This window comes from Lygodium microphyllum, chromosome 18 (assembly GCF_053477565.2).
Source record: "Lygodium microphyllum isolate KBCC chromosome 18, Lygodium_microphyllum_v1.1.10, whole genome shotgun sequence".
In the NCBI taxonomy this organism is placed as follows: domain Eukaryota; kingdom Viridiplantae; phylum Streptophyta; class Polypodiopsida; order Schizaeales; family Lygodiaceae; genus Lygodium; species Lygodium microphyllum.
The window spans coordinates 77,427,954-77,500,042 of NC_141152.1; the positions used below are offsets into that span (position 1 = coordinate 77,427,954).

Here is a 72,089-nt window from a genome sequence, read left to right on the forward strand (position 1 = left end):
CATGCTTGACCTTGGATGGTATTACACCCCATGAGGCATGGAGTGGCATGCAGCCCTCCTATGATTACTTGAGGATGTTTGGCTGCCAGGCATCTATACGTATGCCATATGAGCCTATGTCATGTAGATGTATTCTCCTTGGTTATAGAGATGGTGACTTTAAGGCCTATAGATTATGGGATTTGGATGCTCAGTAGGTCATACACAGTCGTCATGCTGTCTTCTATGAGATGCAAATACCTCTCAGGCCTCTTGATGAGCGTTCAGTACACTTTATGGCTGATTTTACATCAGTTATAATGCCATTATAGCAAGTTGTTTATGCTGAAAATGAGACACTTATTGGCCCAGATGACATAGATATGCATAATAGTTAGGGTCAGGATGTTGGTGGTCAGTTGCTAGACCCCTTATAGGCTCATGAGAGTTGTTTTCTTGTAGTTTTACAGGCTAGACAACCAGCCATATGTCAGTCTTCCGCTTCGCTAAGGCCACATGTAGTCTTGAGACCCCGTTGGACGAGTGTCTGGGATGTTGCCTCTCTTTCAGTGATTGACTCTAGAGAGTTTGACTGCTCTTCGCTGTCTTGTATGTGCCACGATGATGCTATGTGTGACTCTGATGCTTTACATCCGTGCACTAATGAGTTGTGCTTGCTTCATGAGAAGCATTATTGGATTGCTCCATTGTATGGAGCTATGGGATCGCTTATCTCCTGGATGTCATGGACTTGGGGATACTTGATTCCTCACCTTGTCTTTTCTTTTCTTTTCTTTGTTTTCCCTCCCCAGCTACATTGGCCTTTTAGTGGGAGGTTGTTGGGGTAAAAGGCCTTTGGGCCTGCCTGTATACACTGTGACCACCCATTCTTTATTCATATATAATATGATAGTGCAATAAGGCTTCAGTTCAGTTGGATAGCACCTACATTGTGTGTGCTCTTCTCTCGAGCATCTTCCTCTTCTCCTTCTCCACTGCCATTGCATCCCCTTCACATGGTTGGTTCTGGAGAGAGCACTACTCCTCGCTCTCGTACCAGTTCTAGAGAGGGTGGCTCAAGTGGGTGTTGTGGAGGCAGCACCGATGCAATGTCTCCATCTCATCGATCTAGTGGATACTTGTCACCTCCATGATTTGTCACGCTTATAGGGACATCTACTCCCGTGACTCTGAGTTTTGCTCAAAGTTGTCTGCAACTCAAAGTGGCACCCTTATGGGTGCTACTCTGAGAGATACTACCCATGCAGGCACGCTAGACATACAGGGGTCTCCTGGTTATGCCTACAAGCATGGTCGTAGTAGGTGGGAGAGGCCACACCTTAGACATACCCCAATAGAGTATGGCTACCTTATAGATGATAGGACAGGTGCTATAATCATGAATGATGAGGGGAGGAGGGTGATGTCTTGCATGAGAAAGTTGTGCCAATAAGTATTTAGGCACAACGTTCTAGACCATTGGAAAAATATAATTGAGGGGAGCAAGGACTATATAGTGGCATCCTTGCATGAGGAGTTTCTGGTATCTACGATGGCAAAGAGGTTTTCCATTGGGTGAATGATGGAGTGTATGCATACATACATGTTACACAAACGATTAGACTCACGCAAGACAATTAAGAGTGGTGCATCAAAGCTTGAGTGGGTAGACGTAGAGGATTGGCAAAGACTCAGGGAGGAGGCCACAGATTCTCTGGGATGATGGGCAGCAGCAACGGAAGGCAGCGAATGCAAGATTGGAGGCAGTGGTCATGCATCATCTAGGCAGTAGTGCCCACATGACTTATTTGGAGGACTTTGTGTAAGTTTTCTTTTAGTTCTTCTCAATTTTTTATTTGGAATGTTAGTTGTATAACAATCGCGTTTCTAATAATGCTATTCTATTTTCTTTGCAGTACTTCATCACAAACCACAATCCCGCAGGTTTGGAGACTCGATATGTAGAGATGCACGATCTCATTGCACTTATCGATAGAGTGTACATGCATAGCGGCCCGTAAGTCAATCCTCTTTCTTGTCAGTAGTCACTAGTTTTTTTAATGATGCATTATGTATAGGGGACTACTTGTTTGGTTGTTCATTTTGCAGAGTCCATTGTTCAACACTCCTTTGTATCAGGATAAGCTTTCATATGTCGAGGATCTATAGCACACGCTTGGATTCGTGGAGTGCATGTCATCTTCTTTTTTGATCCTATGATCTGTGCAGGCCTCTCCCATGTAGCATTCCTTTGATGTACTTATCATCCTTTGTATAAAACCACACTTTGTGATATTTACATATAGATTTTCATGTCTGTTTTGCCTCTCCTCTCCATGGTTCCATGTACTCATGTCATCACTAATATTGTACTTATTTTATGAGTTATCAGTCTTGTGGTTTTAAGTATTTTTTGCGCCTATCTTGAGAAGACAATTGCGTATCCAATATATAATTGCTTTACATAATATTAAATAGCACATGGTGCTATGGATATCAGGGCAGCTTCTTGCCCTGCCACAAATTTTTTTCTCTATAATAGTTGCTATTTGCATCGCTAATTTACTACACATGTCACAATTAGTGTCGCAATGCCCTCTGCGACGAATTTGTAGAGACGCTTAGACTGACGCTTTTAGCGACGATGGGGCCTCTTTTTTTTTAACATTTGCATCACTTTGAATGTCAGTATGAGGCCTACATCTTGTAGTGTCACTTTGAGATATTTTTTAGTCTAGCAATTATTTCTTTTACCCTTATTATGGATGGCACAATTTGAGAGCAATGAAATTCTGGAATATTTGTCTACTTCTCAATTTCCAACCATTTTCCTCTTGAAAGTAGAAGTCCTTTGTTCTTGAAGTTGATATTGCCCCTTGCTTTGTCAAGCCAACCATATCCCAGTGTTAGAGAAAACAATTGTCATGGCAATACATAACATTCATAAAAATAGATTATTCCTTGTATATCAAATTTTATTATTACTACTTCTTTGGATGTATAAATGTGGCATTTATCTCTAGAAAATACTAAGGATTTTGGTGACTTCTTAGTATTTAATCTTAATTTGTGTACTTCTTCTTTGCTTTTATAGACAAGAAAGTACTCCTTGTGCCAACTAGTATTCTCAATTTATTCCCCTTTATTTCTCACTTTATTGTGCAAATAAGTCATTTGTTCCTCAATGTCGAGGAGGTATCTTGGATGACCTAGATTGTCCCTTTGGGGTAATTTTCTAGAAGATTGTGCATTTTAAATATCTATATGCATTGGTCTAGGTTTATCACTTTGTTTATGTGTTGTTTGAAAATCAAGTAAACTTTCATTTAATATATTATTTTCTTTTGTGTAGTTTGTGTTCAATCCTGCAAAGTTTTTGGACCTTGGTCTTGAACTCTATGTGTGATATCATGCCTTAAGTGAGGCCAAAGAAAATGTAATTTCATTACTCCTCACATAGTTTCACTATTATTAATAGTAGTTGATTATATTTTATTGCAAATTGTGTGACAAATTCATGTTCTTATTGTTTGCAAAGTCTTTTATTAATTGTCCTTTAATACTTGCCCAATTTACTTTAGCTGAGTCAAATTGTTGTTAACCATGTTGCAGCAATCCCCTCAAGCACCCTTTGGATCTTGTGACTTTCAATCACCTTTCCACCCATGATATGCTACTACATTTTCAAAATGGTCGATCCATGTTAGTAAATCTTTGGTTGGGAGGCTTGAGAATGGTTTTGGATAAACTCGATGGTCAAGAGGTGGAATCGCCTTCATAAAAGCTTGGATTTGCTGATTAACTAAGAATGATATCAATGCTTGATTAATATTAATAATTTTTATCATTAATGTATTAAATATTGCACAATTTGTTTTTGAATTGATATGTTATTCTCATCTAGCATTCTTTAAAGATTACATTATTTGCTCTTGAATTGATATGTTATTCTCGTGTGGCATTCTATCCTTAAAGTTTTCCATCATTAGCAAAATAAATATTTGTAAAACAATAGTGTGTTAGTTTCTATGGAGAAAAGAATATTTTAGTCAAAAAAAGATGATCAATCCACATTTTATGGAGTGTGCTAGTTAGGCCAATTTGTGCAGGTTGCTAGATGGTGTTAAGGGCTGAAGCAATGAACACACTAGTAAGTGGCCTAGAAGATGCACTACAATATAGGGCGACAAACAAGGTCAACAAAAGGCAACAGGGTTACACCACGTTCTTGCTTAGAAGCAATAAATGATCTCTTGCTTTGCGTTTGAAGGAACTTTGGTGTGTTTATAAACACAGATATTTGGTAGTGCCTTCAAAGAAAATCATCACTCTAAGTTGAGCATAAAAAAGAGTAGATCGAGAGAAGAGCGAGAGTAAGAGAAAGAGGTATGTCAATCAAAGACTGGCATAGGCCCCTGTCTCCACCATGTGTGTAAAATTCCCAAGATGTAAGCTCGAGAATTGCTGCTTAAAAGTTGCCTTCTTCTTCCATTACATTTCTTTATATAATACATATGTATATTGTTGGGCATTTCTTGTTTGACTCCAACATTTGAATTGGTTGTTACAAGTTGGGTGCCTATCCCCTTTTGGGTACCAAAAGGTACTTTCAAGGGATGGTCTTCCATGGGGCAATTAAGTTGGTCCCATCATTGTTGGGGGTAAAGGCACATGTACCTACTTGCTCGTGTATTACTACACTGATAGTACCCGCATACTTGTACATTGTAGGTGGTGGGCACCCATCACTATCATTTTATTCTTTATTCTTTTAGTAACATTTGAATAAAGGGAAGGCCGATCACACATTGTGACTGTTGGACTTCCCACATTCTCTCTCTCTCTCTCTCTCTTCTCTCTCTCTCTCTCTCTCTCGTTGAAAAATAGACAAATGATGTATGCTCTAGGAAGAGATGTCCCGAATCCCATATGCACTGTGAGGAGAGTGGAAAAACCCAATTTTTATAAAGCATTGTATGCTCAAGAAAGAGATGTCCTAAATTCCATATGCACAGTGAGGAGAGTGGAACAACCCAACTTCTATAAAGCATTGTACTTGACTATCACTTTCACAATGATGAATACAACATCATGATGCTTTCCTCTTTCAGTTAGTGTCATTGTCATTGTTAGTCTAATACACAAGATTGTCTTCATGAGTCCAAGATTCCATCTTGGAACCTAATTCACTTGTGTGACAATTATCTATTCATTGTCCATGTCAACATGAATTTAGTTTTCACCTTCCAACCTCCATAGCTCTTGCCATGCTCTAGATCCAACATTTGCATATGGAATTAGAGCTCAGTTGAGCATGGTATAACTCTCCTCTCTACTCTCTCAATCCCTCTTAACCTCAGGTCAATTCAAATCCAGCTCATGGTTCCATTTCTCACTTCCATCTCCACTTGACCTTGTGGTAGCCATAGCCAAAACATCACCTACCTAACTTTGAGCTTCTGAATCTCTCAAACTAGAGCATATCTCTTCAAGCTCTCTTTTGGAGATCTCTGCCTTAACTCCTTGGGTAACTTTCTATCACTTCAAACATTAAAATTGCCTTAGATATAGCTCAACATTAATAAAATTTGAGCTCGCTACTACTGCTGAAACTTCGCCTATTGACGTTCGTACGGCCTGCTCCTCCTGCACGTAGCGTGATACTCGCCATCACCATAGGGAAACTAAAGCTCTACCTCTAAGCTTTCTCCAGCTTAGAGGGTTCCCTAAATGATCTCCTATATGAGCTGAAATTTGAGAAAAATCAATCAAGTATAGAAACCCTAATTATGGACTCCATAGCCACTCAAGCTTCAAGCTCATCTTTCCTACATTTTCTCACTCTTGCCACTTGAACCAAGTTCCTACCATTGAGATCTATAATTTCCAGCAAGGCATCACACTAAATCAGCAAGCAAGAAGAAGATCAAGCATCAACATCCAACATTAAGCTCCAAGATAGTATCCTTTTAATACTCATGCAGTGTTGTTAAACACTAATCACCTTGTGTCTCTTAACACATTGAAGTACAACTCTTTTGCTAGTTGATTTGCTACTGATCAAAAATGGCAGAGTTCGAACAAATAGCAAAGCTCAATTGGAAGGAAAAGACCATGTACCATCTCATGAGGAAAGACCTCTGGATCTCTTTGAAGACGATGAAGGTGATGTAGATGGCGAGAGAAGATTCAGAAAGTGGGATCCTTGTAGTAGCTCCACCAAAAACCAAAGAATGGAAGGAGATGAATAACAAGGCACTAGGCATCATTGCCTCGGCACTAATTGATGATGTACTACATCATATCTCTGGCATCAGAGATGCTAGAACTACTTGGGAGGAACTTGACAAGTTCTTTGGTACCCAAGCAAAGAATTCAAAGGTAAAGTTACTCGTGCAGTTTTATAAACTGGATATAAAAGATAGTGCTTCCATGACCATACACGTTAACAAGTTCAAGAGTCTAAAAATTTAGCTTGTAACTCTTAAGAATAATATTGATGAAGATGAAGCAATAGCTGTACTTGCTTAAATAAGGATCCATATGAGAATCTTGTGTCCACCCTAAGTAATGTTCCAAGTCTCTCACTTAAAGATATTGAGCACTCACTACTTGATGGAGAAAGCAAAGTTAAAAGCAAGGATGCAAAGGAACGCACCACCAACAATAGTCTCTTGTACACCAAGGGCACTTATGGAGCAAAATGCCATGGTCGAGGACTCAACACCAACAACAACAAGGATCGGATTATATGTCATTATCGTTGCAAGATTGGTCATACAACCAATGAATGTTTCCATAAGAAAAGAGCACAGTAGATGTAGAATGATCACCATTAGAACCAGTTCATGAATTAAGAAGAAGAAGATGCTTTCACTACCATCAACAACTCTGACAGATTGTTCTAAAGAAATTTCATTGTATCTTTCATATGTTTTTTCCATAGTGGATCTCTATTTTTCCCTTAGTGGATTTTCTTTGTAAAAACCCTTGCCAAAGATGTAAAGTTTCAAGCTTTAACTTGACTAGGCTTCCTATGAGCTAATCTTCGGAGCCATGTCACCATGTAGGGGGAGCAAAAGCCAGCAAGTGTAAGGACTCGTCATTTGGGGAGGGGGGGGGGTGTTGAGAAATAGACCAATCATGTATGCTCTAGGAAGAGATGTCATGAATTCCATATGCATAGTGAGGAGAGTGGAACAACCCAACTTCTATAAAGCATTGCACTTGCCTATCACTTTCACAATGATGAATACAATATCATGATGCTTTCCTCTTTTAGTTTAGTATCATTGTCATTGTTAGTCTAATACACAAGATTGTCTTTATGAGTCCAAGCTTCCATCTTGGAACCTAATTCACTTGTGTAATAGTTGTCTAGTCATTGTCCATGTCAACATGAATTTAGTCTTCACCTTCCAACCTCCATAGCTCTTGCCATGCTCTAGATCCAACATTTTCACATCTCTCTCTCTCTCTCTCTCTCTCTCTCTCTCTCTCTCTCTCTCTCTATACCATACCTCTTGCTTTCGCTCATGTGCTTCCACTGTGGGGGTTCACTCCCTTCAACTAGTATCAAAGCCAATCATTCAAGGAGCTTCTTTACCCTTTGCTTCAACCTAAATTCAAAACTTCAACTCAAGGTTTCATGGTAGCCATTGTTTCTCTCTCTCTAGGTTGAGGAGCTTCTCAAGGGTTAGCTGAGCCTTATTGAGACCTTATTGAGCTGAGAAGTAGCCGTTTGATCCATTTTTGAGTGGATAGAGAGCATGTCATAGAAGTCATAGATAGCTATGGCAGCTTGACAACACTGTCATATTTTGGCCACAACTTTTGCATATGATATCGGATTTAGGCATTCTATAGCTAGAAAAGAAGAGCGTGACAAGATCTACAAAGTTGGGTACTCACAGAGTTGATTATATGCAAATTTATATTCTTTGTTTTTGCACAAAAATAATGGACTTTCGCATGAAGAAAGGGACTTCTATGTCTACAATGTTAAATAAGTTTCACTCCATCATCAGCCATTTAGCTTTGCGGAAGATTGAGTTCAAGGATACTATACATCTTTTACTTTTGCTTGGTACTCTACTTGAGTTATGGGGCACTTTCCATACATCTCTCTGTGCTAAGGATGGGTTGAAATTGCAGGATGTTGAGAGTGCCCTCTTAACAGAAGAGGTGAATAGAAAGAATGTGGATGATTTTCATATGTCTCATGCATTGACTATGAGAGGCTAGCATGATGGAAATGGTCCTGTCTCATTCTAGGACACATGGACAATGTCATAGTAAGTCCCATGTCCATAAGTACAATCTTAATTGTCATTATTGTGGGAAAGTAGGTCATATTCGACCACTGTGCCAAGTGCAAGGAAAAGGGAAAGGGTAAAGTGCATGACAAGAATGATGATTGCAATATTGTGCCTAGTAAGTCCAGTGTCAAGATTGAGGAGATTAATGTAGTGCAGTCTGATGTATCTGATGATCTTATCTTGGCAGCTTCTTCTTTGCATGCTTAACAACTGACCAGTGCTTTCTCAGGATATACTCAATGTTAGTTGATAGATTCAAGGGCTTCCTTTCATGTGACCCCTCATAGAGAGTGGTTCCGCTCTTATCGCAGTATGATTGGATTTATTTGCTTGGGTAATGACTTGACATTGAAGATCATTAGTATTGGTGATGTCCAACTAACTTTTGGTTCAGTTAACATATTTGCTCTTCATAATGTACGTCATGTACCGGCTCTCACAAAGAGCCTTAACTCTCTTGGCACCTTGGATGATGCATGTCATGTTATCTATTTTGGTGATTTCTCATAGATGATTTTCGTGGGAATCTTGTTATTCTGCTAAGTCTAATACTATCTATCCTTTGCTCATATTTGGGTTGGTTGACCATATTTTGACTATGGCTGTAGTTTCACATATATCTCTTTAGCATCATTGCCTTAGGGACATGTCTTTGAAAGGAATGAAAATGCTTACCAGATTGTAGTATCTTTCGCTCCTAGACTATAAGTGCTTTGAGTCTTGTGATCATTGTTTATATGGCTAGCAAACACGTAGCATGTATAAGTCTACTCTCTGGCATGAAGCACACAGTGAGCCTTTGGCTCTTGTTCACTTAGATGTATGTGTCCCATGCCCTATTAGTTGCTAGGTGGTGCAAAGTACTCACATAAGGTTTGGGCTTACCCTACTAAGGAGAAATCAAATGTCTTATCTACCTTTTAACATTGGATTGTTCTTATCGAGAACCAATCTAGGTATAGGCTGAAATTCTTAAGGCTAGATAATGGGGGTGAGTATGTCTTGAAATCTTTTGAATAGTTTTGCGATGACCAAGGTATTAAGTATTAGTTAACTGCCCCTTACACCCCTCCCCATAATGGTATTGCCAAGCATATAAACATGACAATTTAGGAGAGAGTTCGTAGTATTCTTAGCTAGGTAGGCTTACCATAACACTTTTGGGACGAGGCAGTTACTATTATCGTATATTTGATTAACCAGTCCCCTTTCATTGCTTAGGAGAGAGTCCGCAGTATGCTTAGCCAGGTAGGCTTACCATAACACTTTTGGGACGAGGCAGTTACTATTATCGTATATTTGATTAACCAGTCCCCTTTCATTGCTATTGATTGCTATGTTGCAGAGGAGGTATGGATTGGAAAACCTCCATTATATACTCATTTATGTGTCTTTGGTTGTGAGGCATTCTGCCATGTTCCCAAGGACAAGTGTAATAAGCTGCATCCTAAGTTTGTAAAATGTATCTTTTTTAGTTATGGGGATGCAAGTGAGATGGGCTATCGCCTATGGGATCTACAAGCTCATAGGGTTATCTGCAACCATGATGTAGTTTCCCATGAGGAAAAGATGCATAAGCAACTTGAGTGGGTAGTTGAGGTATGTAGGGTGATCTTTCAAGATGAATATCTTGCTCTCGTATAACTAGCTAGACAGCTTGTATAAATAGTTGATGCTCTAGTGGCCCAGGCCTCGTCGCTTAGTGTACAAGATTAGCTTGCTTTGAGATGCTCTACTAGAGCTAGACATCAGCCTCAACGCTTTATGCCCTCCATGGATTATGTTATGGTGATAGATGTAGGTGAGCCTCTCTCTTATGATGAGGCTATGCTTAGAGATGATAGCACTCATTGGACATGGCTATGTAGTCGAAGTTTTGACTCCTTACAAACTAACCATACATGGGATTTGATTCTTTTGCCTAGTGGCAAGAAGGCATTGCTATGGAAGTGGGTATACATGTTGAAAAATATCCCTAGATGCCCCAAGCCTACTTATAAAGCCAGATTGGTAGCTAAGGGTTTTAAGCATAAATATGGTGCTGACTTTGATGAAGTCTTTTCTCCTATGGCCAAAATGACGACCCTATACTTGATACTAGCATTGGTTGCTCAGCTAGATTTGGACATTTATTAGATGGATGTAAAGATAGCCTTTTTACATGGGGACTTGCATGATGAGATCTATATGCAACAATCTAGGGGCTTTGAAGAAAAAGGCACGGAACACCTAGTATGCAAGTTAAGAAAGAGCCTTTATGGCCTTAAGCAGGCACCTAGGGAATGGTACCACATGTTTGATGCTTTTATGCATTCATAGGGATATATCCATAGTGCTATATATCCGTGTTTATACACAAAGAAGGCTCATGATGGCAACCTTACGATTTTGGTACTCTATGTGGGAGATATGCTTATTGCTAGGAGAGCTCATGATGAGCCGGATGCCTTAAAAACTCAGCTCAAGACGAGCTTTGAGATGAAGGACATGGGATAAGCCTTGCAAATTCTTGGGATGCGCATCATGCACAATCGCTCTAAGGGGCTCCTTTATCTATCACAGAAGGAGTATATCCAGAAAGTCCTTGAGCAGTTTCATATGCAAGATGGTAAACCTATTGGCTGTCCTTTATCTTCTCATGTGAAGGTTAGTCAGGCCGATTGTCCAAAGTCTAATGAGTAGAATGTTGAGATGGTTAAGATCCATTATGCATCCACTGTGGGTAGTTTGATGTATGCCATGATAGCCACCACTGATCCTGACATAGCATTTGTAGTGGAAGTTGTAGCATGCTATATGGCTCACCTGGCATATGACATTGGAATGCTGTGAAGGGTATCATAAGGTACTTGAAGGACACATTAGCTATGTGCATATGTTATGGTACAACATTTGTAGTGGAAGTTGTAGCATGCTATATGGCTCACCTGGCAGATGACATTGGAATGCTGTGAAGGGTATCATAAGGTACTTGAAGGACACATCAGCTATGTGCATATGTTATGGTGGCCAGGATATAGGATTCTTGGGGTACATTGACTTTGATTATGCAAGACATGTAGACAGTAGGAAGTTCACATTTGGTTATGTATTCGCCTTTGTTGGAGGTGCTATTTCTCGGATGTCCAAGGTGCAAAAATGCACGGCCCTCTTTACTACCGAGGTTGAGTATGTTAAAACTACTTAGGCTTGCAAGGAGACTCTCTAATTAGGCTAGACCTTAGTATTACTAATGTGGTCTCTACATTGCATTCATATTCTATGAGTGCTATCTAGTTAGCCAAGAATTAGGTCTTCCATACAAAGATGAAATGCATTGAGGTGAGTTACCACTTCATCAAAGAGGTCTTTGAGAAGAGGTCTGCTGACCTTGTCAAGATCTCAACAGACCAATATCTTGCAAATCTACTCATGAAAGTCTCTTAGCAAAGCATTTTGCCTTCCTTAGGAAGTTGATGGGTGTTGGATGAGATGACATATTTTCTCATCTTGTTATACTTATGTACATTTATACTTTGTCACTTTTTTATTATTCTCTTACTTCACTTCATTCTTTATCCTTTAAGTAGTGACATTTGAATAGAGGAAAGGTTGGTCACACATTATGATTTTTGGAGATCCCTCTTCCTCTCCCTCTCTCCCTCCCTCTCTCTCTCTCTCTCTTTTGCTCCTTCCACCGTAGCTCTTGCTTCTGCTCGCGTGCTTCCACTCCAAACTCGCTCCCTTCAATCATATGGGTTTTTATCTTCTCCTATTATTGATACATTTGCATATTTTACACATATTAACCGCAAAGTATGATTAATAAATTTTAACCCACAACATTAACATATGAAAAAATTGCATATTTTAAAAGGGGTTGTTTAATGTTAAAGTCAAGAATAATCAATGGTGTAAACATGTTCATCTAAAAAATTTAATCACTCTATAAATTTAAGGCATATTAATATGATACTTAGAGTACACTAGACCCTGCAAAGAATAAGGAGAAAAGTACCGTTAGGATAATAAAATAAGAGGGAAAAGAGGAATATAAATTGAAGGTGGAAAAGAAATTTAAAGTTAGCTTTTTGAGCAAAAATAGAAAGGCAAAAAAAGAAGTATGCTTTATGGAGAAGCATATGCTTAGTAAGGCTAATAGAGAAAAGGAACGTCAAAAAAGAAGGGGAATGAAGGAAAGCATGGTACACTCAAACTTTTAAAAAAGTGCTTTTCCAAAAAGTAATGAAGCAAAAAAAAATAGAGAGAAGCATGTCGTTCTCCTCCTTCTCTCCCTCTCCACAAAATTCTATATAAACCCCTCTCCTTGATCAATATGGGCAACAATGTTCCACAAACTAATAATGCCTCACCTCTCTTGAAGCCCATTTACACAATCTCTCCCCTCTTAGGCCCACTTATTCTAAGCTCTTGTTTTTCCTTATATTGCAGGAAGTGATTCAAAAGTCTAGGGTAAAATACTTGTTGTTACGAATATTCTCAAATTATTATATAAAATTCTCATTTTATTTAATTAAATTTATGAGGATGTTCACATGCACATTATTTAAAAAAAAAGACTCAAAATACTACAAAATGCCCATAAAATTGGTATTTATGCTTCATAAATTATATTGACTATAAATTACTTAAAAATAGGCTTATAAAATGTTGAACTCAACTTTAGAAGTTTTATTTGTTTTTAAATAATGAACATGAAAATTAAGAATTATAGTTTCTCTGTATCGCATGTTTAAAAGTGCCTTGAAAACATTGTTTTAATGATTATGGCTATTTTGTATTTTGTATATAATGGAATACTTTATCTGATGGTTCTATGCTTGTAAAAATATAAAGCTAGATAGAGTATTGATTATGGTGGTTCAGGCTATTGGGATCTCCAGCACAATAGATCTTAGCATCATGTGGAATGTTGAAAGACTCACCTATGGTTTTTTTTTTTTTGGGGGGGGGGGGGGGAGGGCAAGCTATTGGGATCTCTAGCACAATAGATCTTAGGCCCGTTACACATCAAACGATGGATGTCCATTTCACAAAAAAGGAGGTGTCCGCTATGTACATGTCACACTTTCATTGGTCGCGATATTCACTGATGCCAGACACTCCTAGTCGGGGGATCTCCCCTGTCCTGGAATTCATCTGTGGCCACTGGGCTAAATGACAACACTTTCACATGAAAATTATTATTTTTTGCAGCTGACAAGTATCGAGCCTTCGCCAATCATCGTGCCCTGAAGCATTCATACCACTGAGCCATCCTTTGTCTTGTATTCTTGGCTGCCAACTAGTGTGTAATCTAGTTGACGGACGGATTGCATACTGCCTTAGCTGTCTGGTGGGGCAGTGTGTAATCGGCCTTAGCATCATGTGGGATGCTGAAAGACTCACCTATGGATTTTTTTTTTTTTTTTTGGGGGTGGGGGCCAATAACAAGCCAAAATGAGGGCCAAAAAACCTAAAAAATGGTAATACTTATGTCACAACTAATCAACAATCACCATATAAGAATTTCAAGCCGCATATCTATTAGTCCTAATGACTTAATGACTTGGGCTAATCAAGGGCCATATGTGATGCCTATGTTTTGACATCATGGTGGTAGGATTATGTATGTTATCCTTGTTTGAGTAGTTGTAACCACCTTGGCTAATATAAAGGATCTCTTTTTCAGTGGGGTAAGGGACGAGATCGTAGACCGTTTGTGGTGTGAGGCGGTTGTGAAATGGCAGATAGAATTCAGATGCCCACTACCTCGTCTGCGTGAGAACACTCCTGTGCAGAAATGCCTTAATTAAGGGGGTGCGTCCACTCGTAGGAGGAATATCTGGTACAGTTAGAAGTTCGGTCACCGGTGGGGGCCGTGGCCCAGTGCCCGGCAGGGTGTGGTTCGGTCACGGTAAACGGATCTGTCCAGCGATTTTGAAGGGGGAAGCGCGCGCCTCCTGCATGCATTTTTAGCTTCCCGCAGAAGACTCTCAAGTTTTGCTCACTGCACCGCCGCCGCTTCAAGCAGCTCTTGCCGCCATAGCCGAGATGGTACTTGCACAAGAAGCTGGACCTCCAGCAAACAAGGTAACTTCCTCTCTCTTCTAGCATGTCCACTATATTTCCTTGCGTCTAGCAAAGGCCGTGCAGTAATCTCTCTCTCTCTCTCTCTCTCTCTCACAAAGAGAGTATACTCCCTGGCCTCTAGCAAGGCTGTGCAGGAAAGTATATTTCTCTCTCTCTCTCTCTCTCTCTCTCTCTCTCTCTCTCTTTAATGGTAGAGAAGGAGCTGCTCGGTGAGAATGCTTGTATTATTCTGTCGAAAGAGAGGTATTCGAACCATCCCTATATAAAATATCTACGAACAGGTGCGAGTCGCGACCGCCACCGTTTTGCGGTTGCACGAAGACAAAATAACTCCTCATGCCAAGCAACTAAGAACGGTGCGAGAAGGAAAACGGTTGCGGTTCATTGCCAGGGTGCCTTCCAGACGACGCACATTTGTTGTGCTTGAAAACACTAAGCGCATACGACATAGCATTGATGATTGCATGTTTATATCGAGAGAGAGGGAGAGAGAGAGAGAGAGAGAGAGAGGGAGAGAGAGAGGGAGTTGTGTTGTCTACCACAGCCAGAAAGATTACCGTGCCTCCTGACATGGCTTCTAGACACGCGAGTGAGCCATTCTTGTGCACTTGTGGCAATGTGGTAGTTTGTTGTGCAACTTTACAGTCCCACCATACGTTCTGGAGTGTTCAATCCGTTCTGTGAAAATTGCCTGATGCCACTGGCCACTCCACTTTTGCGGAGGCTGCTTGCACCTCTCAGTGCCGCCTCTCCCTAGCAAGGAGCCTCGAGTTTATGTGCCTTTTCTTATCCCGGTGTTCCTAGTAAATGCAGCTTATCTTTCCTCTGTGCTCGTTCAGCATTATCTAAGGGATATGTAATATAGGCTTTGAATGCATGTGACATAATACGTTTCTATGGAGGAAACCCTTGAGAATATAAACCAAGTAAATCATTTGATTGGATATATTGTACATAAGCTAAGAGCATAAGACAAGTGTTCAATAAGATGTCATGAACTAGAGCATAAGACAAGTGTTCAATAACATGTCATGAACTATAACGAGTGGTGCCATACTTGGATGCCTGTTTGATAAGTGTCTTGTCACTTATATCTTTTTTAAATTCTTTTCTTTTGAGTTGAGAATTATCAAGAATAAGAATAATCAAATTTAGTAAGCGTTGTCAAAATGTGGATTTATTATTTTTAAAATCTTATTTTTATTTTTTAAAATGAGTAATTTTAGACTCTTAAAATTTAGGGATCTTTTAAAATTTAAGACTCTTAAAATTTAGAGACTTTTAATATGGATATTATAGAAATTTTTTTCCAAGTACAATACAAAAATAACTTTAGAAGTTAATATGAGTTTTTAATACAAAGATTGTATACTTTAAATGTTTAACATATATATCTATTGTAGCTCACTCTTTAAGGTATTAATCCTTTTTGTGTGCTAGTTTGACCTTGATATGCTTGAGTTTTAGTGTTACATGCCTTATTGAATTACATAGATCGTGTTAGCTTGCCTATGTTAGTTTGTCATCTCTTGTTTGTGAGCTCTTGTTAGAGTTTGATAGGGACATAGGAGCTTGGAGCTTTGGCAGTTTAGGTGCATTTCTTTATTTGTCAGCTTTTTGTGTGTATTCCTAGGCCAATTATTGGTTTCCATAGTCTGCCTACACTTGTTGGACATTGTTATTTGGGATATTTTTGAGGTCACCTCTATTTTTATGGTATTTTATTTTTTAGTGACTAACATTTATTGATAATCGACCAACATTTATGGCCTCCCTTGATACAAGTTGGTAAAATTTAGGCATCTATAACTATTTATAGCCAATATCCTCATTTGGTAAGCACACGCTCTTTGGCCTTTAGTCTTTCCTTTGTAGGTGCACACTTCAATACTTCGACTCTTTGTGCTTGGTGTTGCTATCGTCATTAGCCTGATTTGGTGCCCTCACTAAGGCTTTGGGTTGCTTGTAGGGACTGATCAATCCATCTTCATTGTATCGGCATTTTTTTCAGCTAATTATTCTTCCTTTATTTTGTACTTTTCTCTCTCTCTCTCTCTCTAATTCTCTCTTTGCTCGTGTTTTTGTTTCATTGCACACTCGCATGGTATCATCGCCGAAGCAAGGACACAATCTAGAGACTCCTTGTAGAAGAGTAGGTTTTCATTGTGGAGAAGCAACCCATGTCTTCTAAGCATAGATCTTTATCTTTTGTTTATTTGTGTTTATTGTCCATATAGGTGGTCTTGTTTGACCTTCCTAATAGCCAAGCGATAGTCTCTGGGTCTCAGGTGATAGCATTCAATCATAGGTGATATCTATTTTTATATTTGCATATCTTGGTAGGGGCGGGAGCATCCTAGTGCAGGTGACAACTTTTTGGTTGCAGTGATAGCTTTTCCTTTGATAGACAATGTATCTATAGTCTTTGTAGTTGACTGCATTTTGTCTTTTTTGTAGTTTTCATCAAAACGTAGATTTCTCGGTGATTGCAAGATCGAAGATATCTTACTAATTTACGAGTTTTGATGACTTAGAGGAGGAGCTTCTTTCCAAACACTCTTTTGAGTAGAGATGCGCTATAGTTAGTGAGAGGAGTCCCTTATTTGCACCTGTCTCCTTTCTATTCATCTTTCATAGAAAGCTTCATTTTAAGTGAAGATACGGTTAGTAATACCCTTGGTTCAAATGCTTATCTTATCTTCTTTATGCAAAGGAGACAAACTCAATAGTTTGAACTATTCATTATGATCGTATTAGGTGTAGTGCATACTCCATATGTTCGATCTATGGGTTCTTGTTTCAACCATTCTCTTTATAAGTTTGCAAGATTTTGTCCTTGTATATGTTCATAGGTTGAAAACCGTGACGGAATTGGAAGAAGCTTGTGTCTTTGTATCAACACAAGACATTTGTTCACAAGATTTTCGTTTGAGAAGAAGTTGTGGATGCTTAGTCTTGATGATTCCTCCTTTATGAAGGAGCAAATCATGAAGATCGAGGACATGAGAGGTGAGCATGCCTCTCTTGGTCAGATGATATTCTCTCAAGACATGGCTATGATCCTTTTGACTTAGTTGCCATCTCTTGAGTTTGATGTCTTCTACACTAGTCTTATCACATGAAGGACCCGCAAGACACTCATATGGAAGGAGCTTTCACCACTTGTCTTGGAGCATGACGAGCGACTCAGAGAAGTTGGGGCTAGTGGTTTTGGCTCCACCAAGGCATTTACTCTAGATGCCGGTGGAAGAAAGAAGGTACATGCCAAGGATAAAAGGTAGGAGGATAAGAAGGATGAGAAAAAGAAGAAGAAGCCTAAGTGTCCACATTGTGGAGATGATACTCATCTTGAAGGAAAGTGTTGGTAAAAGTATTCCCATTTGAAGTCGAAGGAGAAGGATTTGAAGGTTGCCCCGACGATGAGAGAGTTTGTCTTTGTGCATATATTGGTTGAGGAGGATACAACTCTTGCTTCTTTCACTTAGGAGAAGCCTTGGCTTGTTGATAATGGGGTCTCTTTTCACATGTCCTATAGACAAGATTGACTTTAGGATCCGAGTGTCAGAGGGGGCATAGTCACCAATGGTGACAACTCTATTGTTCTCATTCGAGGAGTGGGGACTATTCCTTTGTTGTCAGATAGACGGTCTTCTTCAGTCAAAGCTCTATGTATCAGATTTAGGTTTTAATCTCTTGTTTGTTCATGGTTTTATACGGCTTAGTACTTGCGTGGTATTTACACAAGACGTGGTAACAATGAAGGATGATTTGGTGCGCAGATCGGACGCTGTATGCTCGCGGAAGGTCCCCAAGAACAATGGAACTTTACTTTTTGCATAAATTACAAGGTAAAAAGCATAAACGACAAGAGCAAGAGACCAATTGGGTGCAATCTCCTCCCATGCCTTGTGTGAGCGCTCCACAAAGCATGTATTTTATGTATTATTCATCTTCATGCTCAAATAATAGCCCAAATTACAAAATAGCAAGCTTTTAGCTTTTGAGTTTGCTTTTACACAAAAATAGAAATAAAGCTAATGGACGGTGCCCAAAGAGTCTGGCACGCCCAATACAATGTCCAAATAGAAATAACATAACCGTGCGTCCATGCGCATATAAAATAATAATAAATAATCTATGCCTCAATAAATAGGCATGATAAAATATAGGCGTGGCGCCTATCAAAATATAATCCATAAATCGAATACTCGCTATCCTCCAATGCTTTCCTCCGCCATTGTTGCTATCTCTACACATCAACTGAAGTATTCACAATCGTTAGTAAAATAATACAATTAAACCGACAAAAGTGAATACCTAGCAGTCTTCAGCTACATAAATAAATCAACTGGTCAGAAATAAATCCTAACCTTAATTTATTACGAGTGCGCACTCTAAACTCATAAATGTTTATTAATTTAATATGTATTTTGCGGAATCACCCGCTATGGAATCACCCATGTACACACTAAATTAATGAAATGCCTGAAAAGGACAGGCGTCCCCATCAACTTCTCGCACAAAGAATCCACTTTGTATATGAGCCCCGGTCATCAAAGTTTACGGAATCTGCCGTAAAGCCTCACGGAATCCATCGCGGCATGGAATCCACCGTGAAATATGTCTCCTGGCATCATACCCCCGGGGTGGGATAGCAATTGACCTCAATTGCTATTAGCTCAATGTGGAGCTAACAGAGTGGGGAAAACATTTAAGTCTCTAGCATGCATCCATTGTGCTTCCTCTACAGGATGGTTCTTAAATTTAACTAGATATCTAGAATATCTTCGGCCAGTTCTAGTGGTCATAAAGTCAGTGTCTATGATAGCTTCGGATTCAAGTATTTCAGTCTCTTCCTCTAATAAAGGTGGGTTTTCATAAACAGGATATACAGGTAATTGACCTCTAAATGGTCTCAATAAACTAATGTGAAATGTGTTGTGAATTTTCCAATGAGGTGGTAATTCTAACTTGAATGCATTGTCATTAATTTTATGAATGATCCTAAATGGTCCATAGAATCTAGGGGCTAATTTGACTACTGGGTGTCTATCTACACTTTGTAGTCTACGTTTTTCTATTCTCAACCAAACATAATCAACTTTGAAATTCATTGCTTGTCTTTTCTTGTTGACTTGTTTGGTATATGATTGCTGGGCTTTGACAATCATATCTTTAATCTCATAAAAAATAGTATTATGCATACTAGCAATATCATCAGCACTTTGAATTCTATTTGACAAAGATGCAACGGGTGTAGATAATCTGTATCCATAAATCACTTCAAACGGTGCTTTCTTTGTAGATGTGTGTGGTGTATTGTTATATACAAACTGTAATAAATGCAAATGTGTGTCCCATGTCTGTGGTTTAGAGATAGTATATGCACGTAAAAGATCTAGAATTATGCTGTTAGTGGTTCTGTTTGTCCATTAGTTTTAGGATGAAATACAGATGAGAAATCAATCTTGGTGCCTAGGTTAGCAAATAGAGTAATCCAAAAGTTGTTACAAAATCTAGAATCATGATATGAAATAATAACTTTTGGCAATCTGTGGTTAGTGAAAACAGTTTTAAAAAACAATTGTGCTGCTTGTGATGCTGTTAAAGTTTTCTTACATGAAATGAAATATACTTATTTACTAAATCTATCTACTACTATTCAAATCATATCATGGTTAGATTTAGTATTAGGTAAACCAGTAATGAAATCCATAGAAATTTGTTCCCAAGGTTTAGATGGAATAGACAAAGGCATAAGTAATCCATATTGTTTACCATGATGTCTCTTAACTCTTTGACAAATCAAACATTCAGAAACAAAGCTAGATATATCAGTGTCCATATGCGGCCAATAAAAATCTTCAGTTAACGTACGTAAGGTAGGTATGATACCTCTATGACCTTAATATGGGGGACAATGAATCTCATTCAAAATGAAAGATCGGAATGGAATTGTAACACACAATCTCTTTTCATAAAACATAAATCCATCATTATATGACAATGAATCAATAGGAATCAAGTTATTTTGAACTAATTTATTCCAATCAGCATGAAAAGTAATATCCTGATGATAAGTATCTTTCATAGCAATCAAAGAATCAAAAGATATAACATAAATATTATAAATGGTAGGTTTTCTACTTAATGCATCAGTCACTACATTTTCTTTTCCAGGTTGATATTGAATGATAGGATGAAAACTTTGAATAAAGGATGCTCATTTGATATGTCGGTCAGAGATTTGGGGTTGGTTAAGTAAATGTCTAATACTTTGCTGATCGGTCTTAATCATAAATTTTGAACCCATTAAGTAGTGTTTCCATTGTCTTACAACTGCTAAAAGTTATTTGTCATATGTGGAATATTTCAGTTCAGAAGGTTTCAGCTTACAACTAAAATAGGCTATGGGATGGTTGTCTCGTATAAGTACAGCTCCTATTTCTGATCCACTAGCATCGGTCACTACTAGAAAGAATGATCTATTAAAATCAGGCAATTGTAGGACAGGGGCATGGGTTAATGCATGTTTCAATAAGTCAAAGGATTTTTGTTGATTTTCGGACCAATGTTAGACAATACCTTTCTTCAGAAGTTTGGTCAGTGGTAAAGCAAGTAATGAAAAATTACGTACAAACTTTCTATAGAAACTAGCAAGACCAAGGAATGAGCGTAACTCATGCACGTTTTTAGGTACATGCCAATTTAATATTGCATCGATTTTTTTAGGATCAACTTTAATTCCATCAAATGATACAATATGACCTAAATACTCAATTTCTGTTTTAAAGAATTCACTCTTTTCAGGATTTGCATATAGTTGATTTTCTTTTAATAACTGAAAAACCAATGACAAATGCTCATAATGTTCTTTCTCATTTTGACTAAACACCAAAATATCATTAAAGAAGGCAATTACACAATACTGATATTTCAAAAATATACGATTCATCATTCTACTAAACGTAGCAGGTGCATTAGTCAATCCAAATGGCATCACTAAAAATTCGTAATGACCAAACTGTGTTCGAAATGTAGTCTTGAATATGTCAGACTTATCTAGTCTCACCTGATGATAACCAGACTTAATGTCTATTTTACTAAATATAGCAGATCCTTGTAGTTTGTCCATAAGGTCATCAACTCTAGGAATAGGATACCTATTCTTTACAGTGATCTTATTTAAAGCTCGATAGTCAATGCACATACGATAGGTATTATTCTTTTTCTTGACTAACAGAACAAGTGCACCGAATGGAGAACTACTAGGTCTATTCAATCCTCTATTTAGTAATTCCTCAACTTGACTCTGAATTTCTTTTTGCTCTATCTGGTTATGTCTATATGGTGCTTTGCAAGGTGGTTGTGTGCCAGGGATCAAATCTATCTTATGGTCTTCTGGACGTGAAGGAGGTAAACCAGGTGGTAGGTCTTCTGCAAAACAGTCCTTAAAATGTGCAAGAAATTCTTTATGCCTAGGGTGCATATGATTTTCTTTTACTTGCAATTCATTTATCCAAATGAGATAAGATTTACTACTCTTGCGTAATGCACGTTTAGCTTGAGTATGCGAAAGCAGTGGAAAAACATTAGATGCATGTATACCATATAATGTAATAGATTTTCCTTGAAAATTATTATTCATTGAGTGTGTGGAATAGTCTATATCTGGGTTATGTTGGTGACGCCAAGGCATACCTAAAATAATGTCACTCTACTGTAATGGAACAACTAGGAAATTTCTTCTTTCTGTGTATTGATCAATTTGAATCTCTAAATCATGCACTTTCTGTGTACCATTATACCTAGTGCCTAAGAATGTAGCTTTGATGCGGTAATGCGTAGGTACAGTCTGTAACTTCAATTCTTTTACTAATTTTGCTGAAATAAAATCATGAGTGCTACTGTCATCATGTAAAATAATCTTTTCTTTTCTATGCACCAAACATTTCATAGTCAATAAAGAATGTGGAATAGACATACATGGCAAAGTATCCTAAGGTGTAGTAGTGTCGTCCTCATCTTCAGTGAAATCAGGCATATCTTCATGTTCGTCTTCGTTCATTGCTCTAAGGTAGTTAATATGGGCAGGTGGCTTCTTTGAATGACAATTTGCTGCTAGATGTCCAGGCTGGTGGCATTTATAGCATACTATTGGCTTGGCTTTGGTTACATTGTTTGCAATGGCGGGAAGTCTAGGGACATTAGGGTTTGGCTGTGGAATAGGCTTAGGGTTTGGATTGACATTAGATGGTAAAGTAGGAGGTTTTGCCCAATTTTTACGGAAAGATGAGGAAAAGAAACGACTTGGATTAAATCTTCTAAAATTGGAATTGAATTGCTTAGATCCATAATTACCATTGGCTTGGAATTGCTATGGATGTCTGTCTCTATCTCGTAGCTTGTATTCAGTGTCGTGAGCTAGTGAAATGGCGTCTTCAAGAGTAGCAGGCTTGAACATGTTAACTTCGGCGTAGTAATGCCCAAGGAGTCCAGACATATACTTGCGCTTGTGTGTCGCTTCAGGTACGTCTTCAAGCATGCGTAGCTGGAGTAATGCATTCCAAAAACGCTCTGTATACTGAGGAATAGGCTCACGATCCCGTTGCTGAAGAAGATCCCATTGCTTAATAGCTTTCTCATGAAATTGTGGAGGAAGGAAATTCTGCATAAACTTCTTCTTGAAATTCTCCCAAGTATCAGGACAATCTATACTCTTGCGTACTACAGTCCACCAAAGAGATGCTTTGTCCACTAAATGATTAGTGACACACTTGATTTTATCTTTTTCTGCATAGGTTTCCTCATGGAAATAGTCGTCAAACTGACTAATGAATGCTATAACAGTTTTTCCTTCTCGTATGCCATTGAAAGTACGGAATTTGAAACTTCTTTTACTTATCTTTGATTCCTTGCGGATGGTTTGAGCTTCAAGAGTTGCGTCGATGGTACGTCGAATAAGATCTTCAGCTTGAGATTCTTCTTTGTCGGTAGATGCTCTTTGTAAATTTGCCAGTTAAACTTGCAATGCTTGCCTAGCCCTTCGTTCTTCTTTCAATTGCATCATGATTAAGTCCAGCTTTTGCTCCATCGTGGGTTCAGGTAAGTCGCCTTCAGCCATAAGATCATCCATATGTGGTTCCGTCATTCTGCAAAACTCAAAAGATATTTCTCACTCAAAATCAAGTTAGCGGGATGAGCGTAGCTCAAGTTCGGGAATACAAGGCTTATGTATTTTTGGGTATAGCTTTCACAATCTTCGAAAAATCTGCGTTTTATCCTTCTTCGTATGCTGAATATGCTTCAGCAAACCTACGTATGGGTAGAGTACCTTCCAATGAATAACTTTGCAGTTCGGAGTTTCTGCGCAGGAACAGTCATTCTATGAGTTTTGAGCACAAGTCAGTTTTGACTCCAGTTGACTTGTCTGACTTGCAGAGTTGCAGACTTATGTGACTTGCAGGATTTAGACTTGAGAGACTTGCTGAACTTGACTTGAAGAACTTACAGGACTTGTTGAATAAGTAACTTTGAACTTGAGTAGTTGGGAAGTGTAGAAACTTGCTGAATAAGTAACTTTGAACTTGAGTAGTTGGGAAGCCTTAGTAAACTTGGTTTACTAAGAAGCTTTGGGCTTCTTAACCAGTCGACGATTTTTAGGACATATTCATGTCCTTGGCGGAATTTTTGCCGCCCTGAAGATCCTCACGCCGTTCTTCAACGATTTGTTTATTTTAAAGCTTTTTTTGAAGCTTCAAGCTAAGCTAAGCTTTAAAACTTTAAAACTTAAGCCTTGAAGCTTAAGAAAAGATATGGCTTATCTCTGTTTATCCACGATTTGTAGAAGAGGATGTAGGAGTGGTCCTCTGCCTCTGCAGACCAGTCCCTCGCGATCTAATGATGGAAACAGGGGTTCTTGATCGCCAGAAGTCTACCTGTATCGACGGTACGCGACGAGATTGACCGTAGAGCCCGATCGTTCCAGGAGCTCCGCCTCCACATGAGATGGGTAGCGATTGGAAGCTCTTGATCTCAGCTTCGCTCTGATACCATTGGTGCGCAAATCGGACGCTGTATGCTCGCGTAGTGAATGCCGGAAGGTCCCCAAGAACAATGGAACTCTACTTTTTGCACAAATTACAAGGTAAAAAGCATGAACGACAAGAGCAAGAGACCAATTGGGTGCAATCTCCCCCCATGCCTTGTGTGAGCGCTCCACAAAGCATGTATTTTATGTATTATTCATCTTCATGCTCAAATAATAGCCCAAATTACAAAATAGCAAGCTTTTAGCTTTTGAGTTTGCTTTTACACAAAAATAGGAATAAAGCTAATGGACGGTGCCCAAAGAGTCTAGCACGCCCAATACAATGTCCAAATAGAAATACCATAACCGCGCGTCCATGCGCATACAAAATAATAATAAATAATCGATGCCTCAATAAATAGGCATGACAAAATATAGGCATGGCGCCTATCAAAATATAATCCATAAATCGAATACTCGCTATCCTCCAATGCTTTCCTCCGCCACTGCTGCTATCTCTACACATCAACTGAAGCATTCACAATCGTTAGTAAAATAATACAATTAAACCGACAAAAGTGAATACCTAGCAGTCTTCAGCTACATAAATAAATCAACTGGTTAGAAATAAATCCTAACCTTAATTTATTACGAGTGCGCACTCTAAACTCATAAACGTTTATTAATTTAATATGCATTTTGCGGAATCATCCGCTATGGAATCACCCATGTACACACTAAATTAATGAAATGCCCGAAAAGGACAGGCGTCCCCATCAACTTCTCGCACAAAGAATCCACTTTGTGTATGAGCCCCGGTCATCAAAGTTTACGGAATCCATCGTAAAGCCTCCGGAATCCACCGTGGCACGGAATCCACCGTGAAATATGCCTCTTGGCATCATGATTCTACATGTGCGGCTCTTTGGACAGGATCCCAAGAGGGTCGGCTTTACATGTTCATAGCCTTAGTCGTGAGGTCTTTCCATGAGCTTGGGCTGCTACTACATGCTTGTTATGGTCATCTCAAATTTGACGCTATAGAATGGGCTTCTTGGAAGAAAATGGTGGAGGGACTTTCTAACTTCTCTTCTATTTACACTTTGTGCCCTAGTTGTTTGAAGAGCAAGCGCTAGAGGTAGCTACATGCCTAGGTCTCCTCTAGAAGGGCCTCTATCCTTTGCTTGAGTCGGTTCATACTGACCTTTGCGGCCCTATAGGTACGGCCTCGGTTAAGTATTTGATGCTAATTGTTGATGACTTTAGTCGTTATGTATAGCCTTATTTTTTGGAGTACAAGACCAAGACTTACTCTCTTTTTTGCGAGTAGAAGGTGTTGGTGGAAACACAGATTACTTCCTGAGTTCGCGGTTTTTGAGCAAATCATGGTGGAGAGTTTACTTTGAGGGATCACGGCATTCGGGTGGAGTATATCCATCCGAATACACCTTTCGAGAATGGTGTTTTGAAGTGTGCGAATGGGACCATACTAGAGATGGCGCAATCGATGTTGGAGCATTGGGGTCTTCCTCATCCCAAAGGGTGGCTATTATGGTTCACATCCATAATCGTTCTCAGACTTCTGCTTTATAAGACATGACTCTTTACGAGGCTTTCTTTCGTCGAATGCCCTTTGTGTGTCACTTTTGCATCTTTGGATGTGATGCATTAATTAGGGATGTGATCTTTGATGAGGCTTCGGTCTCTGAGGATCCTATTGATGGTTCTAATCTTGGTGATTCTTTAATATCAATTGATCCTCCTCTACCCTCAGTTCCTCTCCTTTCTTCCAAGTTGCCTCCTAGTATCCCTTATCTTTGGCTCCTCCCTCTCCTCCTTCTCCACCTTCTACTTCGGCTTTCCTATCACCTTTGATGGATGCGACTACTTTTTCTTCTTCGTCATATACTTTTATCCCTTTAGTCTCTCCTTTGGAGTCTTTCAAGGTTGATCAATTGTTAGAGGGGGAGTCTTCTTTAGATGATGAGTATTTATTTTCCCTTGGTGAGGGGGAGTCCCTACCCTAGATCATGGATATTGGAGGCTACTTAGTCTCTCTCGTAGCAGGATGGGCTATTTGGGTCTCTCATGGGTACCAAATACTCATGTAGGATTCAAGTGTTTCTCACATTTTTGCTTTTTCTATAGATCCATGAAGTTTAGCTTGCTAATAGACCTAGTGGAATAGTTCACTTTGTGTGAACTATGCTCTTATGTCACAGATTCTTTATGCTAGTGAGACTATTATAGTTGAGGAAGGTCTTTCACATGATATTTGGTGTCAAGCAATGCAGGAAGAGTTGAGCGTAATCAAACTTAGGATTTGGTTCTGCGACCCCTGAAGTGGAAGGTGATAGATGTGAAGTGGGTGATCTACAAGAGTAAGTACCTTGTAGATGGCTCCTTGGGCAAGCACAAAGCTAGGCTTATCGCCAAGGGTTTTGCTCAGAGCAGCTTACGACTATTGGGTTGTTTATGTCAAGTTTTTCTTTTTGAATGGTGTCCTTGAGGAGGAGATTTATGTTTCTCAGTCTTCAGATTTTCTTGTGCACGAGAAAGAGGACAATGTCTACATTTTGTGGAAGGCCTTGAAGTAAACTCCTCATACTTGGTACTAGAGGATTGATCGATTCTTTCTACAATGTATCTTTGATTGATCAACTCATTCCCCCATTCTATATTTCAAGGTTTAGGGTGATAGGTGTATTTTGCTTGTTTTGTATGTGGATGATCTTATTATTATAAGAAACTCTACTCAGGAGATAGATCATACTCCAGAGATTTTGCGATAGAAGTTTGACGTGACACATCTTGGCATCCTATATTTCTTTCTTGGGTTGGAGATCTATCAAATGGCATTGAGCATTTTTATTTCTTAGTATAGGTACATCTTTGAGTTTCTCTTGGAGTTTGGTATGGTCGATTGTGGGCCTCTTTCTTGCCCCATGGACCCACAGTCCAAGCTTTTGGCAGTAGCCGAAGCTCCCCAACGGATACCACCCATTATAGGTGTCTTGTTGGTTCTCTCATTTGGCTTATGCACACTTTGCGAGATGTTTCTTTTGTAGCGGCATTGTTGTCTTCTTTCATGAAGACCTACTCAAGAGTATTGAAAAGCGGCCTTGTGCGTTCTTCGTTATTTACAGGGGACTCGATCCTACGGGATCATGTATAGAGAGGGTTTTACTCTCTTTGGTTGGAGTGATTTTGATTGGACAGGTAATGTGGATTCACAACCATTCACTACAGGTTATGCCTTCTTCCTTGGATCGGGAGTTATCTCGTGGAGTAGCAAGAAGTAGTCTATTGTGGCTTTTTTTCCTATAGAGAGAGAATATTATGCATTATGTTCTACAACTACGGTGGTAGTTCGGCTTTACTGTAGATTAGTGGAGATTAGTTTTCCTCAGTTTGGATCTACAAAGTTACGTGTAGACAATGAGAGTGCTCTAACTCTGGCAAAGAACCCTATGTTTCATACTCGCATGAAGCACATCGAGGTTCAGTATCACTATGTTCGAGAGTGGATCCTAGATTTGGAGTTAGCGGTGGAACAATGCGGCAGATCTCTCCACAAAGCCTTTGCCCAAGGTTTCTATGCCTCATCACATGAGGTTGTTGGGTCTCTAGATCCTTCCAAGATTTGCGAGGGGGTGTTAGCTTGCCTGTGTTAGTTATGTCAGTCTATCATCTTCCGGTTGTGGGCTCTTGTCAGAGTCTTACAGAGACATAGGAGCTTTGGTAGTTTAGGTGTATTTTATTTATTTATTATCTTTCTATGTTCATTTTTAGGCTAGTTATTGCTTTTCATAGTTTGTCTACAACCGTCGGACATTGTCATTGTTATCTAGGATTTTTTCATGGCCACATCTATTTTTTTGGGCATTTTATTCTTTAGTGACCAGCATTTATTATTGGTCGGCCAACATTTATGCCTCTCCTTGGACACTTATAGTTATTTATATCCCTCGATAGATATACTCTTCAATCTTTAGTCTTTCCTTTGCAAGTGCACGCTTTGACACTCCGACTCTTGTGCTTGGTGTTGCTATTGTCATTAGTTTGATCTCGTGTCCTCACTGATGCTTTGGGTTGCGTACAGTGATTGATTAGTCCATCTTCATTGTACCAGCATTCTTCTTCAGTCAGTGCAATATTCTTCCTTCATCTTTTGCTTGCTCTCTCTCTCTCTCTCTCTCTCTCCTCTGTGTATGTGTTTCTCTTTCGTTATACACTCTCATAGATTGAAGTGTATATTAAAAAAAAAACCCATGGGACTTCTAAGGAACCCTTTAAAATTTAGGAATCCCCCTAATATGGATATTATGCAAAAGTTTGTTTTAGAATTTGTAAGAAGTAGTGTTAGAACTCTCATATGAGTTTCTATATAAATATGTGTACACTTTGAACATTTAGTCTATATATACACATTATATAAACTTTTCATGATCATGTCATCGTGTTGATTGTAATTGTTTATTGTGATTGGTTTAGTTCATATTTTAAAGCATTAATTATTTCTATATGTGAGTTTAACCTTGATATGCTTGATTTCTAGTTATAAGTGTTTTAGGTAGTAGATCATATAGGTGGAAGTATATACTATCTTTCTTCTAATCCACTGTGTTGGTCACAATAACATGTAATCACTCATAAGTGACCAGGTCTAATTCATTTTTCTAGATATCTATCTATTACTTACAAAGAGAATAAATTAATAGATAATTGTTTGTATAAGTAAATTAAAAGGATATAAATTTTTTAACTGCATCTTTTATTTAGCTGTCCTTAGTTAAAAAGCTTCTCGACATGGTTGAAGAAAATATAGGTAATCCTTAATAAGTTTATCATCTATTTACTTTGTATTTATTAACAATAAATCTTTGAATTTTAATAAAAATTTCGTGTTAGAAGGCTACATTTTGTGGTTCAATCCTTGTGAAATAAAATTTATTTAGGTCTCAAGAGTTGTCTTGATTTTTCAACCTTTGAAAGATCTTTAGTAATGGATTTCTTTGACTATAGTCTCATATAAGACTTAAGCATACTTAGTTGAAAAGTATTGTGCATTTTATAAACAGAAAGCTTAAGTCAATAAGAAATTTTAATTATTTTGTTAATTACCTTGAGATGTTAAAAAATATTTATGAGAGAGCTTAGGATTAAAACTATTTATTATGGGTAAATATTTGAATTGTAGCAATAATTATTGGATCACAAGGTCACTTTTTGTGGTTTGATTCTTGTGAAACAAAATCTATTTAGGTTTCAAGGTTATTTTGCTTTTCTAACCTTTAAGATATTTAGTAATAGCTTTATTTAATTTTGGTGTCATGTAAGACTTAAGCAAACTTTCATGGAAAACTTTGTGTATTTTTCAATGAGTACAAAGCTCAAGTTGATAAGGAATTTTGTTTGTTTTGTCAATTACTATGAAGGGTTAAAGGTATTTATTATAAAGCTTTAAAAAATTAGAAGGTCTTGTACCTCAAATACCTCACCATAATGCTACAGGATGAGTTGGTGGTGGTGGTATTGTTGCTTTTGTCTTCTCTTTCTCTCCTACTGAGGATCAATGGAAGTGGGACTCTAAGAATGCACATGTCCTATCTTTGATTGCCTTGTCAATGAAAAGGGATATTATTTTGCATATTTGGTTTTATAGGACTTCAAAAGCAGCTTTTGATATGCTACTAGTGTATGTTTGTAGCACGTAATGAAGGTAGGATATCTTATCTCCACAAAGAGTTGACTAATGTAAACATTGATGAGGGTGAAAGTATGATAGTTCACCTCACATACATACAGGATTTGCGTGAGTAGCTGTTTAATGTTGATGAGGTCATTCAAGTCGCAAATAATAACCATCACATTGAACTCACTTCTTGAGTCGTATCTTGGATACCATACTTTGTTGATGTTGTCTTTGAGGGAGAGGGAAGCAACCCCCTGCATTTGTGAAATCGGAAAGCCTCTTGCTATGTGAGAAACACACTTGGAAGAATGTTGCATTGTGTTCGGGTGTTGTGGCTATGCTTGTAAAGAACAAAGGCAAAGGGAAAGTCAAATAGAATGTGAAAAATTGCTAAAGGATGATGTTGGACAGCCACCAAATAAGGTTGCCCAAGACACAAAGAAATCCAAGAAAAAGGAAAAATGTTGTTATTGTAAAACGTTTGGTCATTATATTGATGAATGTAGGAAGCGATTGGTCAAAGAAAAGAAAAAAAGACTCTGTTTTCGGTTGTCCAAAAGATATTGGCTAGTAGATCTACTGATGTTGATGCTTCATCTAACTTTGTGGAGGAGGATTTGTATTTCTCACATGCAGTTTTGGTCCTTAATGGTTGATTCAACATTTAATTGTCAAAAAAATGACTAAGAGAAAAACGCTTTGATACCATGTCAAAAAAATGACAATAGGGTTTGCAGAGAGATGGTGTGTGTATGATAAACATTGAGAAAGAAGAGAAACTAAAGAACGCATGGATATGATGATGATGTATTAAATCTTGCTATGAGAAGAAAAGCTAATACAACGGAGCCAAAGCTCAGAAGGTGATTGCATTGTCCTGTTAGAATTTGGCGGCAGCACCTGTGGAGAATCTGTATAGTGAAGGAAGCGAAACATAGACTTGCGAGCATTGGGCTATTGAAGTAATCACTGGAAGGTGAAGGACAGTTGTTGGGGGAGCAAATTGTAGTTCTTTGATGTCGTCGGAGATAAAGAAAATAATCACCAGTTGTGGAAGGAGCGAACCGTAGTTATTAAATGTTGGGAAGATGGCTTGGCTGCAAAATGTAAATGCCAAAGATGTGTGAGTTGTTAAACACAGATGATGATTGCCCAAATGTTGATGTGGGGAGGAATATGATAATGCGAGATGATGAAGAAGTTGCTAGATGATGGAGAAGTCACCACGTTGCAAAATGCAAATGTTTGGGGAGATGAGCTACAAACGCAAAGCAGAAACAGTTCAAATGCTAATGATTGAAGCTAAGGATGGTCACCATATACAAGGATGTTGACGCAAGGCCAAAGCAGGTGATGTTAGGCAAGGGGAAGGCCTCTAGATCGACAAAAGTAAATCAAGATGAATGCCTGATGAGTTGATGCCAATGTAGTAGATGTTGACACTAGGCTGAAAGAGCTCCAAACGCAAGACTTGAATAGTGGATAGGGCTTTTGAAAGAGAAGAAGTGGAATAGTGCACTATTCCACTATTCAAGCCTTGAATAGTGCTTTCCACTATTCCACTATTCTTGAAGAAGTGATGGGCAGTAGTGGTGTGGAGAGGGAAGAGTGCTGAAGTGATGGAAGAAGAGGAGTGAAGAATTAATTGAAGTGGTGCTGGTGAAGAGTGAATGAAGTGACGGTTTGTTTATAGGCATAAATTGTTTAGGATGGCGAATCACTGTGGCCGCCTATTGAAAATTGACCAAAATGTGGACACTAGTCTAAATCAAGTGTGGAAGTTGAATAAGTGGTTTCTCAACACTTTCTCTTAGGCCCCAAAAAGGAATGAAGAAAAAGGAGCGAAGAGAGATATGAAGAAGATATAGAGGATCTCAAAGATCCAAGATTTCTACCTAAAAGGTAACTTGTAGTAAAAAAGAGTAGACGAGATGAATTGTAGAACTTGACTCCATCTCAATAGGAAAGCCATCAGCTTTGTTACTCCATGTTGGAAGGAATTTAAAGGCCTTGTCACCAAGTCATTGCTAAACCTCTAAGGCCTTGATCTAATTGGTCTCTAAAAATCTTGGGTATCACTAGGAGAAATGATTGCTCAAAGACAACCATCCCCAAAGAGTAAATGGTGGGTGAAAAACTTTGCGATGAGTATGTGCCTCCTTCGAGGGCAGAGATGCAAGGTTTCTCTCTGAAGCCAAGAAACAAGTAGGAGTCTCCTTTGAAGCAAAGAGAGTGTATCCCCCTCTGAATCCCCCTTTGCAAGAGATAGGAAAACTAAAAACTCATGGATCATGGACTCGGAATCATTTGGTGACGAAGAAAGTGCCGTCGGTTGTGTCGAAGAAGGTATCTAGGGTGTCGGAGATGTCAAAGAACTCCCAAAGGTGGCCTCTCAAACTTGATAGTCAAGGGTGGGAAAAGGTGAGACTCATGTTGAGCCAAGGGAGGGCGACAGTTAGTGTCTCTCAATAGAGTAGACTGGAAAGTTGAAGTAAAGGAAGGTGGCAAACAACCAAGGTCTTGTGGAGGAGCGGATTGACAAGGAGACGGTGTCTAGCAAGAAGATCTTGGCGCCTGATGCTCTTATTGGTGCTCGAGAGGACTTAGTGTGTTTCGGAGGCGTCTTATTGCCTTAAGCATAAAGATCGAAAAGCCAATGCAAAATAAACTTTTTTGCCTAGAAGAGAGAGGTGGCACAATGAGTACCTAGGGGTAGACACATATTCTTTGGCTGTGTAGAAAGCAAAGGTTCATGTCGGCGAGTATGGGTGGGGGTTTCGGTGAGTACCCAATAGTTTGTCCATTTGCTTGTGGAGAAGTCATAGCATTGGAGTATCAGCTTGTGAAAGGAAGAGTGGCAGTGAGAGGCAGAGAAGGATATCTTCGTCTCCTAGTGATGTAGCGGAAGGGGGGAAATTGGTAGATAATGCTGAATTTGCAACTTGTCTTTGCCTTCTGATTTAGAGAATCTTTATTGCTCAGTGAACACCTTTGGCTTTGATCCATGTCAAAAAAATGACTAAGAGACCAGAGAGGCAATAGAGTTTGCAGGGAGAAACATAGTGTGTACATTAAACATTGAGAGAGAAGAGAAACTCAAAAACACAAGAACTTAGTAATGATGCATTGAATCATGCTATAAGAAGAAAAGTTGATACAATGGAGTTGAAGCTCATAAGATGATTGCACTGTCTTGTTTGAATTAGGTGGCAGCTCCTATGGGGAATTTGCATAGTGAAGGGAGTGAAACATATGTTAGAATTTGCCGATTCCATGGGCAACGCCTAATGTAATTTGTGTGGTGTGGACACTTATTAAAGTGTCAATGTAAGGTGTGTACACCTAGTGTCTTAGAAACTTAAAGTAGTGACACTAGGCTCTAGAGTAAAATAAACCTAACTTAGTTAGTTGGTGGAAGGCTGGTTAGGTCAACCCTTGACCTAAACATAAGTTGTACTTTCACTCTTATCTTTCATTCTAGCAAGTACACTAATCTCTTTTTGCTTCAGCTCACTCTCTTGCTGTCATTGTCTCTCCTCTCTCTCTCTCCATAGCTGGCTGCCATTTTCCAACATTTGGTATTAGAACAGCTTGTACGCGCAGATTCCGTTCAGCCACTGTCAGCTGGTGCCATCTTGCCCAAGGTCCTATTGCTGCTAGCTTGGTTCTCAGCTTGAGGAAGAGTTTTGCACGTGAGGGGAATAATGATTAGAGCAACATCCTTGGTGTCCTCACTCAAGAGGACAAACTTGATGGCTCAAACTATCCACTATGGAGTTTTATGGTCCGTAACCTTCTTGTGGCGAAGGACTTGTGGAACTATGTTACAAATGATTTGCAGCGACCAGGAGGACTTGCACCACAAACCTCAACGTAACGCTCGAGGACAGGTTGCTGGTGCTGTTGGTGGTGGTATTGGTGCTTCTACTACTGCTGCCCCTCCTCTCCCTCCTACCGACGATCAAAGAAAATAGGACTCAAAAGATACACAAGCACTTTCTTTGATTGTTCGCCAATGTGACCATGGATGAAGGTGATGTTAAGAAGACTGCTAGGGTTTGCAGTGAGGACACACAGAGTGTACGACCATGACAGAAACACAAAGACGGACATAGACACAGAGGGCAAAACTCAAACCCTAAACACAAAACTCAAAACTCAAAAACCCAAACACAAATAGAAGAAGGGAGAGAGAGAACATAATTTGAAGTGAATGAATGCTGTAAATGAATGTAAGAGTGTACAATGTGCTCTAGGGCAGAGCAATGTCCGAGTGTGACATCCACCAAAGACGGATCCCAAGTCAGTGACCACCAGTCGGAGTGTTGAATAGTGAATGATTGCAGATTGGTCACCAAAACGCAGCAGTTTGGAGGCTAGAAACTGGTAAACGCAGCAGTGTACCATTGATCGGGGGTTGGAAACTATGCACAGTCTGCTGTAAAGAGCAGGCTGAAACAGTGTCTGAGAGTGTCAAGTCTTGCAATGCTGAAAACACAGGTTATGGTTGACCCTGGAGATGATGGACAGCAGGCTGAATAGCAGTTTGGGACAGTTTGGAGCAGTTGCCAGTAGCTGAGAGCTGTCGTCTATAGCAATGGACAGGCTGAAGATGATGTGGCTGCAGTCGATGATATGGTTGGACAGTAGATGGGGGCGGACTGTAGGCTGAAAACTGGGCGCCAATAGCAGCAGAGGGTGTGTGGGCTAGTATAACCTGCAAACAAGGATGATTGCTGAATGGGGGCCGCCAGTCTATTTATAGATGTGGAAGGGCGCCCCAAAAATTAGGGTTTCCACTAAACTTTCTTGAACCGCTTCCCGTTTTAGGGTTTCCATTGAACTCTCTCGAATCGCTTTCCGTTTTAGGGTTTTACTCTAAAAGAGCATTTTTAGTGTGTTTTGGGGCCTTTTTAAGAGGCTAATCAGCAAGTAATGCATATTTTAGCTCAACACCCCCTCTCAGGCCCAAAACTGAGCCGAAAGGTTAGGCCAGCCATGGTGATGTTTATGTACCCCAAGGCGTCCCACCCCAAAGCAGCCAAGGCATCGGATAAAGGATGCACGTCGACTGCCCAGTAGCCTACCAAGACTACAGAGACTATAGTTATCTTACCAAGGGAATCCAAGTAGTCACCCCAGAGAGGACAGGGCATTGGACAAAGGTTGCACGTCGGTTGCCCAGTGGCCTATCAAGTCCTATAAAGGCGGATGGAATCACATTGAACTTTGTGTTTTTTTTTTTTTTGAATAAGTGCGGTAAATTTTATGTGATGCGGCCGATTGAGAAATGAATAGTGACCCAGAAGATGGGAGTAGGGAGGGGACAGCCAACCCATCTCAAAACAGTACAAGCTAACCCATCCACTTAAGAGTGAGATGCAAAGTACGCTACATACTGAAGAATGCTCATGCAGCAGGTGCTACTTGGACAATGTCCCTCATGGAAAAATTGTTTACTTGCCCAAGTGCTCTAGTACAAAGATGATGAAATCATGTAATGCTAAGGGTAAGGTACAACAGGGGGGAGAAGCCGATGTCAAAGACAAAGTGCTGAAGCTTGTAGAATACCAAGAAGGGTAGGAATCCCCTCTCCACCTGGATGTAGATGTCGAAGAAGGAAGAGGAGCCTGATGTTGGTCTTCATGTGGTGCCGAGAACCATAAGGAATGAAGAGGAGAATGAAGCATCCCAGCTGGAAGAGCTAGGTAGAAGTCACCGCCATGATAGCATCAAGAGAGATGTTGCACGATCCGCCTCAAGAGGGGAAGCCTCCATGCTGGTAGAAGAGCAAAACTCCAAGGACGATGAAACCATGAAGGAACGATGCGCATCCCAAGTCTCCAGCCTAGGTAGGATTGGGCAAACTTGCATATTAGCCCTACACTGAAAACAAAACATGCAAAGAAGATCAAAGTTTGCAATCACAGAGGTCAGTAGTGAGATGCTCCAAAAACAAAATAAAACTAAAATGAAAAGCTAACTAAAGGAACAAGTGTAAAGATGCAAATGTGTATGTGGGTGTGTTGGACTCCATATGTTGATTTATTTTGTGGATGCCACATCAAGCTCGCCATATCGAACGCACGAAAGATGTGATGTATATGGGGGATAAGTGAAAAGTATCTAAGAAGTTTTTGAGGGATGGTTTTCCCCCCTTATAATTCCTGTCGATACCTGTGAGCACCACACTTTGAACATGTCTCCATAGTCTCGTATTCTCCTCAAAATAGTACTCAATCGTTGACACATACATGGATGTTGTTGTAGTCCATGCCAAGCTTTCCTAAAACATGTTGCGCATCATCACAAGACTCAAGCATGGTATTTATAAGCGGTAATATATGATACTTTAGAAACCTGAAAAGAAATCATAAAACACCTTGAAAAAGCACAATTGTTTTTTATGATGGTGTCGAAAAGAAATCAACGAAGCCTACGTAAAAGGTACCTGAACAACTCAGTCACACTTGCATCGCTCCACTCGTATTTTGCTTGCACACTTAGGAGTGCAAGAAGTGTCTTCAAGCGAGATACTTGGCACAAAAATCCTATGGGTCCGACTCTAAGAGTGCGAAAAATGAATGCTAGACTGACCTAGGGTATCCGAAAGGACCTAAAGACATGCTAGTCTAAGAAGGTGGCCACCATCGCATATGTCCAGTAGCAGGGCGCTGCCAAGGGAACGCCTGACGAGGTGGGGAGGAAGGTGAGATAGATGCATGAAGTGCAACGGGACCGGAACTTGCAGACCAATCAACTAGTTCCTCAAGGGTAGTGAAAGAGATGGGCTACTGAGGCTGTACTCGAGCCACATGTCCAGCAGCAACAACGGGCGTTGAAGGAGCAGATGCAGCAGGAGTGGAAGGCGTAGCTCCACTGGATTGTGAAGTCGCAGTGGTTTGCTGAGGCTTTTTAGGTGGAAGACCTTGGGCCTTGGAGCCACACTCCTCGTCCACATGGCCTGCTCTTTGGTAGTGTGTGCAAAACCGGTTTTTCTTAGGGAGTTGTTGCCAGAGAGGTCTTGATTCTTTGGTTCCATCTGAGGAAGAGAACTCACCCTTTGATTGGCTTGCCTTCGCATCTAGCGAGTTCTTGCCACTGGTGGTTTTCCCTCTCGAAGAAGAGGCAACCAACCCCCTTTGCTTTGAATAAGGCTGTGATGAGGATTTCTTTTGGACTTGATCATGCAGCCTTGCATAACACAAGAACTGGCACTTAAACTCGTAGAAGGTTGGCAATCGAGGTTGGGAGATGATGTGTTGAATGAAATCGAAGTATTTTGCGGGTAACTTATTCAAGAAGAATGTAACCTGATCATCATTTGACTTTGGAGAGCCAGTAGTGGCGAACTCGGTGAGTAACCGCCTATAGTCAGCCAGCTTGACTTTTAGATCATCGCCTTCCTTAAGAGAGAACTCTTGAAGCTCAAAGTCGAGATTGATGCACCGAATACGATCACGAGCCGCATAGCAGTCGACAAGGTGACTCCAACGCTCTGATGTGAGCGGGAAGTGCTGCAACTGAGAGTGAAACTCAGGAAGCAATCCCTGCATCAACTCAATGTTGAGCTTTAGCATTGCAGACTCTCCATTGACGGATGTAGTCAGGGTGAGCTAGTCGAGGGTCCGGCATAGGCTCTAGACCAATGAGGAGGTCCCAAAGACCCTGAGACTCAAGCACTTGTTGCATGAAATTCGACCAAGTAGTGAAATTTGACCCGTTAAAACGTGTCTTATCTGTGAAGGCATTCTTGGCCGTTGCAACAGGAGTGGTAGTGCTTAGAGATGGATAGTGTGAAAAAGTGTAGCGGGGGTAGGATGGGGGAGTGGAGTACACTTGGGAATGGGCCCCAGAGTGCCCACTAGGCATGCGGGTAGTGTGCAAGGTGGATCCATAGGTAGGGATGGGCTGACTAGGCATGGGCATGGTAGCCACTTGAGGAACCCAAGGAGGTGGGATGGGAACACGGGGAGCAGAAGATGGAAATCCCTGCGTAGGTGTAACTCAAGGAGAGTGTGAAGACACACCATAAGCTAAGGATGGAAACCCCTGCGTATGAGTGGTCATGGGAGATGTGAAGCTGGGGATAGTGAGGGGGATGCCCATCATAGTCGACACAGGAGTGATGGGTGTGCTCATTTGCTGAAAGGTGAGAGGCACTGTGTTAAAGGGTGGCATTCCCCCTAATGAAGTACCATGGTGCAAAGAGGTAGTGAATGGGGTGAAGGAAAAGGTGATAGTAGCGGAGATGGTAGATCCAAACCCTAGGGTGTGTGATGCAGATGTGGAGTGTAATCCAAGATTTTGGAAAGATGATGAGAGATGATCAAGGTGTGATATAGAAGAGGGTGGGATGGGAGAGAAGTGAGAAGTGTGTGTAATATGCTCAAATGAAACAGAAGCTGTAGATGTACCTGAATTTCGTCTGCTTCGTGAGCCCCCTCTATTGAAGTTCACATACGCAAAGCCATCCGGATCCTGTACCTCAAAAGAAGAAATAGGTGAGGGTTTTGATCCATGCAATACAAAAGAATTGTACAAACCTGACATTGGACTTGGCGGAGATGATGAAGATGGATCGCTAGACATTCCAAATGCCGTATGTCCTCCATGATCAGAGAGGTGGCCAACCTCACCAACCGGTCCGAATGTGGTAGCAAAACTGGTAGGAGGGGTGTAAAAATCACCATACTTGTTGCGATAGTACTCCTCAAAGTCCTCTGTCATGTTAGTGAAATCTGGTGAAGGTGGAGTGTTGTCCTCCTCACCGAGTCCATAATGTCGTCTCAAGGCCTCCAATGATGGAGAAGCTTGATAAGACATCATAGGAACTGGAGAAGAAGGTGTTTGGGACATTGTGATTCGGTTACGAGTTGTATTGTGTGCCTCGCACAAAGACTAGCTCTCAACAATATCCGCAGGATACTCTTTACAAGAGCACCAGCTCTGATACCATGTTAAGAAGACTGCTAGGGTTTGCACTGAGGATACACAGAGTGTACGACCACGACAGAAACACAAAGACACAGACACAGACACAGAGGGCAAAACTCAAACCTTAAATGCAAAACTCAAAACTCAAAAACTCAAACACAAACAGAAGAAGGGGGAGAGAGAATACAACTGTGAAGTGAATGAATGTTGTAAATGAATGTAAGAGTGTACAGTGTGCTCTAGGGTAGAGCAATGTCGAAGTGTGACATCCACTGAAGACGGATCCCAAGTCTGTGACCACTAGTTGGAGTGTAGGAGTGCTGAATAGTGAATGGCAGCAGGCTGGTCACCAAAATGCAGTAGTCTGGAGGCTGGAAACTGGTGTACCATCGATTGGGGGACTGGAAACTATGCACAGCCTGCTGTAAACAACAGGCTGGAACAGTGTCTGAGAGTGTCAAAGCCTGCAATGCTGAAAACGCAGGCTGGCTGACCCTGGAGATGATGGACAACAAGCTGAACAGCAGTCTGGGACAGTTTGGAGCAGTCGCCAGCAGCTGAGAGCTGTCGCCTACATCAATGGACAGTCTAAAGATGATGTGGCTGCAATCGATGATGGTTGGACAGTAGATGGAGGCGGGCTGTAGGCTGAAAACTGGGCGCCAACAGCAGCAGAGGGTGTGTGGGTTGGTGTAATCTGCAAACAAGGATGATTGCTGAATGGGGGCAGCCAGTCTATTTATAGATGTGGAAGGGTGCCCCAAAAATTAGGGTTTCCACTGAACTTTCTCGAACCGCTCCCCGTTTTAGGGTTTCCACTGAACTCTCTTGAACCGCTCCCCGCTTTAGGGTTTTACTCTAAAAGAGCATTTTTAGTGTGTTTTGGGGCTATTTAAGAGGCTAATCAGCAAGTAATGCATATTTTAGCTCAACAGGTGTTAGCATGTTAGAGCACCTTACTCACATACAGGATTTGCATGAACAACTACTCAATGTTGATGAGGTCATTCAGGATGTTGAATTGGTAAACATCACACTGAACTCTCTTCCAGAGTCATATCTTGGTTTCCATATCTCTTTGATGTTGTCTTTGGGGGGGGGGGGGGGGCAGCAGCCCCTTACATTTGTGGAGTTGGAAGGCCTTTTGCTGTAAGAGGAACAAACTCCGAAGAATGTAGCATTGCATGTAGGTGATGTGGCTATGCTTTCCAAGTTCAAAGGCAAAGGAAAAGTAAAGCAAAATGTAAAAAATCAGCAAAAGAGTGATGTTGGACAGCCATCAAATAAAGTTGTCCAAGACACAAAAGACTAAAAAGAAGGGGAAATGCTATTATTGCAAGAAGCCCGTTCACTATATCGATGAATGTAGAAAAAGATTGGCCAAAGAGAAGAAAAAGAACTTCGGTTTGGCTGTCCAAGAAACATCAGCCAACAAATCTGCTGATGATGATACTTCAACCAACTTTGTAGAGAAGGACTATGCATTTCTCACATGCAGTTATGATTCTTCAATGGCTGATTCAGCATTTAATGTTGCTGAAGGGCTGTCGCTTGTATGACCCGTGCACGAAGAAAGTCTTTGTTAGTAGGGATGTCCTATTTGCTGAAAATGCTGCATTTTCACATGATCAGTTTCAAATGCCAACCACCCATGACATTGGTGATGTCTTTGAGGGTCTTTTGCCACTTACTTTGGAGTCTGTGCCTGATGTAAATGGCAGGACAGACTTAATATAGCAAGCTGTTGTTGCACCATATGCTCTCGAACAGCAAGGTATCGATGATGGTTTGCCACATGCAGTGGAAGAAGTAGTACAACATGAAAGGGCTGTTGTAAATGCAGCCAAAACAGTCCCATGTTGGTTGTTACAGACTCTCCAGAACAGTAAAATGGATGCTCCTATACCTCAATGCACTAGAAGGGTTGCCAAAAATGCAGCAAATGATGCAGCACATTTGATTGATTTTATGAAAGTAAATGATTGTGATGAGCATGTGTTTATGAGCTCACTATTGGATGATGATGAGCCTACTTCCTTGGACGAAGCTCAGCAAGATGTACATTGGATGCAGGCCATGCAGGATGAGTTAGACTCTATTGCCACTAACTCTACATGGGATCTTGTGGATTTACCACTTGGTAAGAATGCCATTGGCACAAAGTGGATTTTCAAACTCAAATGCAAGGCTGATGGTACAATTGTACAAAGCACGGTTGGTAGCAAAAGGCTATGCACAGAAGAAGAGCATAGATTATGAAGAAACTTTTGCTCTTACATCTCGTATGAGTATGGTGAGATGCATGATTACTATGGCTACAAATTATGGCTAGAAAGTACATCAATTGGACATTAAGACAGCATTCTTGAATGGGGATTTGCATGAGGATGTTTATGTGTCACAACCTCTAGGGTTTGTGGTTAAAGGGAAAGAGCACATGGTATGCAAGCTGCATAAAGCTATTTATGGTCTCAAACAGGCTCCTCGTGCATGGTACTTCAAAATTGATGCTTATTTGGCTGGCAAAGGGTTCAAAAATAGTCCAACTGCTCCCACTCTATACATTAAGAAGGGGGGGGGGGGGGGGAAACTGGCTGATTATCATTCTTTATGTAGATGACATATTGCTCACTTGACCTACAAAAGAAAAATTTGCAAATTTTAAGGCTAAATTAAAACATGCATTTGCTATGTCAGACATGGGTTGCCTACACTATTATTTGGGGATTCAATTCACCCAAAATTAGCATGGTATCATCATGTCACAGTCACAATATGTGGTTAAGTTGTTACAAAGGTTTAGTATGCAAGATTGCAGATCTATGTGCACTCCTATGGAGCCAGGCTTAAAGCTGTCTATGCATGATGGTGAAGAGATGTTTGATGTTGCAATTTACAGCTAGGCTGTTGGCTATCTTATTTATCTTTGCAACACACGCCTTGACATTCAGTATGTAGTATCTCAGGTGAGTAGGTATATGCATAGCCCACGGACCATACATTGGCAAGTTGTTAAGCGGATCTTCAGATATTTGCAAGGTACTCAGTCACATGCATTATTATTTCCTAGGGGGAAAACTTGCACTTATAGGTTTATGGTGATTTAGATTGGGCTTACGATGCAGACACTAGGTAGTCTACTAGTGGACATTGTTTCTTTCTAGGCCGTTCATGCATTTCATGGCTAAGCAAGAAACAACCTACAGTGGCTACCTCGTCTTGTGAGGTTGAGTACATGGCAGCCTCCACAGCAATAGTGTAATGTGTATGGTTGCGCAGATTGTTGGCTGATCTACATTTACCATTGGATGGTCCTACATCCATTCTTTTTGATAGTTAGAGTGCTATTGCAGTAGTACAAAATCCTATGTTTCATTCTCGCACAAAACACATAGAGGTGCATTACCATTATGTCAAAGAGAGATGCTATGTAGGAGAGATCAGCTTGATGTATATACCCACATAGAAAAATGTTGACATTTTCGCCAAGGCACTACTACGCGAGAAGTTTGAGGCTTTTCGAAAGCCCTTAAACTTGTTACCCTTTGGTGATTGATCATTCTTGTACTTCATCATATTGGCACTGCAAGGGGTGTTAGAATTTGCCGATTCTGTGGGCAGCGCCCAATGTAATTTGTGTGGTGTGGACGCTTATTAAAGTGTCAATGTAAGGTGTGTACACCTAGTGTCTTAGAAACTTAAAAGTAGTGACACTAGGCTCTAGAGTAAAATAAACCTAACTTTAGTTAGTTGGTGGAAGGTTGGTTAGGTCAACCCTTGACCTAAACATAAGTTGTCCTTTCACTCCATCTTTCATTCTAGCAAGTACACTCTACTCTTTTTGCTTCAGCTCACTCTCTTGCTGTCATTGTCTCTCCTCTCTCTCTCTCCATAGTTAGCTGCCATTTTCCAACAACGTAGTCCTTCGAGTAGTGGGCTATTGAAGTAATCATTTGAAGGTGATGGATGGTTATCGAGGGAGCGAACGACAGTCCTCTGATGCCGTCCAAGATGAGGAAGATGATCGCTAGTGTCAAGGGAGTGAACCATAGTTCTCAAATGCTGAGAAGATGGTCTAGTTGCAAAACACAAAGGCCAAATGTGTGTGAGCTGTCAAATGCAGATGATGATAGCCTAGATATTGACGCCTGGAGGAATAGGATGACGCTAGATGATGGAGAAGTCACTAGGCTGGAAGACACAAATGCTTGGGGAGATGAGCTGCAAATGCAAAGTAGAAACAACCCAAATGCTGATGACTGATGCCAAGGATGGTTGCCAGATACAAGGATATTGACACAAACTAGAGCAGGTGATGCTAGGCAAGGGAAAGGCCTCAAGACAGACAAACGTAAACCCAAAGTGAGGCTTGATGAGAAAGAAGCTGATGCCAATGTAGCAGATCCTAATGCTAGGCTGGAAGAGCTTCAAATGCAAGACTTGAGTGATGGAACAGGGCCTCTAAAGGAGAAGAGGAAGGGTGACTTCGAACTATGATGTCCTCTAGTACGGGTATGGGCAGCAGTAGTGTGGATAGAAAAGAGTGTCGGAGTTATGGAAGAAGAGGGGTGAAGAATGACTAAAGTGGTGGTGGTGAAGAATAAATGAAGTGATGGCCAATTTATAGGCATAAGTTGTCTACGGTAGCGAATTGTTGTATCGATATCCATCGAAATCGTGACTAAAATGTGGATATCAGCCCTTTTCGAGACTGTCCTCAGTATGAAACACTAAATGAAGTGTGTTGAAAACTGAAGAAGTGGTTTCTCAACATTAATGTTGTTGAAACATAGCATACATGGTATTCAACCCTTGCAAGGTAGTGTGTTTCATGTGCGAATAGTAGTAGTTATGATGTATGTGGCATTGGTTTAGTCATGATTATTATTACAAATGGTTCAGATTTCATGCTTTTGGATTTTGTTTGTGCGTGGCATTAGAAAAAAATTGTTGTTCATATTTACTTTTAATAAGCATAGCTTTTGGGTCATCTTCAAAGATGACAAATACATTGTCAGAGAGATAGAGAGATGGATTATGCACTCAGGATATCTAGCACTCTATATAAGGGTCTCTTTTTGTTGGATATGTATGATGGATATTCTCATGATGCTTTGGCAATTAGCAATCTTTGGCCCACAATGTTGAATGTGGAGCTATGGCATGCTCGCTATGGAGATATGTGTTTTGGTAGTCTGATGACCCTTTAGTGGTGTTAGACGGTAGATGCATTGTCTCCAGTGGAGACCCCACCTCCCCATGCATGTGAGAGATGTATTATAGGCAAAATGCACAAGCTTGCTTTCAAGAAGGATGGTGTTGTAAGTGCTATCTAGAAAATTCATCTTATATATAGATGTTTTTGGTCCCATGAGGAATGCTCGCTATGGAGATATGTGTTTTGGTAGTCTGATGACCCTTTAGTGGTGTTAGACGGTAGATGCATTGCCTCCAGTGGAGACCCCACCTCCCCATGCATGTGAGAGATGTATTCTAGGCAAAATGCACAAGCTTACTTTCAAGAAGGATGGTGTTGTAAGTGCTATCCAGAAAATTCATCTTATATATAGATGTTTTTGGTCCCATGAGGACATCTCCATTTGGGGGTCAGTTTTATTTTGTCATCTTTATTGACGATTACTCTTGGTATACATGGGTGTATGGGCTAAAAGCAAAATCTAATGTGTTTTTGTGTTTTGAACATCTTCTTGCAAAGTTGGAGGCTGAAATTGGCTTGAAGGTGTAGACATTTTGGACGGATAGGGGAGGGGGGAGTACATGTCTCATGCTTTGAGACATTTTTACTTGAAAATGGCATCATGCATCAAGCCATCGTTAGAACGACCCCTTAGCTAAATGGTGTTGCTGAAAGGAAAAATTGAAAATTTTATGGAAATGACTCATTGCATGCTTAAAAGCAAGGGGCTATCGCATAAGTTTTGCTTGAGGGCCTTCAACGTGTAAATCATGTATTAAATTGTGTACCCACTAAAGCACTAAAGACAATCCCACGGTTTGAAGCTTAGCATGATATCAAAATTGATTGCTTTTAGGTGTTTGGATGCATAGTCTATGCACATGTTTTGAAAGAGCTTTGTGAAAAGCTCAACGATAAAGTTGTAAAATGCTTTTTTATTGACTATGGTTCGAAGAACAAGGGCTATTCTTGTATGATCCACGCATGAAGAAAGTATTTGTCAATTGGGATGTTATATTTTTTGAAAACGCTATATTTTCACATGATCAAGTTTGAGATGCTAGCCAGTCGTGACATTAATGATGTCTTTGAGGGTCTTCTACCACTTTCTTTGGAGTCTGTGCTTGTTGTAAATGGCCAGACTGACATATTACAGCAAGTTGTTTCTAAACATGCTCTTAAAGAGCAGACACTTGATCTTGGATTGCCTCATGCAGTAGAAGATGTAGTAGAGCATGAAAGGGCCGCTATAAATGCAACTAAAATAGTCCCTAGATGGTTGTTACGTGCTCTCTAAGAGAGTAGAATGGATGATCCTTACCTCAGTACACTAAAAGGGTTACTAAGCATATAGCACATGATGTAGGGAGGCACATTTGGCTGATTTTATGAAGTAGATGATGATTATGATGGCCATGTGTTCATGAGCTCATTGATGAGCCTACATCCTTGAATGAAGTTTAGCAAGATGTACATTGGATGTAGGCCGTGTAGGAAGAGTTAGACTATTGTTATCAACTCTACATGGGATCTTGTGGATTTGCCACGTGGTAAAAAGACTATTGGCACAAAATGGGTTTTTAAACTCAAATGGAAGGTTGGTAGCACTATTGATAGCTACAAGGCACGGTTGGTAGCATAAGACTATGCATGGAAGAAGGGCATATATTAAGGGGAAACCTTTGCTTCAACATTCCATATGAGTACAATGAGATGTGTCATTGCTATGGCTACAAATTAGGCTAGAAAGTACATCAAGTTGGACATGAAGTTAACATTTTTGGACAGGGATCTATATGAGGATGTTCACGTTTCACAATCTCTAGGGTTTGTGGTTAAAGAAAAAGAGCACATGGTCTGCAAGTTGCATAAGGTTCTTTATGGTCTCAAATAGGCTCCTTGTGCATGGTACTCTAAATAGATTGTTATTTGGCTAGCAAAGGGTTTAAAACTAGTCCAATTATTTTCACTCTATACATTAAGAATGAAGGGGGAAACTTGCTTATTATTATTCTTTATGTAGATGACATATTGCTCATTGGACCTAAAAAGGATAAAATTGTAGATTTCACGGCAAAAATAAAATGTGTATGGCTGCGTGACTTGTTGGCTGATCTACATATACCATTGGAGGGTTCTATGCCCATTCTTTCTGAGAGTCAGAGTGCGATTGCAGTAGCACGAAATCCTGTGTTTCATGCTTGCATGAAACGCATTGAGGTACATTATCACATTGTTAGAGAGAGATGCTATGCAGGAGAGATCAACTTGATGTATGTATCCACACAAGAAAATGTTGTAGGCCTTTTCACCAAAGCATTAGCATGTGAGAACTTTGAGGCTTTTCGAAAGTCCTTGAATTTATTATCCTTTGGTGATTGATCATCCTTGTACTTCATCACATTTGCATTGCAAGGGGGTGTTAGAATTTGCCAATTCTAGGTAGTGCCCATGTAATTCGTGTAGTGTGGACACTTATTAAAGTGTCAATGTAGTGAGTGTGTGTGTGTACCTAGGGTTTTTAGACATTAAAGTAGTGACATTAGGGAGTAGAGTAATTAACCTAACCTTAGTTAGTTCATGGAAGGCTAGTTAGGTGAACCTATGACGTAAACTAGTGTTGTGCTTTCACTCTTATCTTTTCAGTTCAACAAGTACAATCTACTCTCTTGCTTCAGCTCACTCATTGTCACTGTCTCTCATTTCTCTCTCCTCCATGGTTGGTGCATTTCTCACAAGAGTAGGGTGGGGATGGAGCCCAATCATATTCTGAGGCATGCTCTGATCTTTGATCTCTTTCATTGCCATAGTCATCACTAGGGATTCTTTTCTACCAATTTAAATCACTCGATGAGGTTAACTTGCTGAGTCTTATGTTATTTCAGACTTGTTCTGAGGTGTTGGAATTCTGAATTGTCTTTTTAAGAGGACTTGATTTCTATTGTAAATGGACACGGTAGAGGAGGATCATTTTCTATGCCTGTTGTGTGACCGCAACCAGATTTCAGATTTGCTTTGAACCATGTTCTAGATGCAACTTTATTGCAGCAAAGTTTCTGTGGAAGCTATGATTTTCAAAATAAGACAGTTGCCTTTTGATGGAAAATTCTGTAATCTTCTATTTGCCCACTTTTTCTCATCATAAAACTTTGTTGCATATGCTCTGGCATAATAAGTATGCTTTTTTGCAGAGCTTTGCAAGTAATACTAGCTTTGCTATGATGGTTAGAAGGGTTATATGTCTTGGGGCCACGTGAGCTTCTTCCAGGTTTCTTTCATGCTTGTGTGCATAAACTTTGCACTTGCATAGTATATGTTTGTGCAGGGCAGTTATAAATCAGCTCTCTTTCTTATAACATGATAATGCCTTTGTATGTGTTAAAGTTTTGTATTTCTCTCTCTCTCTCTCTCTCTCTCAAAACACACAATCTTGGTTTTGGAGGTAGCATATATTCTAGAGACAAAATTTTGTCGGTATGAGTTCTGCTATTCTGTTTACAGAACTTTTGTACTCTTTGAAATTCTTTAATTTTGCAACTTTGCGAATAACTTCTGCCTGTCAGGTGGAACTGTGTGATATCTGTGGACATGCTGGGTTCAAAGAATTTCTTGCTACATGTAGTCTATGCAAGAAAGGAACAGAACATGTGTAAGTAAATTTGATTTGTAAGATTACTTCAATTGATAAAATTGTGTGCGATCTGATTTAGCTGATAGAATCTCTGTCTTTGATGTTGTCCAGATACTGTGCTCAAACTCTTGCTGATGTAGTACCCCCAGACTGGATTTGTGAAGCATGTAAAGTCCAGGAGTGCAATATGAAGGAAAACAAGCGGCCGCCGTCACCACCTAGGAACCTTGTTGGGCCTGCTTACATGGACAGCTGCAATGAGCAGCATCATCTTTCTTCTAGACCCACTTCGTTGAATATGCCATTTAATGTCAAACCTGTTACTACTCATGACAGCAGTCAAGATTCAGGACCAGAGTTGAATAAACAGCAAAATGTAGTGAGGAAAACAACAGATATACAAGAAGTGCAAACAGAATTCAGCTGTCTTACAGATTTTCCTTCTAATGGCTCCTTGGACGAGCCTGCTAAACAGTCCCCTTCACACGTTGCATGCAGTCCTAATGGATGTTTGCCCAGTTCAAGGAGCATGGGTGGCTCAGAAATGTGTATTCCATTGGATGATAGCTTGTCTAATGAGCTAGTTGGGAGTCAGTGTTGTGTGTCGTCAGACTCTGTGTTAGTGGAAAGGAGTGGAAATCCAGGGTCATCTCAATCACATTTTAAGCCAAAAAGTATGTTAAGAAGTTGCAGCTCATTGTCACAATCTTCAGAACTTAAGAAGGGTCTGAACACAAATAGGCCAAACCAACTGGCAAACTTTATGGACGTCCCCATGGGACATTGTTCAAGCACAAAGGATACTGTGCAGGAAATCAAAAGAGCTGCAGACCACACAGTTTTTCCAAATGCAAACTGCAGTCACCCTATGTTTCCAAGCCCAGAATCCTTGCCGCAAGGCTTAGTCCCAGAAAGAACTTTTCCAAACAATGATGTGCCAAGTAAAGGGCTAGCTGCAGGCGAGAGACTTGTACCCTCGAAATCTGCATTATCAAAAGCCAATGATAAACATGTATCATTTTTATTGCCTTCAAAGGAAAAGTTTCCGACTAGAAGTGGTAATGATATATCACATTTATCAGCTCTTGAGGGTTCAAGTAAAATATCAATTGCTGCCAAAGATGTGGCCAGCTCTTTGATCTTAGTTGCTGGGAAACAATCGAGCACAGGTGAAACTATGCAGAAGAGTAAAGGAGCTTTGGAAAAGGCGCAGTGCATTAAGTCTAATCTTACACCCTTGGATGTGTGCACTAATCATCAAAATACAAAAGGTGAGTGAGTGATTTATTCGTTTGGGCCTCAATTGATAACTAAAGTTTGCATATATGACATGCCTGTTGGTATTATGTATGTCCACAAAGCTCCACACACTACACGGGTGAGAATGAAATTGTCCACTATGTTATCTTGCTGTGAAGCCAAACTTAACTTTGTAACCAAGGTTTCAGGGTTTGGGAGGATCTGTTCCTAAAATTTAAGATTTTCCTTTGGGATGCACGGTGCATGCATTATCTGCAACAAGAAAGGGAATCCTACTGTGTGAATCCCACACATTATTTGCAACAAGTCATGCTATGGTGAAACACCACCATCCTTCATACAAACTTTGTATGCTCCAGTTTTACTAATTATACCATGTGGGTTTTTAGAATTCAAGACTTTTGATCATATGTGCTTTCAGTCTTTGTGCGCACTTTATACATTAAATGACAGCTCATTTCGGAACATTGACTTTCAGAGGGTTTCAACTTACAACTAGAATAGGCTATAGGATGATTATCCTGCATAAGTACAGCTCCTATTCCTGATCCACTAGCATCAGTCACTACTAAAAAGAATGGTCTATTAAAATTAGGCAACTGTAAAACAGGGGTATGGGTTAATGCATGTTTCACATGCCATTGTGCTCCTCAAACCTACTGCTTTCTTCTCCTTGGACAGCTCAATTATCTACCTGGTCATCTCCTCTCACCTCTCCACTCCCTTTCATTTCAGTTCATCCTTTGCCAAGAGTTGACATTGACCTTTATGCATGCTTGAAAGTTACTAGGAAAAGAGTATGCAGAACCCCAAAGTTATGAGTACTTAAGCACTCAACTGGGAGGGAGTTAAGGAAAATTTGGATGCATCTGCATGCCAAACAGTGCAAGGCCATTTTGTCCTTTCTGGATCTTGCTTCTGTGCATGCCCTACAGCTTTTACATTTGAATCAATAACAACTCTTTCTAACAAAGCAACTAATTGGGGTTTAAATGTTTATGAAATATTCGTCTTGCTTTTCTAGGTGTAATAATATCTTGATATGAGATCTTTATTTCACAGTAGCCTTTGGACCTGCTAACGGTAATAGGAAAAGGAGATCACAAATGGGTGAGGTATCTGAAGGCCGTGTGGTTGCAGAAAATTTAGCCAATAAATCTCAAGCAGACCGAATCTATATTCATACTTCTGAGCAAAGGCATAAAATAATGTACAAGAGGCCAAAGTTTGCATCGCCACTTTCAACTCTAAAGGGAGATGTAAACTATGGTATCTGTTCTCCTGCTTTGAGTGGGTTGAAGGAGGCTAGTGGCAGGAACAAGAATAACAAGCCCCAAATTGGAATTTTGGAAAGCAGGGGTAATGGTATCCTTAGGCAGTGTTCCAAGACCACTTCTGTTCAAGCAGACAGTCGCCCTTTTGTTACAGAAAGCAGATCAAGCCAAGCTAACCCTGCGTCGTCGCAGGAACAAATGGTTTCAGCATTGCAGAACACACAAGTGTTGAGCCTGACAACCTCACTGGCCAAAACAGACTTGACTCACAAGCCACATTTCTCATATTATTCTGCTGAAGAACAAATTGTTCCTTATCTGCACATTCTATGGAGGTAATGCTGCGTGTCTTGCATGCTACATTTTGTTGTAACATACTACTGATTTTTGATGTTCATGTCCCATCTGGGCAACTGATTTGGTTGGTTTAATTTGCAGTGGCAGCTTTATAATTCTTTCAAGTTCCAACTGTTCCACATCTTACAAAGGGATGCAAGCATATCCATCTAACATGGCTGATCCAAAAGTCAGTGAAGCAACTAATATGCTACCCCCTCAGCTGCAGCTAGATGAATTGAAACGTGGAGTTGGAGCAGACTCATGGCCAAAACATTTTCAGGATTGCCCTCCAACTAGCAGCAGTATTGGCATTTACTTTTTTCCTGTTGACATGGAAAGGTGCTGATAAATTTCAATGCTTTAGTGATGACGATTTTTACTGCCCTGTTTGGATGCGAGACATTTCCTGTTTAATGATTTGGATGTGAGACAATTCCCTTTTAGTGATTTCAACTCTCTTGCTTTTTGGTCAAGCCTTTCGCTTCTTTCCTCTTTTGTTTGCTGTAGTCATGATATATGGTACAAACCACTACTCGAGCGTGTGATTGCTCAAGACCTTGTATTACGAGCAAAGTTGAATTTTGCCCAGCTTCTTATCTATCCCTCTGTGCTGTTACCTGAGGGACAACAATGTAAGTGTTAATAAAGAGCTTGGAAAATTCTCTGAATCTAAGTTAAATATCATGGAACATTAGTTTCCTTGAGCTTTATAACGTCTGAAAGGTTTTGTTGTCAGATTGGGATGGAAGGCAGTACCTTTGGGGAGTTTTCAGAGGAAGCAGAATCAAGCAAAGTCAAACAGATGGCAAAACTTCACTTCCTCTGCCACCTCTATTGCTGCAACCACATGAAGGCTCTGAGGATGCCCCTGATTACTTAAATGGAGATGATCATGTAATTGACATGGATGTTGACATGATTGGTGGACACGAAATAGGGCCAGAGACCTTGCAGAGTATATCAGCTCCCCCTCCTCTACCGCCTGGCTCACCACCTGCTCAACCCTCTCCTCCTCCAACACCTCCACAGGCCCAACAAGATGCCAGCAGTTGTTCAAAGGTTGTTTTGGACGCGATACGGTCAACTGCAGAATGTGACTCTTGCACTTGTTTGCAAACAAAGAGGAATTGCGGAAAGAGAAAAAGAGGTGCAGAACTTCCATCTTCATCAGAGCATAGCACAGGCCTGCTTGCCAAGGAATCCCTAAAAGCAGGTAAGAACATTGGAAGTTCTTTTGATGCTTCAAATCCTGCTTTGCCTAAGCACCGTGACAATCTGCTTACGTGCCAGCTCCATCCAGAGGCCGTTGAACAGTTCAAATGTTTCATGTCTTCTCCCAGTCCAGTCCACGTGGATACTGTTTCAGTTTCTGCCAACCATTCCAATGAAGCAAATCCGGCTAAGCTGCAGAACCAAGACTCCAGCACGCACCGAGAAAGACAAATGTTTGCTGGGGCTTCTGGTCATACATGTCAGCTCAATCCAGAGGCAGTTGAACAGTTCCCATTTGTCGTGTCTCCTCCCAGTCCGGTCCATGCGGATACTGTATTAGTTTATGACAACCATCCCAATGAAGGAAATCCTGTTAGGCTGCAGAACAAAGATTCTAGCATGCTTCGAGAAAGACAAACATTTTCTGGGACTTCTGGTCATCCATTAGTAAGCTCAAAGAGTCGTCCCCGTAGTGCAGCATCACATAATAATACTGCTGTTGGAGGGTGCTTTGGCCAAAAGCCAGATATTGCTACAAACACATGTGCTGCAGGAGTGGAAGAAAATGCTAGGTCAAGGAAAGATATGAAAGATCTTGTTTCCAACACAGTTGCTTCTCCAAAAGCATCGAAGCCAGATACAAGCTCCTCTTTTCGACCAACCTGTTTAAATTCGAAGAAAGATGTGCAAGAGATTAGAGAAGACCAAGACGGACATGCATCTTGTACGTCATCAGCAACAGAGACAGTTCAGCAGGGCAGGCAGTCAATGGAAGACTGTCATGCTGCTTCTCAACTGACTGAGGACAAAGATTCTGGTCTACATGGAAAGTCTAGGAATGGATCAAGCCTAGGTGGAAGGTGTTTCTTTGACAGTGTTGGTGAAACAGCTTGTGCTTGTTTACACACTGCAGCGACACAGACAACTCAGAAGGCGTGGCTGTCAACAGAAGAGTATCCTGCCGAGACTTGTAAGTCATGGACTAATGGTTGGGATTACTGTGCTCAGGAAATGCGTGTAGGGGCTGGTAATCCTCATACCAGAGCTTTACAGGGTAGAAGTCTGCAGGATGGAAGCACACAAGGCACACACTTATTTCGAGACCATACAGGTAAACCCAGCTCCCCTTTTCCAAGTTATAAAATCATGTGGGCTATGTAACACTTTGTTCACTTTGGTGTGAGCATTTTCGTGTTGCAGGCTGGCTTGGCAATGTGGATAATGCACGAAGAGTTGAAGCAACTTCAAATGAAACGAGCTGTAGCATTTTTTGGCAGCCTGTATGTCTTCCCCTTTTCCCAATGCCAGAGTCAAGCAGAGAGGTTGATAGGCTAGGAAATGGAGATGAATATGATAGTATTTTATCGATGCCGTTAGTTGAGCAACTTGACAGGCCTTGGTATGTGCACCATGGCAACTCAAAAGTAGTGAATGCTGAAACTGAACTTCAGCTTTCGCTTGTGATTCCTCAATACAGGAAGGAAGGAAATTTGTGGATCAGAGTTGAAGATGTCTTGATGCCTAGTTGTGATAAAAATGTAAATATGTCTCTCTCTTTGTGTTAAGAGAGTTGTCTGGTATGGGGATGTGGTATTGAAGGTTTAGGCTGCATGTGACTAGAAAGGACAAGTCCTTTGCATGTAAGTGTTGTTTGCTCCTTGATTGTTGAGGGGAGGTGAGGGAGGGAAAGTAAGGAAGAATTTTATACTTGTGTCAATGAAGTGAATCCAAGGTGTCAAGTGCAAGCAAAGTTGCTGAGCAGCAGCCATAGTGCTCTTCCTGCTAATACTTTTTTAAGGATAGCGTCTGGTATATTAAAATCAAATGATATGTTAAGTTTGGATGTGGACTGCTTATATTCAAATGATGTAGGCCATGATAAGATCGTCTGTGTGGTTTAAGCCTGAGCTTTTGTCTGTCGGTCGTGGCCTTCATATTATGCACTTGCAGGCCTCAATGCGGTGTTGGTTGTCTAGCATTCAAGGGGGTTAAAGGCGTGGTTTATAGTGGACTAAGAGCCCACGTGGACTAATGCTGTTATTTAGGAAGTACCAAATTGTGTCATCTTTTGAGCTACTTATCTAACATGTCATTATCCAGTTTGATGATATGGCTGAAGCAATACAGAAAGTTAGCTGGATCTCTCTCAGAAGGTTGAGAGTAGGCTAGCCGGTATAGTTTTATAGAGGAAGTTGTCTGCTTCTGTCATTTTGATTGATTTGAGACTTTTGTTTGGAAGATTGATGCTAGATTTATGCCTTCTGCATGCGTGCATTTGGCTTTTATTGTTTGCAAATAGTCCTAACTAAAAAACCGCCTTAAAGTTTCAGGGCATGGTGTAGATTTGATGAGCTTATTTTTGTGTTTTAAGTTGGTGTAAAATGGTCTGCTTATTTGGTTTTGTTTTGTCTTCTTTTGCCATGCATTTATGTTGCACGCTGTATGTGCTGTTCAGAATGTCGTGACATTGTTAGTTATATAGTTGCAGTACTCACAGAGCAGTTAATATAGCATTTAATTTATTCGCTTAGGGGACTGTTTCTTAGTTCTGAATATCTTTGTACATGGTATATTTACAAGGGTCTGTTGGGTTTGTGCTTTATTTGCCACAGACGGTTGGCGACAAGTGTAATCAGTGTGAGGAAGTGTGTCGACCTTTCTGACTGGACTGTTGGTCCCCTAGTGTTGAAGGCAGCTTTTCTTGTAAAGTTCGTTGCAAGAAGAATGAGGGGTGATTATACATGTTCAGTGTCTCTTTTTTGTAATGCGCTCAAGATGGGTGAGAGTTCGTTCTTCTGTTAAAAGGGAATGGTTATTTCGTTTGGCAGGGTAGGACGAGAACATGTTTTACAAGGCTGCTAATAGTTTGGGGTCATGATAGTGGTTACTTTGTGATGCCTTGTAAGGCGCAAGCTTTTGGATATTGGTAATCAGGGTGTATTTGTCTGTGTTCTCTTGAGTTTAATTGAAAGATTATCCGTGGGAAACGGTGCGCTGTGTGATTGCGAGATCCAGTAATCTCTATGTCTTTGTGTAGTCTTTGGTTAAAGAGTCCTTTTTGTTTTCCTTCTTGGCGTCTCTGCAGTAGCTTGTGTAGGTTGCATGCCAGTTTCAATGATTTGGGTTTCCTTGGGAAAGATGCGCATAATTGTCTATTCTTGATATTGATTTGAATTTGTTGTAGCAAAGAGTGCACATGCCCGATGACTTAAAAGCATCGGTTTGCCGCTTGTTAAGGTGGTTCTCTCTACATTGTCACTCAGTTATAGTGTCTTGAACGATAGGTGAGAAAATAGGTCGTAGATCACTTTGAGCAATAGTGCAACTCAAAAATCTGAATATGTTGGAGTGCTTGTAAATGGGATATCTACCAGTCTAAATTATTTGTATACAACTTTGTATGTCTACTAAGCAGCTAGTTGTTGAAGTGCATACAAACCTTATTTTGTCATACTAACATCATCCTTTTGCACATTATTAATTAAGACCACACTAAAGGCTAATGTGGAAGAAGTATAGCTCTTTTGTTAACTTTGAGATTGAAAAATGTATAATTTAGCACTTACAAGTAGCTTTGACCTTTAGCTAGTTTATTTCTTTAGGGTAGAACTTGTTGCCTTTACATGTAAGTCAGAGTGATAAGCTTGTCTTCATAGCGACTCTTCATTGTGAATGTGAATTATTTTAGTTAGGCCATCAAATGGTGAATGAAGCTTCATTATCATTGGAGAAAAAGCTGGAATAGTAGAACTTTGCTCCTAGGACTTGCCTTTACAAACTCTCCTCTACACTCCATTGATGCATTGGAATAAAAAGTTGAGCCCAAGGATTTTTACCTTCGTCAATTAGATGTCCAAGCTAGGACTCGAAATGTTTACAAACAAGCTTTGTTTATGAACTTGCAACTCCAACGAAAATGTGGAAAGAAGTAGATGGAGTTCACTCATTGAATCCTTACACCATTTTCACTTTATTCATTGCCACTAGCGCTCTATTAAAAAGGATTTTGGATGGAAAAAAAAGATGGAAGTGCAAATACTAGTGCTTATGTATGGGTTGCCAATCCTTGCATTCTCTTTCTTACTCTCTTTCTCACTCGAACTTAATAAAATGTTGCAAATGCAAGCAACTTTGCTCATCTCATTATTGAAAAGAAAAGTGTTTGAATGGCAAAAAGTGAAAAGTGAGAAGAGTAGTCTACATTTATGGGCTCTTATCGCATAATCATATATACATCCCAAAGTTGGCCATTGGTTGTGAGATGTGTGAGCTACATGTATAATATATTACGTGGGCCATGGTCAATGTATTTTACATGGTTATTTCAAACTTTTGGGCGGGTTTTTGTTTTAGATATCTTGCCTAATTACCTTTGCATAGCGGAACTTCTTTGACAAGCTTTTTCTCAACTTTTAAATGAGATGTCTTTGATCTCCTCTTTAGATATACAAAACATGCACCTTTTTTTTTTCAAGATTGGAAATTTTTCCTCATAGGCCCGTTTCTTAGACAACCTTCTCTTTGGGCATGCATTGTTCTTTTTCTTGTGGAAGACCTTGATTATGTTTCACACAACCTTTGTTTTGCTCGACCTCTCTCAAGGTTGAATCTACATGACAATTTCTAATTCTCTCATGGTTGTTTCTCTTTCTTTTAGACCATCCTTCGTAAGCATTACGTAGTTGGTTGTATTTTGGTCTCTTCCTTGCCCTTTTCACAACATGTACTACATCCATTACTCCTCTTTCTCTATTGGTTCTTTTTATCATTTTATTGGCCTTTTTTGATCGCGTGTGTCTATTTTTTGGGGCACACTTAAGACTATTGATTTCTCACACTTTGATGTGGCAAGAGCTCCCATCTCTTCTCTCTTTTTCTCTAAGCTTGATTTTCTAAATTCTTCTTTGTATGTCATTGATTAGTAAGTATGCCCTAAAATCTTGTCCAACTAGGCACAATTTTTAAATAAAGAAAAAGAAGAGTAGATCGAAATTGAATAATTACTTTTTTGTAATTAGTATTATGACCATAGCAAGTATTTTTGGGATCGCAAAAATTGGTATACACAAATATGCAAGACATGCATGCAAGCATGTATGGGACTATATATATGTACATGTGTACAATATTTAAATCTAATGAAAATGTTGGAAAGGCATATGCAAGCTAGGTATTGTTACATGCAAGGGATGGCCAAAAGGCTAGTGAAAGGGTAAAACCAACTCATGTCTTGTATATAAAATTTAAGGAGGCTAATGAAAGGTTACATCTTGTATGTGTCCATTTTAGTTGTATCTCTTTCTATTTTCTATCATAACTTAATGTTGAACATGAGAGAACCTATTTCTTTTGTGTGTTATTTGATGATTGTCTTGCTCTTCTTCTCTCTAACCTTGAGTGCTCTCTATCACTTGGATACCTCGTTGGATTTTAGTCCTCATCCAACAAATAGGCTTCTTGAAGTTCCTCAATCCAATCACTATATAACTTTGAAATGGAAGACACTTTGCATGTCTACATAGGTGAGTGAATCAGTCATTATGTTATATTTGTCCTTACTGTGAGATGTCAAAATCATAATTTTGCAAAGTTTCCACCCATCTCCTTTGCTTTAGGAGTCAAAGTAGACTAAGTCAAAAAGTATTGGAGGACTCGATGGTTATTCTTTACTCTAAATCGGTTGCCATATATGTGATGGTGCCATTTTTAATAGCATGGAGGATGGCTAGCATCTTTGGTCATAAACATTCATTTGTATCTCCTTTTCATCAAGCTTACGAATCTCAATAGCAATCACTCCATGTCATTGTAGCAATACAACACCACTACCTCGGCCACTAGCATCACATTGAATGGTAAACTCCTTTGAGAAGTTGAGGGATAGGAGGATGGGGGTTGAAGCAAGCATTTTCTTCAACTATACAAAGGTTTGATCAGCAATAATATCCAAGCAGAATGATTTTTTCTTTAATTGATCAATCAAAGATGTTGCAATGATAGCACAATGCTTAATGAAGCGTTTATAAAATAAAAAGAGACCAATGAAACCACGTAATGAAGTAGTGGTGGATGTTGTGGGCCAATCCTCTACACATTGCATCATTTTAAGGCTAGCATGTATGCCATTCTTGCTAATAATGTGCCCCAAGTACTCCACTAAGGTTTACATGAAGATACATGTACTTTCTTGAGAAAATAACCTATGCTCTCTCAAGACATCAAACACCCTTCTAACATGTGTCAAGTGCTCCTCTTGCGATTTGTTGTAAATAAGAATGTGATCAGAGAAAATGAGTACAAACTTGAATAGGAAGGGGTGTAAGATTCTATTCATGAGACTCTCAAATGTAGTGGGGGCATTAGTCAATTCAAAAGGCATAATTAGAAAATAATAAAACCCATGATCAGTCTTGAAAGTCGCTTTGATCTCATCACCCTTCCTTGCATTCGATGATAGCTAAAGCGCAGGTCAATCTTAGTGAAGAACCGTGCCCCTTTCATCTCATCCACCAACAAGTTTTCACTTTGTGGGATGGGATATCGGTTTTTAATTGTGATCTTATTCGAGGCATTAGTCAATTTAAAAGGTATCACTAGAAAATGATAAAGCCCATGATCCGTCTTGAAAGTCGTTTTGATCTCATCATCCTTCCTTGCATCTGATGATAGCTAGAGTATAGATCAGTTTTAGTGAAGAACCGTGTCCCTTTCATCTCATCCACCAATAAGTTATCACTTCGTGGGATGGGATACGGTTCTTAACTGTGATCTTGTTCAAGTCCTTATAGTCAACGCACATGCAAAAAGAGCTATCTTTCTTTTTAACTAGTAAGACTGGAGATGTGTAAGGTGAGGAACTTGGTTCAATATAACCCATCTCAAGTAGCTCTTTCACTTGCTTTGCAACTTTTTCACGTTCACACTTGGAGAGTCTATAAGGTGGCTCGTTCATTGGCATGGAATGGGGTTCTAAATCAAGTGGGTGGTCCACTTGCCTATTAGGGGGAAGGGATGTAGGCATTTGAAATAAATCATTATACTCTTAAAGTAAAACCTTCAAGGTTGAATTCTAAGATACTTTGAAGGGCTCATCTGAATTTTCCATATTCAAGTGAAAGATAAAGATTTATGTGTTTTTTTAAAACTCCCTTTTGAGTTGATTTGTTGTAATTACTTGAAAATTGACATTATCATGAACTCCCTCTAAGTGGATGGATGTCCATGCATTATAAAATCCAAATAGCGCTAAGAGAAGTCCGTATCAATTTTACCCAAATGTTTCAGCCAGTCACAACCTAGACAATATCAATGGGTCTCATGTTAATGCGATTAGATTAATTAATGCCACATAATTTTCAGCCAAGTATAGGGAAACTTTATAGCATACATGTGCCGATTTTTTCTTCACCATTTACTACATGAACTTTCTAGGGGTGCTGTAATTCTATAGCAGTGCATTTCAACCATCAATGGTTGATTTATTGACAAAACTATGTGTACTACCACTATGCACAAGGATAAATACATGCTTGCCATTTATACTATCTTGAATGTGTAGAGTGTTGGGGCTCCTAGAGCCAGTCCATGCATCCATGGAAATGGAGCAAAGGGAAGTGGTAATTGGGTGGGTTATAATAGGGGTAGTTAAATTAAGAGCATGGGATGGGGGTCAAAGGGAACCCATTCTTTAGATAATAGAACGATTCCTAGTCCAAATCCTCAGCATACTCTTTATTTTTAGCATGTAATTCCTCGTCGTTGTTCCAATCTTCCATTATATACATGCTATGAACTTTGACCTTAGTTGTCTTGTAAGGGTATTTTAAGGGATGTGATCAATGGTGTACTTGTGTCACCACATTTAAAACTAGGCATTGTCTTTTCACTTCTTCATACATCTAGGGTGATGAACTTTGACCATTTGGACCATTCAAGGTTGATGCAATTCACAGTCTATTTACAACATATTTACTCTCATCATTAGAGCCAAGTGCTATCCCAAAGGTACCCTATTTTCTTTTAACATGAAAGGGGGTAACTAGGTGTTTTGGGACTACCACTAGGCATGGAGTTACCTTTAAAAGCACCCCCATATGGGATTGAGCTCAATGGGATGTGGGGCTATCCATAACCTTGCTAAAAATTCTCATTTTTATGACATTTTCTAACATATCTTTTAGCCAACTCAATTGCATCGAATAAAGTGAAAAGCTTTTAAGCCATTATACCAACTGACAAGTTAGGATTTAACCCATAAATATACTTGTGCAATTTTGCATCATCACTAAAATAGTCTCAACATACATGGTCAAGTTCACGAACTGATTAGTAGACTCCCATATTGTGAGATTACGTTGGTCAAGTTGGTACCATCGTCTTACCAACTGTTCTTTTTCCACTGGAGATACAAAGACTTGAACCATATGTATCTTAAAGTCTTTCCAATTAATGAACTGATGATTCTCACGGTTGCTGTATTACCACCATGTGTGGGCAATCCCTCTAGATGGAGAGAAGCAAAGAAGTTTTATGATCATCTGTATGTGGGTAAATATTGAAGTAGGATTCTAATTTGGAGGTCCATTCTTCCAAATCCAATGGGGATGGTGATTGCCCATTGCACTTGGTAAGAATGATCTTGTCATGGAGCTTATTGGGGCCTTGTTATCCATGATAGCCTTCTTGTCTCTACATACCATGTTGCCTATACATACCATGGTATCCATATATGCCATGTTGTGCATTGAACCCATGCTACCCATTGTTGCCATGCTGGCCAGCATTAGTACCATGGTGTCCATGATGGGGTTGAGCTAGATAAGGCCCATTGGGGCTCCTAGGAAGAGTGGGTGAGGTTCATCAATCAATGTGGGGCGGGGGTCTTATAGGGGGATGGGTTACATGGATGATGGGAGAGCTCAAGAGAGGCTCATCTTGAATGTGAGAAGGTTCACCAATCTTGAATGTTGAAGGAGGAGGGGTGCCCTTAATTCCAAGAATACTTTGTTGGCCATAGAGCAGGTCCAATGGTAGAGGTCATCATGATTTTTACTTGGACTCGTTTGCCTTATCTTATGTTGAGGCGGTGGCCAATTGGGCTACAAGGGTGGTGAGATGTTCTAATGTTTGTTGAGTCTGAGATTTGGAAAGGGCCGTTTGTTCAATTGCAAGATCTATTTTTAAGAGCATCTAATGATGGTTGGTTGACAACCATATCATTGTGCCTTTCCATATGGCGGATCTCATGCTGACAAAAGGTGCAATTGTGCATGCTATAAGGGTCCATATTGGGGTTTATTCTTGCATCTCACTATTAAAATCTTGTGCCAAGCTGGGTTCATTATTTATTGAGGCTTTGGAGCCCCTAATCTCTCTTTGGACATCCTCATGGGCCTTGGTTTTGCCTTTTTGTCTTGCCATTTGAGTGCAGTCCACAGGACCCACTGTTAGTAAAATGGGCATAACTTCTAGTAGGAAACTCCGATCGAGGAGATTTTTAAATCAAATCAAAGTGGACAAATCCCTCTTTGAGATGAGTTATAAATATTTTTGATAGAAAATGATCAAAGAATTTTGCAATTGGATCTCTACGCCTATCATGGAGCAATGTGCACCCTGTCCATAGTGACCTCAGTGCACAAAAGTAGCCATATCTTTTAGATTGCAACTCTGATTGGGGGGTTTTTTATTCAAATCAAAGAGGACAAATCCCTCTTCAAGATAAGATATAGGGTTCATTTCTACATACAATAAAGAATTTATTTGTAGTAAGATTTGTGTGACTGTTCATGAGTACCTGTGACTAAAACACTGACTGTCCCAATTCCAACATGCACTATATGAGTGGCTCATGGACTAAGAAGCCTAAGCATCATAGTAAGAAACATCCTGAGCATGCTGAGCATAATCACAAGTACATTTAAGTATCTAGTTGCTTTGCCATCACTGCATAAGGAAGTCTCAATGTTATACATCTTGCACTGAGTGTATGCACGTCAAGTGTCATACATGGGTGTCTTGAGCATTGAGAGTGTGTCAAAGTAGGGGGTATCTCATTGGGAATGGGGTGACCATGGAGTGTACATGCACTTGCATACAAGTATTGGGCTCCAAATCACCGAGAGGTGGGTAAAGTTTTCATCGGGTTGGGTTGTGCACCCCCTTTAGGGTCTTCAGTGGTAAGGGAGGGTCACCTCTCTTTTAGCTTACCACCTTGTCTGGCATTGGTCTTTTTCCCCAGCTGGAGTATACATGGTAGAAAATTTTAATTATGCAACCATCATGAGATGCAAAGATTGAGAAAGAGCTTGGGTGGGGCTTACCCTAGCAGTCTAGTGAGTCGCTGGCTACTGCCACTTACCCTTTTACAATGGCTTATTATCTACTTGGGATCAATTTAACACACACATGATTGAATCAGTGTTAGAGTTAGCAATAATCAATGAAGAAGAGTTAACATGATGCATTGGGAAGCAAATGGGAAGCAATTAGGCTACTGATTCCATGTGGGTACCATGCATTCAATGAAGGACTCTTCAACGTGTGCAATATGTATCCTTAATCTCTCCAACAAAAGGACTAAGCTTAGTAAGTGGATTAAAATGACAGATTAAGATTACATTAACATACCTCTTCAGTGCTAGAAGGAGATGGATGAAGCGTGATCCCACAATGATCTCAATTCTCCATTAAGTTAGCCTGAGTAAGCCAAGCACTCTAATGGGTACAATCTTCAAGAGCTTGATGCTTCCTTCGATGGTGGGAGCTCTCATGATGGATCTTGAGCTTGCTCTTCAAGAATTGAAAGCTTCAAGTGGAGCTTTCATGCTGCCCATAAGAAATCCCTACATGTTGAGATCCAACTCCTTAATCCAATGAGTGTGGGTAAAAATAATTGAAAGATCTACTGAGGGATGAACTTCCAGGGATTATAGGCTGATTTGAGAGCTTGGGATGAGCTTTAATGGCCGTCCCAAGTAGTGTATAGTAGGGCTGCCTCTTTCAAGAGGGGGAAGCCAATAAGAGAGGGGGCAGAAGGAGCTCAAAATTACAATGGAAGAAGAGTGATTTGTGCTAAGAGGTCAGGCTTGAAGCTTAGCCAATTGGGGAAGAGGTTGGTTGAGGAGAAGGCTGCAAGAAGATCAACACAAAATGCGATGCATTTTGCAGGTTGCTCCTTGGTATCCATGTGGCTTTGAGGTGGGCACACATGGTGCTTGATAGGTTGGAGATCACTCAAGGAAACATGTGGAGCAACTTAGAACTAAGCTTAAGGGGTGCTTGTAGCAAGAGGGAATGATTTGGGGGTAGTCCACCATGGAAGCTTGAGGGAAGAAGAGAGAGAAGCCTGGAACAAAAAGTAATTCAAACTTTTACTCTCCTTTAACTCTTGAGCCTTGAACTTTACCCTGAGATCGCTAAAAATTTCATGGGAAAGAGTGATGACCTACTAAATTTCTCATGTTACCTTTAGATATGTCAGAAGCTCCAGCCATAGATCTTGCGTGCTCAAGAAAGTTGTTAGTAATTGTAGTCCTCTTGCTGTATCGATACCTGTTGCTTGAGTAACTAGGGTTTTTAGATGCGAAAAGAAAACTATATAGAGAAAGGGAAAGGGGGAACGGGACCAAAGCTTGAAGTTTTGATACCACTTGTAATGAATAAGTAGAAGGAGCTAAATTGAATTGTTTAAAAATCACTTCAATTCACGATCCTATTTCTTATGGCCATGATGCTAAAAAAGAATTCCAATCCATTGCTTAGTTTCTTCATGGCTAGCAATCTCATTCATCTCAACCTTTCAATAACAACAGTGACCAAAAGAAACATTTTGTTCCTTATCGTCCTAATTCTTTTGTACCCAAAAAATCTTCCAACTTCCAACCAAAAAGTGGCACCGTAGAAAGACATGTAAACAACAAGGTAAAATCTCAAACAAAAAATCTTAATATTCAAAATAAAAGGCTCAAATTTAGTTATCATCATTGTGGCAAACCTAGACATTTTCAATTGGATTATTGAGTTCAACTTCCATCCACCAACAATAGTCAAGACATAATCTAGTTACACAATATTGAGGAGGTATCTACTATGCTCTTGATTGGGATTGTAAACACATTGCAATGAGAGGTGTTGACTGAAGAAAAACATGGTATGCTTATTTCTTTACATACTTAACTTAAGATGAAAGGTTCTATGAAGGATTTTAATATTACTATCATTTAGCATGACAATGGTAGTTCTCATGATTGTATTTCAAAAAAATTGGTTATGAGATTGCAACTAGAAACTAGTCCTTCATTATACAAGGTTAAACTTGCATTTCAAGGCATTAGATATAATAGAACATGGAAAATCAAAAGGGTTAGAAATATCTATGGTTACATACAAATAAAAACATGATTTCCTAGTTGCACCTCTCCAATCTTTAGAAACAATCCTTAGTATGCCATTTAAACGTCACTTGAATCTTGAGACTGCCTATCATACTCATACTATCACTTTTGAATTCCAAGGACAGAGTATTTCTATGACTAGTGATCTTGAGATAAATTGTTTCCATTAACTAGTCACACAGGTAAAAAGAGTACTTAGAAAGCAACAAAAGGCATGCATGATTTTTGTGATTGAAGTAGAAACTCCTAAATCTTTTGTATTGATACCTACATAAAAAAGCTTTTAGATTCATATAAGCATCGCTTTGTGGATGATTATCCACCTGAATTACCATCATCTTGAAGAGACCTAGATCACAAAAGCGAACTTTTCCTTGGGTTTTCATTGCCACATAAAACCACATATAGGCGCAATCCTTTGCATAAAAGAGAAATCCAAAGACAAGTAGCAAAATTATTAAATAAGGATTTGATTCATTCTAGCTCTTCTCCTTTTGGTGCACCTATCTTGTTGGTTAAAAAGAAAAATAAAATGTATCGAATGTACATTGATTATAGAGAGTAATCAATGACCGTTAAAAATCAATATCCTATGCCAAGAGTTGATGATTTTCTTGATAAACTTAGGGAAGCTAAAAATTTTAGGAAGATAAATCTCAAATCAAGATATCATCCAATTTGTATGGATTCAATTGATGCATATAAGACTGCATTTAGGACACGATTTGGTCACTATGAATTTATTGTTATGTCCTTTGGTCATTAGAAATTTTTTGATCATTAAGATTTTATGGTTGTTATATTTGATGATATACTTATTTCAATAAGTTATAAGAGGAGCATAAGAAACATCTCAATATTATGTTTGACTTACTATATAAAAATCATTTATATTCAAATCCTGATAAGACTTCCTTCTTTTGAAATCAAATCGAATATTTGGAACACATAGTTTCTGTTGAAGGTATCATTGTAGATCTTAAGAAAATTCAAATGATAAAAGATTGGACTAATCCTAAGAGTGTGCATGAAGTTCAATCTCTTCATGGATTAGAAGGTTTTTATTGGAAGTTTGTTAGAAATTTTTGATTGTTTTCTTTGCCTTTAGCTATGCTATTACATCAAAATTTTGATTTTCAATAGAATTTTTTTGACACTTTGAAATATCTTTTGATCCATACATCTATCCTCCAATTGCTAGATTTTTTTCGAGCCTTCCTTTCTTCTCATCATTGATGGTAGTGCTTCAGGTATATGTGTAGTTTTAATGCAAAATGATCATCCTATCACCTTGGAGAGTTGTAAATTGAAGCCTTTTGAATAAAACTATAGTGCTTATGATAAATAATTATGGGTTGTAGTTCATGCTTTATATATTTGGAAATATTACCTTATGGGTTCGAGGTTCTCATCAAAATTGATCAATAGACCATAAAACATTTATTGAACCAATCTCTAATTTTTGAATGACATTGTTGAAGCTTGAATCAGATCTTAGACCTTAGTATATATAAATGTGTTTAATTTATCATATGTGAAACAACCCTTAAGTTCCAAGTAAAGGGTGGCTATCCTTATCTAACTTCTTGTTGTATATTTTCAGATCTATCTCTCATTATCTAACAAAATCCTTTAGCATAGTGCCCAGTTGTTCTCGTCTCAACTTGAATTCTTGTTTGTTTCTTGAAAATTAAATTTCATTTCTTATTATTTCCATGTTCAAGAAGATGTAGTCTCTGTAATAATCAAGATGAGGGGTTTTCTTAATTGTTCAATATGTATCCTGGATTAGTGTGTCATGATCATGAAGATCAGCTATTAATGTTTGTTGTTTCTTCATTCTACCTTAGGAGTTGCAGTTATGGCTATTTAGGGCAGATTCATGTTGCTTATGTGGTTCTTGGAAAGCCATAACACTTTGGCGATCCTACCAATTTCATGTGCATCATGGGCATGACTTAGGCATTAGGCCTAGAAGCATATAAGCCGTAAAGAATTCATTGTAGGGGTGAAAGACTATAATGACAATTATCAGGATTAAGGTGCTATGGATGGGAAGTATATATGTCAATGTGACTCCCTCAATAAAGGGGATTGGGTTCTAACAAGAGCACGAACATGAGAATTGACGAAATATTTGAGAAGAGAAGCCTAGTGTATCTTGTTTGAGGTGGAATTCAAAGTTCAGATGGATGAGGAATTGCAGGCTCAAGCAAAAGTGTAGGTTGGTGAGGAACTGCAAGAGAAGGAACCAATACTAGAGGATATTGCACTGGAAGATATTCCATGCACAAGTGCATTAGGAGCAAATGGCAATGATTATTCAAAACTGTTCATACAAACTCCTCATGATGATTTTAGAATAAGTATATGGAATGTTTTGTTGGTAGGAACCACTCTTTTTGGGCCGGTTAGAAGCTATTGTGCTAATGGAGTTTGTTGATCTTGGCCTCAGAATTGCAGTATCCTGAAAGATTTGTACACTATCGACTAGAATAGCTCCTGAAGCTTGGAGAAGATAAGCTTATGGTTGCTTACGTTTCAAAAGTAACACAATTCAAAAGAGATGTTTGGGTCAATAGACATGTGAAGAAGAAGAAGGTGACTGGGTGTGATAGTCTATAATTCTAGATTAGTCAAATTTCTTGGTAAGTCAAAGTTGTAGTATGTGGGGTCATTTAAGATTTTCAAGGATTTAGGTTAAGGCACATTTTTGCTAGAAGATTTGAAGTGTAATATCCTAAAACCTACTATTTCCCTAGTTAAAATAATTATTCTAAGTTGGCAATAAATTTTTAAATGGAATATTTGTTTGTGTGAGGTGTCACATTTATATCATTATGACATGACTTCTCACACAAAAAGTTTAGACTCTCAGTTTTACTTGGACTCAAAAGCACACATGGAGCCCTTAGCATTTTGTATTTCTTCTTCCCCTTCTCCATTATAGGTGCATCCAATAGCTTGCTCGACCATGACTTACACAAGGAGGTCATCAGCTAGGAAATTAGTGATGGCAAAATGCAACTATGCAGACACAAAGGATGATGAGATGGTTGACCTTATGGTTGATGATCAATAGTTGTAGCCAAGGGAGGAGGATATGATGCCAAAAAATGCTAATATCATGGGAATGGTTACCCCTTTTCTTGATTCTTAGCTATCTCTTGATGTGAATGAGTTGGTTAGTCATGAGTGGTTTGCTGAAAATTGGGTTGTTTGAGTATGCTAAATTACCGTGGGATAGATGGTCTTCTAATGTGCATGTGTCAATTCAATTAGACATATTGAGTCAGATAGATGGAAAAATAGCAGAGAAGTTTGAGCTCCATGCTAAAATCATGGTTCATGTTTTTTCTTTGCTAATTAATAGGAATCCAATGGGTTGAAAATGTATGGATGAGCAAATGCAAGATGCTTTTGGGGAACCCTATGGCACCCAAAATGTCTATCTATTGAAGTAGCTTGATGTAGGGAGAAAAATGCAGCTGCATTATAGGTGGAACATAAACCCTTGGAAGAAAGATTTTCAGGCACTTTGTAAATTTTACATAATGTGCAAGTTGATATGGATGCTGCAATGGTGATGAAATCTCAATCGTAGGAAATGCAGCATGCATTGATTAAGGAAGTTCGGGGAGCATGGCAGCTTGTTGTTGTTCAGAGGTTGATAGGTGTTATTACTAGGCCATATGATATGCTGAAGTGTTCTTTTGTGTCTCTTGTTCATGAATCTTTACTACAAAAAAAGGAAGCTTTGGCTAGTAGAGTTGAACTTGAGAAAAATGCCAAACTTTGAGCATGCAGTTTGCAGAATGCTTTGGATTATGAAAATGGTTTGGGTGAAGTTGCAGAATGATTTGGATGAGAATGCTTAGTGAATGAATATGTAGCTCAGTTGTTTGCATCAAAAGAAAGTGGTAAAAAATGCTAGCAAAGAAGATGTTTTTAAGGAGGTTTTGGAGGATATTTAGAATGCGATTTGGGATGTGGACCATGATGCTTCTCTTATGATTACTACAGATAAGATGGGTTTTACTCCAGTTTCTTGCTTAGATATAGTTCCATATGCACCATTTCATATCATGTAGCCTAGTTTTACTCTTGTACTTTTACGTTCTAATTCTTTAGGACATACTAGTTTTCAATCATTTTACTTTTTTTGTATACTGAACATAATTATACAACTACATCAGAGGGTTATGAGTATCCTAGAGGGGCTAAGCTCATGGTTTCTTAGCGTGGCTTGTCAAGGGATGCAAGACCTCTGGCAAGGTATAACTATGTTTTCTAAGTTGACTTTCAATAGCACATGCTTGGAAAACCAGAAAAAGAGAGAGAAAGAGAGGAAGAAGCAAAGAGAGAAAGATCAGGAGAGGAGGGAGAAAGATAGGAAAGGAGGAAGGAGGAAGGAAGCCATGAAAGTTGAAGGAGAGGGTGAAGAGTCAGTTGTTGATTACATATGGATGCCCTAAACTAGGTCTCTTACACCTTTTATACCTCAATTAGTGTAACCGGTTATTTAACCCCTAGTTCTGGTGCAGCTTGCTCATTAATTCCACCCTAACTAGGAAAATTTTTGCCTTAAAAAACAAAAGACAGCTAGAGAGACTTGTTAGAGTAGCTAGTGGGTGGGGTTGCAGAGGGAAAGATATAGTTGACATGTGTGCCAATGAAGGGGAGCTACAAGCTCTACCCCGAGACCTACGGACCACTTATTGCTCAAGTGTTTCAAACCGAGTGGCCATGGCTACCTCTCACATAGCAGACGCGCAATGCCTACCTTATGGGTGTAGTGAGCTTACCTTGATGCTTGATCGAGTACTCTCCTCTTTCTTGCACACCGGTAGCTCCACGATCCTTGAGGCAAGCTCAAGCAAGCTCAAGCAACCTCAATCCCTCTCCCATGGGCTTCATCCTCCATACCCACGTGCGAGACAAGAGAAGAGAAGAGAGGAGGGGAAGATGAAGAGAGAAGATGGAGAGCTTCTTCTCCAAGATCCCTCACTCTCACACAATCACTCCCTCACACTCTCTCAATCCCTCTCTCAAGTACAAGCAAGAAGGCAAGAAACAAGAGAGGAAGAAGAAGAAGCTTTGGCCACACGCAAGAATGATCTTCTCATTCACTTTTGAACTTTATATACATGCCCTACTTTTCATGGGCGGTCATCCCCTTTTTTACATGGCCGGCCATTAGCCTAGGCCCATTTCTCATTTCCCACAGTTCTAATCTATCCTATTCCCAACTAATGCATACAATTTGCACAGGAGTGAGCCTGGCGCTCTTTTACAAGGATTCGGGAGCGCTTTCACACTTAATGGTGCGCTTTTTACTCTTTTACTTTCCTTGGGCGACTCTAAGATTTCCTGAGGGTCGTGCCTATGCTTTTAATTTTTTCAGGGTCTAGTTACCGGTTAAGGCACCTTTTTCTTCCTTTTGTCCTGCGCCTTTTGCTATTTCCTTTTTTCCATTTCCCGCTCCTCTGTGCTGCGGTAAACATTACCCCCTCCTAGCCAAGTGCCAGTCCCATGGCACTGCGGTGGGACGTAGTGGCTAGTTAGATCGGTTGCTAGGTGGAACAGGTAGGTGGGTGACACTGCTTCCAATGTGGTTGGGTGAATGATAAGTGATGGGGTTTAAGGATGATGACCAGGAAAGATTCCAGCGTGCTTTAGGCTCCATGAAGATACTCGGCATCTTTCACACTGTTGTGGCACCCCTTATGTAGCCGGTCATCTTTTGAGTATCCGAAATGCTTGAACCAATAAGAAATCCCTTAGGAAGATGGTATTGGAGGGATTTATTTTCGAGAAACCCCCCGAACATTGTTTGCCTTGAAAATACGTGACCTTGGTTGAAGACCCTTGTCTTTGAGTAGAAGGTTTCAGTTTTGAGTTGAGGTCTTCAGGCTTGTGGAATCAATAAGCGATCCGTAGATCTTGAGGCGTTGGGCATGGATCATTGGACGATGAGGTTCCAAGATCTATGCCAATGGCAGATCCATCACTGGGTTTTCCTTCTGCTTGATTTGGTTTGGTCATGGCAGCCATCAGTAGGCGGATGATTGGCAACATGAAATCTGTTGAGCCATTTAAACCTTCGCAGCGAAGCTCCTAAAGTTGCAGTAACGGAGTCATGTCTGACTCATGGAAAAATTCCTTGTCATTGGAGGATGTAGTGGATGATCTTCTTCAGCCAAGCAGCCAGTTCTTGAAACACGAACATAACCTGCAAGAAAAGTTGTGCACTTCCTAGGGGGTGTATCTGTCTCACTATGTAGTGCATGGTGCCCGTACCAGTGGAACTGGGAGATGGGTCTAACCTTGGGCAAGCCCTTGGTAATGTCCCACACTTGAGGACCCAGTTCATGCGTCGTTGGAGGTGCGATGCAAAACTTAGGGTGACAGGTCTGAAAGTCCTGCCCTTGATGTGCCCTAAGTGTGAAGTGGGGAGGGGGCTAGGGAGAACCCTAGATGCAGTGAGTGTGGTACACAATAACAATGAAGGGAGACTGCAAGCACATGTGAAGTGTTCTCCTTGTTAACTTGCTTAGTAGTAGATTCATCTTTTAGCTTTGCTATTTTTTGCTCTTGTCTTTCTCTCCAGTCACCTTGTCTTTGTTTCCTTGTGGCTTGTTCTCTCTTTGCTTTTTTTTTTTTGAGAATGAGAGGGGGAGTACAATTTTCAAGGCATATCACACCCATTTAATCACGGGGCGGTCGCAGGCATTGAGATAAGAATGCACGACTTTGTAGGTATTCTTTAATATCGGCCTTAGCTCTCAGAGGAGTGGTTGACAAGAAAGGGTGATTACACCTTGTGAAGCGGGTGTCACTCATATTTTCTAAGAGCTCTAGAAAGAAGGAAGGAAGGAGAGTAGCCCGCATCATTAACCTACTCATAGCTCTACTATCTATTCCTAGGTTGATATCAAAGAAGAGTGGGGGGAGATGGGCTTCCTCTGCTGTGGGTTTTTGGAGTAGTAGGAATTTGATAAGTCGAAGGTAATTATAAGTGGTCAAAAACGCTGGATCTGGGTAGGAAGAGAAGTCTGCAAGGAAACGATTTATAGAAGGAAGTATATCTTCTAACCTGAACACTAAGTATTCCTCAGGGCTCCTAGCATTTACATTATATATTTTTGGGAAGTCGTAATCCCCATGCAAGTCTCTATCATACTCCACTCCATGCCTACGGGGGTAGGGCATGTAGATAGGATCATTGCGCTCTTCGGGGAGTGAATTGCAAAAGGCGGTCCATGCATCAAAATTGGTGTCCCAAATCCTCCTCCGCCATTTCGGCTGTGCCTCGTAGCCTTGGACAATTTTGGGAACCAGATTGACCTTATCTTCCCAATAATCATGTGATTCTTGTCGCCACCTAGTCATTATCACGCTCCTCTCTTCAATCCACCTATTTGCAAGTTTATTAGCCAGATCCTTGATCTTGGCTAAGACTCCTAGAGGCAGGGCCCAGTCCAAAGAGCGTGGGAAAGCAAATGAGAGCTCAAACGGCCTTTTATGGAACTCTCACTGATGCCAGATGACCAACTCCTGGGGCCAGTCTACAGGATGTGTATCACCTCTCAGTGGCATGGGCTCTTCAGAAAGTTGTCTGGGAATTGTGCATGCTCTCGGCGTTGGGCCTCCTCAGCTAATTCTTGTCTTCTTCTCCTTGCTGCAACTATACGCTCAGGCAGATGGGCATCTTTAGGTTCTTCCTGTGGGAGATCGGGTTGAGGCGGAC

The 72,089-nt window shown here is 40.0% G+C and overlaps 1 protein-coding gene across 4 annotated transcripts; it reads left to right on the forward strand.

Annotated features, from left to right (window-relative positions):
* The first annotated feature begins 14,045 nt into the window (after positions 1-14,045).
* On the forward strand, positions 14,046-54,149 carry LOC148021046 (uncharacterized). Of its 4 annotated transcripts, none has more exons than XM_087698886.1 (9): positions 14,046-14,369; positions 47,420-47,496; positions 47,792-47,877; positions 47,971-49,130; positions 50,182-50,728; positions 50,832-51,071; positions 51,240-51,364; positions 51,469-53,055; positions 53,145-54,149. In XM_087698886.1, exons 2-9 carry the CDS (start codon positions 47,467-47,469, stop codon positions 53,507-53,509), a joined length of 4,140 nt encoding a protein of 1,379 aa, XP_087555012.1. In that variant the 5' UTR covers positions 14,046-14,369; positions 47,420-47,466; the 3' UTR covers positions 53,510-54,149. The 4 variants fall into 4 exon arrangements, with proteins under 4 accessions (XP_087555012.1, XP_087555013.1, XP_087555010.1 ...); XM_087698887.1 differs by lacking the exon at positions 47,420-47,496 and having other exon boundaries at positions 14,047-14,369; positions 51,469-51,945; positions 52,033-53,055; XM_087698884.1 differs by lacking the exon at positions 47,420-47,496 and having other exon boundaries at positions 14,047-14,369; positions 53,145-54,148.
* Positions 54,150-72,089: the final 17,940 nt, after the last annotated feature.

Bases quoted from the DNA above. Each gene is read 5' to 3' on its own strand.
- LOC148021046 (XM_087698884.1), top strand. From the start codon at position 14,331: ATGGTACTTGCACAAGAAGCTGGACCTCCAGCAAACAAG. The intron at 50,729-50,831 runs GTAATGCTGCGT...TTTAATTTGCAG, and splicing joins TATCTGCACATTCTATGGAG to TGGCAGCTTTATAATTCTTT. The intron at 53,056-53,144 runs GTAAACCCAGCT...TTCGTGTTGCAG, and splicing joins CTTATTTCGAGACCATACAG to GCTGGCTTGGCAATGTGGAT.